At 35.7% G+C, this 72,089-nt stretch overlaps 1 protein-coding gene across 1 annotated transcript; it reads right to left on the bottom strand.

Annotated features, from left to right (window-relative positions):
* Positions 1–34,863: 34,863 nt before the first annotated feature.
* LOC109676090 (putative selection and upkeep of intraepithelial T-cells protein 1 homolog) lies at positions 34,864–64,927 on the bottom strand. The gene is given in 6 exon segments (XM_074077968.1): positions 34,864–34,925; positions 35,288–35,410; positions 43,178–43,459; positions 50,465–50,650; positions 50,653–50,811; positions 64,849–64,927. Coding segments are annotated over 6 exon segments (891 nt in total).
* Positions 64,928–72,089: the final 7,162 nt, after the last annotated feature.

Raw genomic sequence — 72,089 nt, 5'->3', positions numbered from 1 at the left:
AAAAGGAAACATCAGGAAGTGATATATGTTATCAAGAGGTACGTAGGGAGGGTTATGGATCTGAGGTTTAACTCAGGACTTTGCACTCACAACTCAAGCATTGTACTGTTTGAGCCACTCCTCCAGTCCATTTTGCTCTGGTTATTTTGGAGATGGGGGGGCTTACAAACTATTTGTCTGGGTTAGCCTTGAACCACAATCCTCCCAATCTCAGTCTCCTAAATAGCTAGGATTACAGTTACAAGCCACTGGTGCCCAGCAGGCAGCATTTATATTTTATAATTTGTGTCATGTTGAAGAGATCCTTCCTTATCTTCCTTACCTGTAATAAAGATATTTTATTTTAAATTCTTAAAATTCTTTAAAAAAATTAGTTCTTAATCCATATGGATTTTATTTTGGTTAATATTATGAAGTAATAATGTCAATAATAAAATATGTACTTATTGAATATTTCTAATAATTGTTAGGAATTTCTGCCATTTATCAAATCCCTGTGAGTGTATAGATATTTTTATGAGTTTTAAATTTGATTTCCTGTAGTGTCATCATGCTGTCATTGTCTATCCCTAGATGATGTTACTCTTCTTAATTACTATAGCTGATGTGCCTTGAGATGTGATAAGGCCATATTTTAAACTCTTGATATTCTTCCTCAGAAGTGCTTGGCCTTTTATTTACTATTTGAATTGTAATTATAAAATCATATTCTCCTAGGAATTATCACTCAAATTGGAATGACTTTGGAGAATACTTTGGAGGGATTTGCAATGTTTCTAAGGATGGCATGTCAATGAACATTTACTCAGGCATTTAAATAATATTTAAATTATATTTCAGTTATATTTGCTATATTTATCCATGAAAGTCTTGTGCATCTTTTGTTAAATTTTATTAGTTAATTGTTTTGGATTATGAAAGATACATCATTGTTATAAAATTCAATGATTATGGTTCTGATACAGCACTATTGTTGATTGATTTTTATTAGCATAAATTAGTTATGCAAAGGGTTTTCGTTGTGATTTTTATATATATGAATATAATGTACTTTGATCAAATTTACTCCATTACTCTTCCTTAATGCCCTCCCCCCACTTTTAACAGTTTAAGTGGATTTCATTGTGCTGTTTTCATACACACACATATTATACTTTGATCATATTCACTCCATCACCTTTTTGGCCCTCTTCCCTCTACCATCACTTCCACCCCCAAACAGTCTTGCTGTCTTCTTCTTATTATTATTAATTATTGTTATTTTTAGGACTGGATTCCACATATAAGAGAGAGCATATGGAATTTGTCTTTCTGAGCTTGGCTTATCGTGCCTAATCTTCCCTTTCATCCATGTTCCTGCAAATGACATAATTTCATTCTTCATTATTGCTGAAAAATAATCCACTGTGTAGATATAGCACATTTTCTGTATCCATTCATCATTTGTTGGGCACCTAGACTGATTCCATAGCTTACTTATTGTGAAAGTGATGCAATAAACATGGCTGTGCAGGTATCCCTATTGTATGTTGATTTATACTCCTTTGAATATTTGCCCAAGAGTGGTGTGTTATAGCAGGATCATATTCTATTTGTAGACTTTTGAGGAACCTCTGTACTGATTTCCATAATAGTTCCACTAATTGACACTGTACCAACAATGTAGAAGACTTTCTTTTCTACCCAAATTCTCACTAGTATTTTTTTCCTTTGTTTTCTTGATGATAGCCATACTGACTGCAGTAAGATAGAACCCCAGTATTGTTTTGATTTGCATTTCCTTCAAGGCTAAGGATGCTGAACATTTCTTCATGTGTTTATTTGTCATTTGTACCTCTTTTGAAAGCTGTCTCTTTAGTTCATTTACCCACTTATTAATTGGATCATTAGTTATTTTGGTGTTTAATTTTTTGTGTTCTTTATCTATTCTGAATATCAATCCTTTGTCTGATGTATAGCTTGCAAAGATTTTCTCCCATTCTGTGGGTTGTCTGTTCATTTTAATAATTGTTTCCTTTTCTGTATAAATGCTTTTAAATTTGATTCAACCTCATTGTCAATTCTTGCTCTTATATACTGAACAATTGGAGTCCTCTTCAGAAAGTCTTTGCCTATGCCTGTATCTTCAGGTTTTTTCCTGGAATAGTTTCAAAGTTTCAGGTCTTGCATTAAAATCTTTGATACATTTTGAGTTGATTTTTTTTGTACAGGGTGAAAGATAAGGATCTAGTTTCAGTGTTCTACATATGGATATCTAGTTTTCCCAAACTCATTTGTCAAAGTGGCTGCCTTTTTTTCTCCAATGTATGGTTTTGGCATTTTTGTCAAAAATCAGATGGCTGTAGCTGAGTGACTTTTTTCCTGGGCCTTCTGTTCTATTCTGTTGGTCTATCTCTCTGTTTTTGTATCAGTGCTATTCTGCATTTGTTACTGTAGCTCTGTAGTATAATTTGACATCCAGTATTGCGATACTTTCAACACTGCTCTTTTTGTTCAAGATTGCTTTGGCTATTTAGAGGTCTTTATGCTTCCATATGAACTTTAGGATTGACCTTTCTATTTCTGAAAGAAATAGAATTCTGAAGAATGCCATTAGGTTTTGATGGGGTTTTGTAGATTGCTTTTGGTAGTATAACCATTTCCACAGTATTAATTCTGCTCATTCATGAACATGGGCGCTCTTTCCATCTTCTAGTATCTTCTTTAATTTCTCCCTTCAAAGTTTTATAGTTTTCATTGTAGAGATCTTTCACTTCCTTGGTCAAGTTTATACTTGGTATACTTGGTATATATGTGTATATATATGTTATATGTATTGAGTTGGATTGTTTTCCAGCTTTATTTCTTAGCCTGTTTCTTGTTTTTCTGTAGAAAAGCTACAGTTTTTTTTATGTTGATTTTGTATCCAGCTATTTTGTTAAAAGTGCTTATCATATCTAAGAGGTTTTATTTTTGGTGCAGTCTTTAGATATAGGATCATCTATAAATTAGTATATTTTGATTTTTTACTTTCCTCTTTGTATACCTTTTATTAGTTTATTTTGTTTTATTTGTTGGCTAGGAATTCAAGCACTATATTAAGTAAGAGTGAGAGAGTAGACACCATTGTCTTGTTTCTGAATTTAGAGGAAATGATTTCAGTTTTTCCTGTTTAGTATGATGTTGATTATAGATCTGTCATATTTTGCCTTTATTATGTTGAGGTATATTCCTTCTGTTCTTAGATTCTTTAGGGTTTTTGTTTTTAACATAAAAGTGATGTTGGATTTTGTCAAAGACTTTGCATCTATTGAGATGATCTTGTGATTTTTGTAGTTTATTTCGTTTATATGCTGTAGAATGTTTATTGATTTGCATATTTTGAACCATTCATGCCTAATTGGAGTGAAATTGTGTTGAAAATGGTGTATGATCCTTTAATGTGTTGTTTTGTATGGTTTGTAAGTATTTTATTGAGAATTTTTGCATGCATGTTCATCAAGGAAATTAGTTTAAAATTTTCTTTTTTGTCTTAGGCTCTTTTTGTTTTGGGGGAAGACTCTTTACTACTTCTTCCACCTCATTGCTTTTTATAGATCTATTTCAGTGGCTTATATCCTCTTAGGTCAATGTAGGTAGATCTGATATGCCTAGAATTTTATCCATTTCTTTCTAGATTTTCTAATATATTTGAATATGTTTTCAAAGTATTTCCTAATGATATTCTGAAATTCATTGGTATTTGTTGTGATAGGCACTTTTTCTTTTCAATTTTATTAATTTATATCTTCTCCCTCTTTTGGTTAGTTTGGTAAAGGGCTTCTCAATATTATTTATCTTTTCTAACTATATTTTTGTTTCATTGATATTTTTGTTCTTTTAATCTCTATTTCATTAATTTCTGTCCAGATCTTTCTTATTTCTTTCCTCTCTTCCTTTTGGGTTTGGCTTGTTTTTGTTTTTCTAAGAGCCTGAGATAAATCATTAGAATATTTATTTGAAATTTCTCTGATTTTTAAAATGTAGTTATGCATAGCTATAATCTTTCCTCTTAATTTGCTGTGTCCCAAGGTTCTGGAAAATTGATTCTAGGATTTTTTTATTTCCCCCCTTATTTCTTCAATAATCCACTGATCATTCAGCAGTGTATTGTTGAGTGTTAATGTTTCTGAATGTTTTCTCTTGCTGTTAATTTCTAGTTTTATTCCATTGTGGTCTGATAAAATACAGAAGGTTATTTAAATTTTCTTACATTTATTAAGCTTTCCCTTATGTCCTAAAATATGATCCGTTTTAGAGAAAGTTCCACGGGCTGCTGAGAAGAATGTGCGCTCTGCAGTTGTAAAGTAGAGTACTCTGTAAATGTTTGTTTTGCCCATTTGATTTATAGTGTCATTTAATTCTTAAGTTTATTGATTTTTTTGAGTCTGGATTACTTTTCTATTAGTATGAGTGGGGTACTGAGGTCTGTCATGGTGTTTAGTGATCATGAATTCCTTTAGCTTTTTTTCCTTCTATTATGAAGGATAGTTTTAGTGAATACAGTAACATAGGCTGGAAGTTATTTTCTTTCAGTACTTGAAATATATCATTCCAGACTCTCATTTCTTTTAGTGTTTCTGTTTAGAAATACTGTTATTTTTGTTTGTTTGTTTCTGTTTCTTTGGAGAACCCTGGCTAATACAGTACAACTCATTTTTTTCCTTTTATTACTTATTATGTGGGTGTCACATCTAAGAAGATCATTATGACTTACTCTTATTTTCTAAGAGTTTTATAGTTTTTTAGCTCCTACATTTAGGACTATGATCCATTTTGAGTTAATTTTTATGTATAGTATGAAAAATGGTCCCACCTTCACTTTCTTTTCTTTCTTTCTTTCATTTTTTGATAGTACTGGGGCTTGAACTCAAGTCCTCATACTTGGCAGGCAGGCACTCTACCACTTGAGCAGCTTTATTCTTTCTTTGTAGATCTCCATTTGCACCAGCATCATTTGTTGATAAGACTTCTCACTGTTCATTGAACTATCTTGGCATCCTTATGAAAAATCAACTGACTGTAAAAATTAGTGATATGGTAGGGGGTGGTGAATTCAAGTATGATAAATTTGATACTTGTAAGAACCTTTGCAAATGCCACAATGTACCCCACCTAGCACAATAATAAAGGAAAAAGAAGAGGGCTGGTGGCATAGCTCTTCCTTAGCATGTGTAAGATACTGTGTTAAACCTCTAGTACTACAAAAAATAAATAAATAAGGGCAAAACCATGAAAGTAAATCTCAACTCACACTTTGATTATTAAGGTATATCCTGCATTTGGATGGGAAGATCTCAAGAATCCAGGCATCGAAGAATTGATTCTAACGTATTATAAAAAGCTATCTGGCGTTATTGATACATTTTGACAATATTGTCTCAAAAGAGCACAGGCTCTGAATTTTAATAAAAGACTTACCCCAGAATGCAATTAATATAATAAGCCACTGATATAAATAAAATAAATGGCAAAATTATCAGATTATCTCTCATAGATGAAGAAAAAGTATTTGACAATAGCAACAACTTTTCATGATAGAAAAAAAATCAACAAATTAGTAATAGAAGAGAATCTTAATAAAGGCCACCTACAAAAAAAATACCTACAGGTAATATCATACTTAGTGGTAGAAAATTGAATATTCACAGTTATGCTTCTAAAATACAAAATTTACTTCAAAGCTACAGTGATGAGGACAGTGTGATGTAGTAACAATAGACATCAAAGTTCTTAAAGAATCTAGAATAAAATACTGTTGTTTTGATGGGTTTGCTTTATATATGACTTGGCACTTATCATTTGCTGCTTTCAATATTCCTTTCTTATTTTGTATATTTTTTAATGTTTTAACTTACATGCTTTGTATAAGTTCTTTTCTGTTGAGTGTCTTAAAAGCCTCTTAAACCTGGATGATTGTCTCTGCCTCAAGATTTGGGATATACTTTGCCATTATCTTATAGAATATATTTTTAATGCCTTTACCTTTGCACCTCTTCTATACCTATGATTTGTAGGCTTGGCCTTTTAATGGTGTCTTAGAGATATTATGTATTCTGCCTATACTTCTTTTCTTTATCTTTATTTGAATCTTCTAAAACCTTGTCTCCATGCCTTGATATTCTGTCTTCAGTTTGATCCAGTCTACTAGAGAGGGTTTTAGCTATTTTTTATTAGACTGAGCTTTTCATTTTCAGAATTTTAACTTGACTTTTGAAAGATTTCTATCTATAAGTAGAATTTCTCTTTCATATCCTACATAGTCTTCCTAATTTCATTTCACTATTTAGATTTATTCTTTTGACATTCATTCAGCTGTTTGTATTCCCTCTGAATTCACTCAAGTGTTTATATAAGTCCTCTTTAGTTTCATTGACCATTCTTTTTTTTTCCTTTTTAAAATTTTATTGCTTTTACATTTACTCACATGTATATACATTGCTTGGGCCACCTTCCCTCCCCCCATTGATCATTCTTATAAACATTTTTTGAGTTCTTTGTCTGGAATTTCATCCACTTCACTATCCTTAGTGTACATTATTGATTTGTTGCTGAATTTTAGAGGAGTTTTGTTGCCTTGCTTTTTCATATTGCAGTCTGCATTGGTATTTGCTTACCTGAGGCTTACTCCTTGGTTGGAAGTTTTTTGTTGTTGTTGGTATTAGGGTTTGAACTCAGGGCTTCACACTTGCTAGGAAGGCACTACTGCTTGAGTCACACCTCAGCCCTGGTTGGAAATTTTAATCACCTGTAGTCTTTCAGTTGAGGTATTCTCAATGTTCAGGCAGGACTGCATAGTGGCAGATTGGTTATAGTTTCTCACCACTGGACTGGAGGATATCAGTAGTCATGATTTCTCCTGCATGCTCAGGGGAATAGGCCTAATACCCAGTCCCACTAGTAGACACTACTACCTTTAGTATCTAGTAGTTCCCAGTGTATGAGTTGGCATTACATGTGGGTGGGGTGGGCCACTCAAGGGTCAGTTGTCTGCTTCTGTGTTACTCACAACTTAGAAGCTCCCTTTCTTTGTACTGGAAGCATCTGCTGATCACATGGAACTGTGTAGTCTTTATGCGAGGCAGGTTTTCATCTGTTGCACTGGATTTCCAGTTTGTGCTCCTAGGGGTGAAAATGAAAGCATAGGGGTGTCCCTGGATAGTGGTGGGAGTAAACTCAATATTGAGTTCTGCACTGGTGATGGAAAACTAAGGGATTGCAGGTCTCAGTGCTTTCAGATCCTGCCCAGACGTTCATCACCCCATGCGAGAAAGTTGGGTTGGGAGATTGTGTGATCTCTGGAGTCCATGTTTAGAGCTCTCAGCCCCACCTAGCAGAAAGCACTTGCAGTCCTCAGACAGCTCCTGGAGAATGAGCACTCTGCTGGCCTTAGTGCTATTTCTGCAATGATTTACAGGTAATGGGACTTGCTCTTGCCAGGAATGGTGAGGCCACTGACCACCATGCCCTTCTCTACTGAGCTCACTGCTACCTAAATTTTTCAACAGGTCCTGATCAGACACTCTCCATCTATATGACAACGTATGGATGTCTCCCACCTAGATACTGTGGTAAGGTTTCCTTGGACTCCATGAGCTATCGTTGTTCCTTGGTTTTCAAGTCTCCAGAACAACTTAGTCTCAAACCCTACCTGCTAGCAAACACCTGTGGCCAGTAGGAACTCCAGAAGCTGGAACACTGTACCAGTCATGGGCTTGGTGCTCTACTTCCACTATTATCTTTAAGCAATGAGACTGCTCTAGTCAGAGAAGGTGGAACCACTTGACCAGTTACTTAAATTTCTCTGCATGACCATGTTAGACTCTTTCCTTCTTCATGACAGCCTCTTGTGGCTATCTCCCTCTCAGATAATGTATCCAGGTGTCCCAAGACTCCCTGGGATGGGATTATTTCTCATTTTCAAGTCTTCAGAGTAGCTCAGTCTCAACTACACCTGAAACTTCCACAGTCAGCCATCATCTACAGGATCCAGAGAGCTTCACCAGCCATGAGCTTGGTGCTATTTCTTCAGTGATCATTAGGCAATAGGACTTTCCATTTCCTGGTAAAGCAGGGCCACTGATCACCAGGTCCTTCATTGTCTACATCCTGGCTACTTAAACTTCTTTGTGGGTCCATGTCAGATCCTCTCCCTCTCCACAACCCCTTCTTGTGGCTGTCTCCCTCCCAGACACTATAACTAGGTGTCCAAGACTCTCTGATGTGTGATTATTCCTTATTTTCAAGTCTTCAGAGTAGCTTAGTGTCAAATGCTGCCTTGCAATAGACCCCTACAGCCAACCAACAGTCCTCAAAACTAAGCACTCTGACAGCCACAGGATCTATGCTTCGTTTCTGCAGTGAATTTTCACTTGCCAGGAAGGGTGGGGCTATTGACCACCATACCCTTCACTTCCCTTTAGTTCCCTGCCCGATATTTTTACATACATACATACATACACATGCAAAATACATATTAACATGTATGTACATGCAGATCCAAACATATAAGTATATATAATATAAATATTTGTCTCTATATTTTATTTTTAAATAAATGCTAATATAGTATCTTACTATACATCTTACTGTTTTAAACTAATAACATGAGTTAGAAGCATTTTATATCAGTATATGAATGTTTTTCCTCTTTCTTCTATGTTTGCAAAGTATTCCATTGTGTAGATGATTTAGAAATTTATTTACCTGTATTCTATTAAAGAACATGTAGGTGTATAGAATTATCACATTTGTACCCCATAACTTTTTACAATTAAAATAATAATTGATGAAAAATAAAGAAAATGCAGATTGCTTCAAGTTGTTAGTGTACAAGAAATCTGTAGTGTTTTAAATTGTCATATGTGTAACTTCACACATGTACAAGTGTATCTTTGTGTGTGTAAAGAAATTATCAAATCACACACATGCTTATTATCCTTTGTCCTTTCAATTGAACTTTATTGAATTGACTAAGGAATCTCTTCCCACACCTGGAACAATTTATTCTCGTACTTTGGTATGGCCCTCTACAGAAGCCTAACCCATAGCATCACTGTCTAAGGTGAGGCTTCCACATTTGAAGTGCTAAATTTCCTTAATGAAGAGATCCCTTGGCCTCTACAAGCCTCTAAACTGCTCATTATTAGCCCCATTTATTCTCAAAATAACTTCTATTGTGTATATCTTAAGTGTACAATATGATGTTGTGAGATACATATAGAAATAAAATGATTACTGTATTGAAGCAAATTAAAATATCCATCATATCACATGGTTACCCATTTTTATGGCCAGAGCAACTAAAACCTACTCATTTAGAAAAAGTCTTTAATACAGCACAATGTTATTAACAGTCCTGTTGTTGTACAGGACACTTTTTCTCTAGACTTGTTCATTCCACGTATCTGCTTATTGTGCACTACTTTTTAACTGCCTCTAAGAAATTAGCAGAAGTCTCCAGGGAGAAAGTCCAAGAACTCATTTATACCCATCTGAATATGTGATGGTATTAATCAAACAGCATCTTTACCCTTTTAAACTCAGGATTGTGATACATCTTAACTCCCTCAAGTTCTTTAAAGGAAACTCACTCGTTATTTGCCTTCCCTGACCAGTAAATGCTACACAGGCAGAAATGACTGACAGCTTCCTGAATCTAATCATTTCCCCATTCAGGTGCTGTAGTGGCTCTTTATCTTGTTGAATTTTAAAACTAATTTTAGGAGGTCCTTTTTGTATTTTATCTATGTTTTGTCTTCATAGAAAGGTTTGTTCAAATTACCTCCTCATACCTCATTGCTTCATCATTTAGTTTTGCAGTCAGAATGCTAAATACATAATTTTATTTTAAAAAATTATATTTATTATTTATATGCTATTCTACTCCCCCAAAGTAACTGATTCAGTTCTTATGCCCAAGAAGTGATGATGAAAATGTCAAAATAGTCAGGATAGAGATGGGGACACACGGTTGATTTGGTTCTAGCTTAGATTTATTATACTGTTTTTCCTTTTGTATTGAGGTATACTGTACACAAGGTAGAGTACAAAATTCTCAAGTGCAGCCTCAATAAATATCAGCTCAATAAACTTTTACATATAGGGATACTTATGAATCCATCCCTCAGATCATGATTTTGAATATATCCAGCACCCAGAATGTTCAGTTTGCTTCTTCCTAGTTTTTACTACTCTCTTCTTGCTGAGTTCACCATTAGTCTAACTTCCATTACTACAGATTAATTTTGAAATAAATGGAACATTATTTGAATGAAATCATACAGTTATCTATATGATCACTCACCATTATTCATTTACATTGTGCACAGTAGAAGTGACTTTTTTTCAGTTCTTTGTAGTATTGCAGAATGGAAATTTGGTTTATCATAAGTTCAGAGCTACTATGAATAATGCTGCCATTAATATTCTTGAACTTTTTGATAGATATTAATATTAGTTTCTGTTATGTATATAACTAGGAGTGAAATGGCTGTGTCACATGTACAGCTATAAGCCGAACTTTAGTAGATACTAACAGTTTTCCAAAGAGGTCGAACAAATTTACAGTCCTGGAGCCAGCCATATAGGAAAGAACCAGCTACTCTCTGACTTTCAGCCTGTGGTAATGTCAGTCTCAGTCACCTTCTTCTTAAACATTCTTGTGGGGGTAAAGTGGTATTTTACTAACATTTTACTTCACCTGTTCTTGATGCTTGGAAATACTGAGCATCTTTGCATATACTCAATGGCTATCTGGCTGTCCTTTTAAGTTAAATGCCCTTATAAATTGTTTTCTCATCTTAAAAACTAAGTTTCTTTGTCTTATTGATTTATATTGTGTTTAATATATATATTTGGACACAAGTCATTTCTCAGGTGTGTTATGACAGTCTTCTGGTTTGAAGCTTTCTTCCATATTGCCTGTATTTTGTCTTCTGATGAACAGAAATTGCTAACTTTCATAAAGTGTAATGTATTACACCTTTCTCCTATAGTGATTTTTTTTACGTCCTGCTAGCTTGTGCTTGGTATGGAATATTATATTTTCCTTAATGGTAGCCACTCTCATCAAACATATGGCATATATAGATGGTCATGGAGAATGATAAGTCCTCCTGACTTTTCAATTATTGATTACTAATTAGAGTGTCATTCTCTCTCCTCTAAGCCATGGGCTTAGATATACAGATTAATGTTCAGGTTGCTGACACAAAACTCCTGGTAGGGTGGTTTCCGCAGGCTGAGAGACGGCAAAGGCAGCATAATTCCACACTCATCAAAATACTACTATAAGGATCATGCTGGGTTATTATACCTGAAGATGAGTGCTCCTCTCAAAAACAACACCCATTGTCCTGTCACTTGCTGTTTTTACAACCCAGTCACTGGTCAAGAGAAAAGGGCAGGTATTGTACCAGGTGAATGCTTGTGGCTTGGTTCTCTAAAAGAAAGATTATTTTCATCAATGAGGCAAATTAAGGAGAAAAATTGAGCAAAATAATAAATGTGAAGTTACCTTATGAACTGGTGTAGAGCTGTACTTTTTAAATTGTATTAAGTTGTTGGGTGCAAGGACAACACTAGATGCTAAGGGGAATATTAAAAAAGAAAGCATTGAAATAATTAGACCAAAAACTCTCATTCTTTGTAGAATGTAAAGGATGAAAAATTTATATGTCAATTTCACTGCTAGATACTTCTTTCTAGATTTGTGACCTTAGATATCATTTACCCTTTAAGACCATTCATTTTTCTCATTTGGAAAACAGCATGTATGATATTTGGGCTTGAAATAAAATATTGAAATGGCTTTACAAAATATAAAGCAATACCTAACTAAGATTGATGTAAAAAGCTGGGCACTGGTGGCTCATCCCTATAATCTTAGCTACTTGGGCGGCTGAGATCTAGAGAATACACTTTAAGGCAGTCCAGGCAAATAGTTCATGAGATCTTTTCTCAACCAATAGCTGGTACAGTGGCACATGCCTGTCATCCCAAGCTGCACGGGAGGCTGAGAGCAAAAAGATAGTGGTTCAGGTCAGCCTAGGCAAAAAAAAAAGAAATGTTTGCGAGACCTCCTCTCCATGGAAAAAAGTTGGGCATGGAAGTGCACACCTGTCACCCCACTACTGGTAGGAAGCATAAAATAGGAAGATCATAGACCAGGCTGGCCCGGGTAAAAAGTGAGACCCGTCTCAAAAATAACCAGAGCAAAAAAGGGCTGGAGTCATGATGCAAGTGATGGAGTATCTGCCTAGCTAGCATGAAGCCCTGAGTTCAAACCCTAGAACTTCCAAAAGAAAAGGTTGCTTTGAAAGTATAGATGTCACAAGTTGACTTTGTTTATACCTTATGAAGAAGTAGACATGTAGAGAAGTCAGTTACTAAAGATCCTCCCCAATCAGTAAATGACATACCTATGATTAGATCCCAGTTCTTCACCCATGATTCAAGCCTGTTTTTCTCTGGGAAGTGATGGGTGTGATCAGTCAGGTTAGAGGCAAACACCATAAAATTGTGCCTTCCGTGCTTGAGCAGCCCCTGGAGAGTTCAAGGTGAATGAAAAGAATAGGAAATAGGAGGAATGAAAGGACTTGTTTTAGTTAGGATAACAGTTCAACTGTTATCCCTAGTAATTCAGCCCCTAAGTAATTCAAACATAATATAGATGACCAGATAATTCCCAGTGAGTGTGGCTCTACTTTTTGAAGTCGCCCAGAAACTCAGGTTCATTATACCTTAGCGTTGTATCATCCTAAGGGCTCTAGTCCTCCTTTAGGTTATTAAAGCTGCTACAACTTCACCTAATTCTTAGAGGAGGGAAAATGGAGGAAACAGAATACACATTTCCGTCTACATCTGGAAGTTACATGTCTCTTCCAGTGACAAAAATTAATTGCTACAACCAAGTTTCAGGGAGTCCAACATGGAGTCTGTTACTTGCCCAATTAATAATCCAGGGGTATGAGCCATAGACCTCCCTTACAAAAACCTGTTGATGATCATTGTGACACTGTACAGCTATCTTAAACAAACAAAAATGTCATTTTTAAAATAAAAAACAGAGAGCAGGAAGATAAAACGTTTCCTATCTGGGGGTTGGTACCAGTGAGAGGGGGATGATATAAGGAAGGGGTGTAGGAGAGTGACTGTGGTGGGAATATTAGGTACTCATGTCTAAAAATGGAAAAATGAGACCTGTTGAAACTATTCCAGGAATGGGGGGAAGGAGGATAAAGGAGAATGATGGCGGGGGTGAATTCAATTATGATATATTGTAAGAAATTTTGTAAATGTCACAATGTACTCCTAGTACAACAATAATATAATAAAAAACCTGTTGACCAACAATTACTAAGTTTATAAGACATATCCAAGCAATAACACCTGGTTTTTCTGCTGTCTCTTTCAGATATCTTGTTCAACCAGCATATATGTCATTAATGTTACACAAACTTTAATATCCTGTAATATACTTGTTTGGCATACTTGGTGTTCAGTGTCTCAGAATAAAAGGTAAATTATTCAGGAAAAGTAAAAAAGGTAGAGTTCTGAAACCATCTCTTCTTCATTTGATAGCAAATGTTTAGAAGTGGTTCATAAAAATTGTGTAACCCTGCCTCTCAATGTATCCCATTGTTACATTTGCCAAAGGAGGTCTCATTGTCTTCAGTGATGCTTCAGGCTAAGCTGCTATCCTCTCGCCTTGTGTGGTCCTCCAGTTTGAGGGCACTGTCACTAATACAGTGACTATTATCCTCACAATCTCAGAATATCTCCAGAGGAATCATTGCTGATTTTCTCTCACTTGAACCATTTTATGGAATCTGAATAATAATAATAGGTCTGCTGTCTTCCATGGACCTCTATGGATTTTTAGACTTATTTCTCAAATATCCAGAATATTTTACCTTGATAGTGAAAGAAAGAAAAAAAAAGTATGAACCAACAACCTGATTCTTGGTCCTCCTGGATCTTTTCTCAGCTCTGCTTTTGTTTTTCATGTGAAATTAATTTGAACATATACTCTTTTGCCTTATGAGAGGTACAAAATGCCATCTTAATTTCAGGGAGTAGTGAACAGATGGCAGAGAAGTCATGGAATGCATTTACACTTGGCAATTCACAGACCTGGACATTAGGACCTTAGAGCATGTGAAATGAGTAACAGAAGTGACTGGTTAGTAGAAGGGCAAAAATAAATAGTATTGTGTTTCCTTTTAGCTAACTAAGATGTTTCCAAAACTACCACTTCATTAATCCTCTATGGTTTAGATCTTTAAGTATTCAGACAAGCCAGACTCCTACATACTTTTGGCATTATTTCCAGACTAATCACATGCTACACAGGGTGGAGAAAAGTAGGAAGAGATTCTTCTTTCTAGCTTTGCCATTTCCTCAGCCCAAATGACCTCTTATCCTCATATATATCATGTTCCCCGAGAAAGAGGACTTGTCATACATTTTAGGCTATTCTAAATGGAGGACAAAATGGACAGGGGCACTTTGGGATATGGTTTAATCTATAGTGACATGTACAAAATTCAAAGGACAAAATGAATTTTGAGCATTATTGTGAAAATGAGGCTTATCTTGATTCAGAAAACATAAGGCTAAAAACAACATATGCAACTTGGCTAGTCTTCTACCCAATCTGTAAAGACTTTTATAACTTTGAAAGAGTATCATGTGCCAGGAGATCTGTTCAGTAATTTATACTAAATATCTTACTAACATCCAAATAACTTTATCAAGTCGGTTCTATTTATCATTATATGAAGAAATTAATCAATAATCACAGTTTTTAGGTGAATTGTTTAAACTGCAGCAACCTATAAATGTGGATATGGAATTGGAACCTAAATGCTTCAAATGCCAAACACTTTTCTTCAACCATTGCCGCAGTACAGTTCAGCTGCAGCAGGGGCTCCAACTCTGGTCTTGGGTGCTTGAGGGGCGAATAACAACAGGAACTTGGGGTTGTGCGGGCAGCAATGGCACAGTTTATTTTCTGAAGACAGGATTTAAGCAATGCAGACAAACAGGAAGGAGTACATGGCAGTCCTCAGGTTTCCCTTGACCTCTGTACTGGGATTGGCTGTCACGTTGCTATGGCTACGAGCCCAAGTGCAGAACATCATGTCCTCCAACTGGGTTTTCCCAGTCCCACGCAGAGAGAGAACAGGGTTGTTCAGCAACTATCCTTTTGGACTGTTGCAATCTCTGTTAGGGTTGTTGCACAAAAACCACAGTGACTCCATTCCTTTCCAAGAGGCTTTGGGGATCCTGAGGGTTTCCCACAAACCATGATGTTCTTCCTCAAGAAGATGTGTGGTAGCAAAGACCTTTCTTACACGCTTTCAGTGATGTGATGGAGAGATCAGTAACCATTAACCAACTTGGACTTATTTATTCATTTATTCAACCAATATATTGATCATCTTCTTGATCCCAGACACTGTTGTGGACAAGACACTAAAGTAAAGGTGGGAAATGTCAAAAAGTAGGCTCTATGAGTATAATGGGAGAGAGAAAATTCTTCCTTTTGGAATTTTCTTGTTGATAATTGGGGGTTTTGTGATAAACACCCCCAACCCCCACCAACAGACTCATACATATTCACAAAAAGAACTAAACTAAAACAAAAAAAATTTTAAAAGCCATGGACTTTTCTAGGTCTTTTTCATTCTAAGTCAAGAATTTATAGTCATTTGTTCCTTGTGTGACATGTCTCAGAATAAGCCAGGTATCTTGTCATTTTCTTCTAGAAATGTTAGAAATCAGTAAGTGAATCTTTTGATTTTAATATAGTTTGGTATAAGAAAGCATGACTTAATAAGATAAGTCATCCAGTTTTGAAATGGTCTTTCTCTGTACTAAGCTCCCTAGAATATAGACATCCAAGCAAAGATTGGGTGGTTAAGTAAGAGGGATGTTATAGAGAAGATCCTGTACTATGTCGTAAGGGGATTACAATTTTGAAGTTGTGGGTTTCTAAGGCATTCTTTTTCCTTTTTTTTCTTTTATTATTCATATATGCATACAAGGTTTGGGTCATTTCTACCCCTGCCCCCACCCCCTCCCTTACCACCCACTCCTCCCCCTCCCTCTCCCACCCACCCCCTCAATACGCAGCAGAAACTATTTTGCCCTTATTTCTAATTTTGTTGTAGAGAGAGTGTAAGCAATAATAGGAAGGAACAAGGGTTTTTGCTGGTTGAGATAAGGATAGCTATACAGGGCATTGACTCACATTGATTTCCTGTGCGTGTGTGTTACCTTCTAGGTTAATTCTTTTTGATCTAACCTTTTCTCTAGTTCCTGGTCCCCTTTTCTTATTGGTCTCAGTTGCTTTTAAGGTATCTGCTTTAGTTTCTCTGCGTTAAGGGCAACAACTGCTAGCTAATTTTTTAGGTGTCTTACCTATCTTCAGCCCTCCCTTGTGTGCTCTCGCTTTTATCATGTGCTCAAAGTCCAATCACATTGTTGTGTTTGCCCTTGATCTAATCTCTACATATGAGGGAGAACATATGATTTTTGGTCTTTTGGGCCAGGCTAACCTCACTCAGAATGATGTTCTCCAATTCCATCCATTTACCAGCGAATGATAACATTTCGTTCTTCTTCATGGCTGCATAAAATTCCATTGTGTATAGATACCACATTTTCTTAATCCATTCGTCAGTGCTGGGGCATCTTGGCTGTTTCCATAACTTGGCTATTGTGAATAGTGCCGCAATAAACATGGATGTGCAGGTGCCTCTGGAGTAACAGTCTTTTGGGTATATCCCCCCAAGAGTGGTATTGCTGGATCAAATGGTAGATCGATGTCCAGCTTTTTAAGTAGCCTCCAAATTTTTTTCCAGAGTGGTTGTACTAGTCTACATTCCCACCAACAGTGTAAGAGGGTTCCTTTTTCCCCGCATCCTCGCCAACACCTGTTGTTGGTGGTGTTGCTGATGATGGCTATTCTAACAGGGGTGAGGTGGAATCTTAGCGTGGTTTTAATTTGCATTTCCTTTATTGCTAGAGATGGTGAGCATTTTTTCATGTGTTTTCTGGCCATTTGAATTTCTTCTTTTGAGAAAGTTCTGTTTAGTTCACTTGCCCATTTCTTTATTGGTTCATTAGTTTTGAGAGAATTTAGTTTTTTAAGTTCCCTATATATTCTGGTTATCAGTCCTTTGTCTGATGTATAGTTGGCAAATATTTTCTCCCACTCTGTGGGTGTTCTCTTCAGTTTAGAGACCATTTCTTTTGATGAACAGAAGCTTTTTAGCTTTATGAGGTCCCATTTATCTATGCTATCTCTTAGTTGCTGGGCTGCTGGGGTTTCATTGAGAAAGTTCTTACCTATACCTACTAACTCCAGAGTATTTCCTACTCTTTCCTGTATCAACTTTAGAGTTTGTGGTCTGATATTAAGATCTTTGATCCATTTTGAGTTAATCTTGGTATAGGGTGATCTACATGGATCTAGTTTCAGTTTTTTGCAGACTGCTAACCAGTTTTCCCAGCAGTTTTTGTTGAAGAGGCTGCTATTTCTCCATCATATATTTTTAGCTCCTTTGTCAAAGACAAGTTGCTTATAGTTGTGGGCTTCATATCTGGGTCCTCTATTCTGTTCCACTGGTCTTCATGTCTGTTTTTGTGCCAGTACCATGCTGTTTTTATTGTTATTGCTTTGTAATATAGTTTGAAGTCAGGTATTGTGATACCTCCTGCATTGTTCTTTTGACTGAGTATTGCCTTGGCTATTTGTGGCCTCTTGTGTTCCCATATAAATTTAACAGTAGATTTTTCAATCTCTTTAATGAATGTCATTGGAATTTTGATGGGAATTGCATTAAACATGTAGATTACTTTGGGGAGTATCGACATTTTTACTATGTTGATTCTACCAATCCATGAGCATGGGAGATCTCTCCACTTTCTATAGTCTTCCTCAATCTCTTTCTTCAGAAGTGTATAGTTTTCCTTGTAGAGGTCTTTCACATCTTTTGTTAGGTTTACACCTAGGTATTTGATGTTTTTTGAGGCTATTATAAATGGTATTGTTTTCATACATTCTTTTTCCGTTTGCTCATTGTTAGTGTATAGAAATGTTAATGATTTTTCTATGTTGATTTTATATCCTGCTACCTTGCTATAGCTATTGATGATGTCTAGAAGCTTCTGAGTAGAGTTTTTTGGGTCTTTAAGGTATAGGATCATGTCGTCTGCAAATAGGGATATTTTGACAGTTTCTTTACCTATTTGTATTCCTTTTATTCCTTCTTCTTGCCTAATTGCTCTGGCTAGGAATTCCAGTACTATGTTGAATAGGAGTGGGCATCTTGTCTGGTTCCTGATTTTAGAGGGGATGGTTTCAGTTTTTCTCTGTTAAATATAATGCTGGCTGTAGGTTTGTCATATATAGCTTTTATAATGTTGAGGTACTTTCCTTCTATTTCTCGTTTTCTTAGAGCTTTTATCATGAAATGATGTTGGATCTTATCAAAGGCTTTTTCTGCATCTATTGAGATGATCAAGTGGTTTTTGTCTTTGCTTCTGTTAATGTGGTTTATTATGTTTATTGATTTTCGTATGTTGAACCACCCCTGCATCCCTGGGATGAAGCCTACTTGGTCGTGGTGAATAACCTTTTTGATGTGTTGTTGAATTCGGTTTGCCATTATTTTGTTGAGGATTTTTGTGTCAATGTTCATTAAGGAGATTGGCCTATAGTTCTCCTTTTTGGAGGTGTCTTTGCCTGGTTTTGGGATAAGTGTAATACTGGCTTCATAAACTGTGTTTGGCAGTTTTCCTTCCCTTTCTATTTCGTGGAACAGTTTAAGGAGAGTTGGTATCAGTTCTTCTTTAAAGGTCTGATAGAATTCAGCAGAGAATCCATCAGGTCCTGGACTTTTCTTTTTGGGGAGACTCTTGATTGCTGCTTCAATTTCATTTTGTGTTATAGGTCTATTCAGGTGATTAATTTCCTCTTGGTTCAGTTTTGGATGATCATATGTATCTAGAAATCTGTCCATTTCTTTTAGATTTTCAAATTTATTTGAATATAGGTTCTCAAAGTAGTCTCTGATGATTTCCTGGACTTCCATGGTGTTTGTTGTTATCTCCCCTTTTGCATTCCTAATTCTACTAATTTGGGTTTTTTCTCTCCTCATTTTAGTCAGGTTTGCCAGGGGTCTATCAATCTTGTTTATTTTTTCAAAGAACCAACTTTTTGTTTCATTAATTCTTTGTATGGCTTTTTTGGTTTCTATTTCGTTGATTTCAGCTCTTATTTTTATTATTTCTCTCCTATTTGTTTTGGGATTTGCTTGTTCTTGTTTTTCTAGGAGTTTGAGATGTATCATTAGGTCATTGATTTGGGATCTTTCAGTCTTTTTAATATATGCACTCATGGCTATAAACTTTCCTCTCAGGACTGCCTTAGCTGTGTCCCATAGGTTCCGGTAGGTTGTGTTTTCATTTTCATTGACTTCCAGGAACTTTTTGATTTCCTCTTTTATTTCATCAATGATCCATTGTTCATTAAGTAATGAGTTATTTAGTTTCCAGCTGTTTGCATGTTTTTTGTCTTTACTTTTGTTGTTGAGTTCTACTTTTACTGCATTGTGATCAGATAGTATGCACGGTATAATTTCTATTTTCATATATTTGCTGAGACTTGCTTTGTGCCCTAGGATATGATCTATTTTGGAGAAGGTTCCATGGGCTGCTGAGAAGAATGTATATTGTGTAGAGGTTGGATGAAATGTTCTGTAGACATCTACTAGGTCCTTTTGATCTATTGCATATTTTAGATCTTGGATTTCTTTATTGATTTTTTGTTTGGATGACCTATCTATTGATGATAATTGGGTGTTAAAGTCTTCCACAACCACTGTGTTGGCGTTTATATATGCTTTTAGGTCTTTCAGGGTATGTTTGATGAAATTGGGTGCGTTGACATTGGGTGCATACAGATTGATGATTATTATTTTCTTTTGGCCTATTTCCCCTTTTATTAGTATGGAATGTCCTTCTTTATCTCATTTGATCAATGTAGGTTTAGGTTTGAAGTCTACTTTGTCAGAGATAATTATTGCTACTCCTGCCTGTTTTGGGGGGCCATTGGCTTTTTAAATCTTCTTCCAGCCTTTCATCCTAAGCCTATGCTTATTTCTGTCAGTGAGATGGGTCTCCTGTAAGCAACAAATTGTTGGATCTTCCTTTTTAATCCATTTCTTCAAGCAGTGCCTTTTGATGGGTGAATTAAGTCCGTTAACATTAAGCGTTAGTACTGATAGGTATGTGGTGATTCCTGTCATTTAGTTGTCTTAATTGTTTGAAGGTTTGATTGTGTGTACCTAAGTTGAGGTTACTCTCTACTGTCTTGCTTTTTCTTTTCCTGTGATTTGGTGCTGCCTGTCTTTTCATGGTTAAGTTGGGTTTCACTTTCTGTGTGCAGAATCCCTTGAAGAATCCTTTGTAGTGGTGGCTTTGTGGTCACATATTGTTTTAGTTTCTGCTTATCATGGAAGACTGTTATTGCTCCATCTATTTGGAATGATAGTTTTGCTGGGTAGAGTATCCTGAGGTTGAAGTTATTTTCATTCAGTGCCTGGAAGATCTCACCCCATGCTCTTCTTGCTTTTAATGTTTCTGTTGAGAAGTCTGCTGTGATTTTGATGGGTTTACCTGTGTATGTTACTTGTTTTTTCTCTTACAGCCTTCAATATTCTTTCCTTAGTTTCTGAGCTTGTTGTTTGAATGATGATATGTTGTGGAGTAGTTCTATTTTGATCTGGTCTGTTTCGTTTCCTGGAGGCCTCTTGCATCTGTATGGGAATATCTTTCTCTAGATTTGGGAAATTTTCTGTTATTATTTTGTTGAATAGATTATGCATTCCCTTTGCTTGCACCTCTTCTCCTTCTTTGATGCCCATGATTCTCAAGTTTGGTCTTTTGATGGAGTCGGTGAGTTCTTGCATTTTCTTTTCACAGGTCTTGAGTTGTTTAATTAATAGTTCTTTGGTTTTTCCTTTAATTACCATTTCATCTTCAAGTTCTGAGATTCTGTCTTCTGTTTGTTCTATTCTGCTGGATTGGCCTTCCATTTTGTTTTGCAGTTCTGTTTCGTTCTTTTTTCTGAGGTTTTCCATATCCTGGCTGTTTTCCTCTTTAATGTTGTCTATTTTTGTCCTGAGTTCATTTATCCGTTTATTCATTGTGTTCTCTCTTTTACTTTGGTGTTTATACAGTGCTTCTATGGTTTCCTTTATTTCTTCTTTTGCTTTTTCAAATTCTCTATTTTTGTTGTCTTGGAATTTCTTGAGTGTCTCCTGTACATTTTGGTTGACCCTATCCAGTATCATCTCTATAAAATTCTCATTGAGTACTTGTAGTATGTCTTCTTTTAAATTATTCTTGTGGGCTTCATTGGGTCCTTTGGCATAGTTTATCTTCATTTTGTTGGAGTCTGGATCTGAGTTTCTGTTTTCTTCATTCCCCTCTGGCTCTTGTACTAATTTTTTGCTGTGGGGAAACTGGTTTCCCTGTTTTTTCTGTCTTCCCGTCATTGTCTTTGGTGTTGTTACTGTCCCTGTACTGTGTGCAATTAAGTACTTTCTAGCTTGTAATAATAACAATGGTAATATTTAGAATGGAAGGGTGAGCTGAGATGGAAAGCAAGAAGTTAAAAAAAAGGGGAAAACAAATACACAGACAAGAGGGAGAAAGCAGAACAAGGTTTCAGACAAGAAAGGTTCAAAGGTATAAACAGGGAGCGTTAGTGTACTAATTGACAGTAAGCTGGTCCGCATCTTCCCAAGCCGTCTGGGCGTCGGCGACTGGTGGCCCCGGGGCCCTCCTTGTTTCTCCGTTTAACGTGAAGTGGAGATTCTCTGCGCCGGCTGGAGGTGTGGAGGGGTCAAAGTTATGCGTCTTCTCAGTGATTATGCCTGCAAAGTGTGTCTCTGGCATCTCTCCAAGATTTCACTATAGGAGGCTCGCTTTCTGCTTTCTCCCTCTTGCTGCCATCTTGGATTCCCCCCATTCTTTTTCCTTGTAAGTAACTCAGAGTTTCCAAAACCACCACTATGTTGATCCTATGCACTTTAGACCCTTAAAAATTCAGGCAAGGATGTAGTGACTGGAGTCCTACAGTCTCCAGGTCTTATCCAGGCTGATCACATGCTACACAGAGAGGAGAAAATAAGAAGAGATTGTGCTTTTTAAGAACCCTACTCTATCTTCAGCTTCAAAGACCATAAGTTTTAGCCTGAGCCCTGATTCTAGTCTCTACCTTCAATTACAGTTCTGTCTATCAGAATCGAACCCTGAAGGGCTGAATAAACTTAAATAGAGCATTGATACCTTTAAAACATTTCCCATATCCAATGTTTGTTGGTATTCCAATGCATTCCCAAAGTCCTAAATTCATAATTCTCTTTCTCCTTGACTTTTTTCAGTATCAGAGACTAAAATGATCTTTTGTACTGAGATTGTATTTGAGAGTCTACATTTATTGTTGTATAGTGTCTTCATTCCTATCTACTTGAAATTCAGGAGTGTAGAAGGTAAGTGGGACTAAAAAATAGACTCTCTCACATCAGTTCTTCTCTGCTTGGTGCCCTCTTTACTTGGAACTGTTTAAATAATGCTGACTAGCATTTGTTGCTGCAGTAGTAGGAGAAGCCAGGGTTTAAGGAACATCCTAGAGGTCAATTTACACTGAACTGTGTAAATTCCATAGTTTTAATCTTCACTGGTTGCTATTTGCATCCACATCACTACTCATAGTCACAGTTGCTTGCCCACCAAAGGAAAAGACATTTCTCCAGGTCTGGCAGTCATTTCTTCTAATGTTGTCAGATATAGACAGGCATTTACAAAACAGAGTTACTGAAGTTACTTATTCATTGCCATCAAGCCTATAATTACTTCATAACCATTTTGATTTAGAGATCCCCTCTGAAAACTTATTGAAAAATCCAAATGAAAATTTGTACTTGCTTGATTTCCTTTTCAATTTCAAGACTATCAAGTCCTATCATTTGATAGTCTTGAACATGTATTTAGATACTATTTAGAAGTGAAACTATGCTATAGCATATAATTTATACTATGATAGTATCTAAGAATTTGGTAATACATTTAATTTTATTGTAACAACTGGGAAGTATTTATATAAGACTGTGATTATCAAAGTAAACAAAAGGATGTTTATTATTTGCAAGGGTTTTCCTTCATCCCTAAGTAAAAGTGGGTCAGATGTCAGTTATACAGATGGCTTTTTCAAATCAAACATGTATTTCATAATGGAACCCAACAAAGCTTATTTCATGTATGTGTACTGAAAATCATAAATCCAAGCCTCAAATTTTAAACAAATAACTCAAAGGATAGGCCAATCAGGGTCAATGAAAAAGCATCAAAAATGTATAAGAATGGATAAGATATCATTAATTTCCAACAGCATGGAGTATTCTAAATAACACAAAACACTCTTTCTGACTATAATATGTCTATTTATCCATTTATCATGTATCTATCTACACATATACCATTATTTTAAAGTTATTTTTGCCATTGAGAATATGAGGAAATATTTTGAGTGATGGAAATGACCCCATCTTGTTCCCTAGAATAGGTTCCAGGCCCTGTGTTATTGAAAATAACTCTCTTTAGTTCTGAACCAAATGATGACATCTATCCCCGAGTCTTTATCCCAGGGAGCTATGGTTCCCAGGCCATAAAAGAGGGGAAGTCACAAAATAAACTATATACAGGTGTATATCATCTGTGCGTACAGATTGCTTTATTTCTTCCATTGAAATCTGTATGAGTTTTTCTTGCCTTCTTGTATTACTGGAGTCTCCAGTCAAATGTTTAATAGAAGTCGTGAGAGCAGACATCCTTCCCTTCTTCCTAATCTTGAGGAGTGTCTTTGTCAGTTCAGGTGATATGACAGAATACAATAACGTGGGTGGCTGGACCAACACTGTCCTCACAGTTATGGAGGCCAGGAAGTTCATGATTAAGGTGCCAGCAAATGTCCAATATTGGCCCACTTCCTGGTTTGCCAATGGCCACCTTGATAGGTCATGTCTATTCCAATTTTATAAGAACATAAATATTATAATGAAGACCCACTCTCATAACCTATGGTAAACCTAATTATCTCTGGGAAGTCCTATCTCCAAGTACTATCACATTGGGGATCAGGGTTCAACATATGAATTTTGGGGAAACAAACATTCAGTCCAAAGCAGGGGGAAAACCTTCAGTCTTTGACCATGAAGTGGATATTATCATTATCTGTAGCTTATTCTTTAAGTCAAATTGAGGAAATTCCCTTTGATTCCCAATTTGTTGAGATTTTTATTTTGTATCAGGATATATTCATTGTACAGGGTGGGGTTCATTGTGAAAATTCCAAATAGGCTTATATTGTACATTGGTTAGATCACCCTCACTGTCTCTCCCCTTTGACCCTCCCCCCATCCCACTTAAGGCAATTACAAGAAGTTTCTTTGTTCTGTTTCATGTAAATATATGAAATCCATCAGCTATATACCCTCACCTTAATCTCCCTCAATCACCCTCTCCCTTCCATAAATAATCCACCTCCACGGTACCTATTTTACAGTCCTGTCTTTCATTATGGGTATTTAAGTTGATGTTCAAAGCAGTTTCTCAATGTATCCCCACTGTGAGTATACTTTACTTTAGTCCATTCAACACCTTTCATTGCTCTTGCTTACCCTTTTACCTCCCAATCCCATTATTCAACAGCTTCCAACACATTTCCTAATATCCTCTACCCTCACAGATGTTATGTTTTATGATATTGTTGATGCTCTATCATTGTCTTTTCCTTTCCCTTCTTCCCTGAGTTCCATAGTGTAGTTCCACTATTACAAACATTTCCTACATCTGAGTTTGTATATGATCTGCTTGTTTTTGTGTGTATGTTTATCTTTTGGATCTATCTTCCACGTATGAGAGAAAACATGTGGCCTTTCTATTTCTGAGCCTGGCTTACTTCACTTAGCATGTCCTCCAGTTGCATCCATTTGCCTTCAAATCATATGTCATTATTTCTTATGGTATACATATACTTTGTGTATGTATACCACATTTTTTTTGATCCATTCATCAGTTGTAGGTTGTCTGGGTTGTTTCTAAAGCTTGGCTATTGTGAATAGTGTTGTGGTGAATATCAGTGTACAGGTGTCTCCATTGTATCTTGTCTTACATTCCTTTGGGTGGATGCCCAGGAGTGATATCACTGGATCATATGACAGTTCTATCTTTAGCTTTTTGAGGAATCTCCATACTGCTTTCCATAGTGGTTATACTAATTTGTATTCCCATCAACAGTGTATAAGTGTTCCTGTTGCACTGCATCCTCACCAGCATTTGTTGCTGTTATTGCCCTTGATTTTGGCCATTTTAACTGGGGTAACATGAAGCCTAAGTGTTGTTTTGATTTGCATCTCTTATAACCAGGGAAGTTGAACACTTCTTCATGTATTTATTGGCCATTTGTACCTCTTTCTTTGAGAATTCCCTGATTAATTCATGTGCCCATTTTTTCACTGGGGTGTTGATTCATTGGGGGTTGAGTTTGTTATGCTCCCTGTAGGTTCTGTTTATTAGTCCCTTATCAGATGAATAGGTGACAAAGATTTTCTCCCATTGTATGGGCTGTTTATTGAATCTAGTGATTGTTTCAGTGAGGTGTGCTGAAGCTCTTTAGTTTGATGAAATCCCATTTGTTCATTCTTTCTCTTAGAATCTGAGCCTTTTGAGTTCTGTTTAGGAAGTCATACCTTACACCTATCTTTTCCAGTGTATTTCTTACTGCTTCTTGAAGTTGTTTCAAAGTTTCAGGCCTTATATTAAGGCCTTATATTAAGGTCTCTGCTCTACTTTGGGCTGATTTTGGTACAGTGTGAAAGACAGGGATCTAGTTTCAGTCTTCTACATGTGAATATCCGCTTTAATCTGCAGCATTTGTTGAAGCAGCTGTCTTTTCTCCATCGTGTATTTAGGGATCCTTTGTCAAAGATCAGTTGGCTGTAGATGCATGAGTTTATATCCATAAACTCATAATCATAAAATGCATTCTTTTCTAATACATTGGTCTTCCTGTCTGTCTTTGTGCCACTGCCATGCTGCTTTTATTGTTAAGGTTCTATAGTATACTTTGAAGTCATGTATTGTGATGCCTTCAACATTGAACTTTTGTTCAGGATTGCTTTGAGTATTCAAGGTCTTTTATGTTTCCATACATATTTCAAGATTGGTTTTTCTGTTTCTGTGCAGCGTGTCATTAGAATTTTGATAGGGATTGCGTTGAACACATAGATTAATTTTGGTAGTACGTCCATTTTCACAGTGTTGATTCTACCAATTCACGAGTATGGAAGGTCTTTCCATCTTCTGATGTCTTTTTTGAGTTCTCTCTTCAGTGGTTTATAGTTTTCATTAAGGAGGTCTTTGGTTTCTTTTGTTAAATTTATTCCAAGGCATTTTATTTTTTTTAAGGCTATTGTAAATGGGATTGTTTCCCTAATTTTTGTCTCAGTCTGTTTGTTGTTGGTATATAGGAAGGTTACTGGTTTCTGTAAGGTACTGCCAAATAAAGACCATGCCACATGTGGAAAGGAAAGATTTATTAGTCCAGACCACAGGGCTGTCACTCTTGGGTTCAGAGTGAAGTGGCTTGGCTGAAAATGGGTAGTGGGCTTTATAGGAGGAGGGAGAGAGTCTCTGGTCTCCGATTATATGTGATCACCAGATGCAACTGGTCAACATGCCTGGCCAGTTGAGTAACTGGAAGTTCCTGAGTTGTTTTGCAAGCTGAGAAACAATCAGGCAGGGAGAAACAAGTGGTCATAAATCAGGGGGTCTGGTTTTGGTGTTAGCCTCAGGACCTTCTGCCTGCCCCAAGAATGCCAGGGACCTAACAGTTTCTGTATATTAATTTTGTATCCTATTACTTTGCTCAAAGAGTTTATGATTTCTAATAGTTTTTTTGATAGAGTTTTTAGGATTTATTAGGTATAGGATCATGTCATCTGCAAGTGGGGATAGTTTGACTTCTTCCTTCCTTATTTGAATACTTTTTACTTTTTCTCTTGTCTTATTGCTTGGCTAGGATTTCCAAAACCATATTGAATAAGAGTGGAGAAAGCAGACAGCCCGGTCTCATTTCTGACTTTAACAGGAATGGTTTCAGTTATTCTCCATTTAGTTATGATGTGGGCTCTAAGTTTGTTGTATACAGCCTTTATTATTTTGTGGAACATTCCTTCTATTCCTAGTTTCTTCAGAGCTTTTATCATGAAAGGGTGTTGGATTTTGTCAAAGGATTTTTCTGTATCTACTGAGGGGCTCATGTGGTTTTTATCCTTGCTACTGTTTATAGGCTGTATTTCATTTATGGATTTATGTATGTTGAACCATCCTTGCATTCATGGAATGAAACTGATTTGGTCATGGTGTATGATCTTTTTGATGTGTTGTTAAATTCTGTTTGCCAGTATTTTGTTGAGAATCCTTGCATCTGTATTCATTAAAGATATTGGTCTATAATTCTCTTTTCTGGTTGTATCTTTATTGGGTTTTGGAATGAGTGTAATGCTGGCTTCATAGAATGAGTTTGGTAGTGTTCCTTCCCTTTCTATTTCCTGGAAAAGTTTGAGGAATATTGGTGGTAGTTTGTCTTTAAAGATTTGGTAAAATTCAGCCATGATTCCATGAGGTTGTGGGTTCTTTTTTGCAAGGAGGCTATTTATTACTGCTTCAATTTCATTGAATGTAATAGGACTATTTAGGTGTTTAATATCTTCTTGGTTCAATTTTGGTTGGTTATGTGCATGTAGGAATTTATCCACTTCATCTAAATTTTCCAATTTACTTGAATATAAGTTTTCAAAGTACTCTGTAATGATTCTCTGGATTTTGTTAGCGTTTGTGGTTATGTCCCCTTTTTCATCTCTGATTTTATTAATTTAGGTTTTTTCCTTCCTCTGCTTTGTCATGTTGGCTAAGGATTTGTTGATCTTGTTAAAGAACTAACTTTTTGTTTCATTGATTCTTTGTATAGTTTGTTTGGTTTAGTCTCATTGATCTCATCCCTGACCTATATTATTTCTGTCCATCTGCTGGTTTGGGGTTTGGTTTGTTCTTGTTTTTCTAAGAGCTTAAGGTTCATCATCAGATTGTTTATTTGAGAGGGCTCTGTTTTTTAAATGTAGGCACTTATAGCTATAAACTTTCCCCCTTAGTGCAGCCTTTTCTGTATCCCATACATTCTTTTAGGTTGTATTTTCATTTTCATTGGATTCTAAGAACTTTTTAATTTTTTCCCGTATTTCTTCAGTTGCCCATTCGTTTTTCAGCAGTGTGTTGTTCAGTCACCATGTGTTTGAATATTTTCTGTGGGTTTTTGTTATTGTTGTTGACATCCAGTTTTATTCTGTTGTGATCTGATATGATGCAGGGGGTTATTTCAACTTTCTTGAATTTGTTGAGGCTTGCTTTGTGTACTAAAATGTTATCTATTTTGGAGAAAGTTCCATGAGCTTCAGAAAAGAATGTGTATGTATTGGTTGTTGGGTGAAATACTCTTTAGATATCTACCATGTCTATTTGGTCTAATGTATGAAGTAGCTCTGAAGTTCCTTTGTTGATCTTTTGTCTGGATGTCCTATCTATTGGAGACAGTGGAGTATTGAGGTCTACCACTATCACTGTGTTAGGGTCTATCTGTGCTGTTAGGTCCAATAGAGTTTTTTTTTCTTTTTCTTTTTTTTTGTAGATAGTTGCCCCTGTGTTTGGTGCATATATGTTAAAATTTGATATTTCCTCTTGATGAATTGTTCCTTTAATTAATGTGAAGTGACCTTTATTGGCTCATCTGACTGATTTTAGTCTGAAGTCTACTTTGTCAGATATGAGTATAGCTGCTCCTGCCTATTTATGGGGTCCATTTTCTTGGAAATCCTTTATCCACCCTGCTAAGTCAGAGTTTATTTTCTTCAGTGAGATGAGTCTCTTGTAAGCAACATATGGTGAGGTGTTTTTTTAACCCCATTTGCTATTCTATGTCTGAGGTAATTTACATTCAGTGTTAATATTGAGAAATGCTTGTTGTTTCCAGTCATTTTTATTCCCTTGTTGTTTAATTATTCCCTTGTTGTTTATTCCTTATTTGCCAGTGTGCTTGCTCATAAGGGTTTATTCTTTCTTGGATCTTCTTGTCTCACTCTAGTTTCTTCTTCTGTATGTAAAAGACCTTGAAGTATCTTCTATAGTGCTGGTTTGGTAGTGATGAATTCCTTTAGTTTTTCCTGGAGGAAGGTTTCTTTAGGTTTAATTGCTTTCTTTAGGGTCTGAATTATGTCTTTCCATGACCTTCTTGTGTTTAGAGTTTGAGTTGAGAAATCTGTTATTCTAATGGGTTTGCCTTTATATGTGACTTGTCTTTTCTCTTTTGCAGCTTTCAGTATCCTTTCTTAGTTTTGTGTGCTGAGTGTTTTGATTAGTCTGGGGATGTTTAATTTTTTGGTCCTGATGGTTTAGTGTTCTGTAAATTTCCTGATCATGGGTGACTTTCTCTTTCTCAAGGTTAGGGAAGTTTTAAATTATTGTTCTATTGAACAGTTGTCAATGCCTTTAGTTTGTATGTCCTCTCCTTCTTCTACACCCATGATTCATAGGTTTGGTCTTTTCATGGTTTCCCAGATGTCTTGCATGTTCCCTTTGTATTTTCTTAGCATTCTTTCATGATCATTTACTGTTTGGTCTAATTCCTCTGCTTTGTCTTCCGTTCCTGATACTCTATTTTCAACTTGCTCTACTCTGTTTGTCAAGCTTTCAATTGGGATTTTTACTTGGGATATTGAGTTGTTTATTTCAGATTGATTATTTTTAAGGGTTTCCAGATCTTTATTGATTTCTTCTTTTATATCCTGCATAGTCTTCTTAATTTTATTCATTTGTTTGTTTGTATTCTATTTGAGCTCATTTAATTGTTTATTCATGTCCACTTTGAGGTAAGATACTAACTTTATTGCTACTTCTTTGAGCTTGCTAATCATTTTTGCTGTTGTTTTCTGGAATTCGTTATTTGATATCTCTTCCTCTACTCAGGTTTTTAGATCCTTATCAGTGGAGTTGCCTTTTGAGGGAAAGCCAACTGCTTTGCTGCTTCATTTTGCACTGAGATTTATGCATCTGAAGTTGGTTTTTCTTTTCTAATTTTAGCTTGTAGTCTGCCTTGTTAAATATGCATATACCAACTCTTGCTTGTTTTGGGGTTCCATTTACTTGGAAAACATTTTTCCATTCTTTTACTTTAATCCCCTGTTTGTCTTTGCCAGTGAGGTTCATTTCTTGTAGGCAAAAAATGGTTGGGTTTTGTTTTTTAATCCAGCTCACAAGTCTGTGTCTTTTGATTAGAGAATTGAGACTATTAACATACAGAGTTATTATTGAAAGGCATGCAGTAATCCTTGTTATATTGTCACTTTTGTGATATTTTCTTTTCTTATCCTGCTTTGCTTACCTACTCATGTAGTGAGATTTATTCTTTCTGGTATTTTCATGTTTTTTTCTCTTTTAGGATTTCTATATGTTTTTGAATCCTTCTTTGTATCCTGCCTTGTGTATTTTATTTCATTCAGTTATTTATTTGTGTCAACTTTGATATCATTCAGGTCTTTATTTGTATTCTCTTTGAATTCATTTAGGTTTTATATGTGCCCTCTTTAAATAAATTAGCCATTTTCAGAATCATTCTTTTGAATTCTTTGCCTGATATTTCACTTAATTCACTATCAGTAGAGTACATTATTGTAGAAGTTTTGACTTTTGAAGGAGTTATGTTGCTTTTCTTTGTGGTAGCAGGGCTTGAACTCAGGGTCTTCACCTTGAGTCACTCCACCAGCCTTTTTGTGTGAAGGGTTTTTTTTTTTTTTAAGATTTCTACAGTATTCTTTTTATTTACCACATAACATACATACATATATGTGAAAATGAAATGCTTTAAGGATATTTTGGTTACAGGTAGATTTATATATTCACCTAATCTTTATTTTATTTTTTTTTCATTTTTCTTTTATTATTCATATGTGCATACAAGGCTTGGTTCATTTCTCCCCCCTGCCCCCAACCCCTCCCTTACCACCCACTCCGCCCCCTCCCTCTCCCCCCCAATACCCAGCAGAAACTATTTTGCCCTTATTTCTAATTTTGTTGTAGAGAAGTATAAGCAATAATAGGAAGGAACAAGGGTTTTTGCTGGTTGAGATAAGGATAGCTATACAGGGCATTGACTCACATTGATTTCCTGTGAGTGGGTGTTACCTTCTAGGTTAATTCTTTTTGATCTAACCTTTTCTCTAGTACCTGTTCCCCTTTTCCTATTGGCCTCAGTTGCTTTAAAGTATCTGCTTTAGTTTCTCTGCATTAAGGGCAACAAATGCTAGCTAGTTTTTTAGGTGTCTTACCTATCCTCACCCCTCCCTTGTGTGCTCTCGCTTTTATCATGTGCTCATAGTCCAATCCCCTTGTTGTGTTTGCCCTTGATATAATGTCCACATATGAGGGAGAACATACGATTTTTGGTCTTTTGGGCCAGGCTAACCTCACTCAGAATGATGTTCTCCAATTCCATCCATTTACCAGCGAATGATAACATTTCGTTCTTCTTCATGGCTGCATAAAATTCCATTGTGTATAGATACCACATTTTCTTAATCCATTCGTCAGTGCTGGGGCATCCTGGAGGTTTATGAATTTATACACCCACAATTGAATATCTATCATTTATGGTCATTAATAAAATAAAGTAGATAGCTTATAATTTGACAAAATGTTTATATGGAAAGAGAATACTTTATGTTACATTTGCTTGTTTATTGGCATAATGACATGGATAATAAAAAAGAGGATAGCACCTAATCTGTTAACTTTCATTTTCTCATGGAAATGAAACTAACAAGGCAAAAGGAGAAAATAAGTACATTTATTTATCCCTATTATTTAACTTGTCACAATGAGCTTGCATTATATTTTGAATAAAATTATAAAAACCCATGATAATAGAGAAGACATTTTTATTCCTTGCAGTATGGAATATTTCCTCTAACCCTCACTATTCTCTCTCTCTTCTTCCTCCTCCTCCTTCTTCTTCTTCTCTTTCTTCATCTTGAAAAAAATATTAAAGAAAGGAATAATTTTCTTAACAGCATTATATATAGTATAAAAATTGGAAATAGAATGACACATAAATTATTTGTGAATAAAACAAAGGAATGCTGAGAAAAGTGAATGCCTTAAGTGAAAAACAGATATATCTATAAAACAACAATATAAAATATACTTGCCAGATATGATACTTGGACCAAATAATAGAGGAAAACTATAAGAAGTTTAGTACATGCAATCCAGATATAGAGAAGAAACAGGAAATTTACTCATGCTAAGTATTATTATCCTAAAGTATTCATATTGTTTATATTGGTAACATTTATGTGTAGGCAAAATATATCTGCAGGGACTAATTAAAGAAATATTTTATTTATTTAATTAAAATTTTAAAAATTGCCTATTACTTTTGTACTGGCGGTACATTGTGACATTTACAAAAGTGATTGCAATAAATCTTAGTTAGAGTCATCTCCTCCACCACTCTCCTTTATCCTTCCTCAATCCATTCTAGAATAGTTTCAACAGGTCTCCTTTTCCCATTTTCATATATGAGTATATAGTATTTCTGCCATGTATACCCACTATACCCTTTCCTCCCCGCTTTCACTGGTACCACCAATCCACAGACAGGTCCTGATTTATGATCCTGTCCTCCATTAAAAATATTTTTGAAGCTAATATATTATTAATATTTTTTGCTAATCAAACTTTTTAGATGGAAACTAATGTAATGGAGAAAAATTGCATAAAATTGCTAGTGTGGATAAAGTTAAAAATATTCAGAAATTCTTTTATTATTGAGAAGAATTTTAACAGGCTGATGAATTTTAAAGCTCTTAATATTAGTTCTGCTGGATGTGGTGGTGCATGACTGTAATCCAAGGACTCAGGAGTTTGAGGTAGGAGGACCAGGAGAATGAAGTTAGTCTGAGTTACAGAGTAAAATCCTTTCTCAACTTCATCCTCCCAAAAAAGTCAGTTTTAAATTCCCAAAGGTCTAATGGATCACTAATATAGCACAGGTAGAATGACAATATTTGAACAAATAGAAAATGTATACCAAGAACAGTTCAATCGATAATAAAGAGAACACAAAGAAAAATGAATAATAAAACAGAAAGGGTGAGAAAAATAGAAAACATAAAACAAGAAGGTGGAACCAAAATTAACTTCATAATCACAATAAGTTTAAATGAGGAATTCTAATTAATTCACTAAAATGGATTTTAAAAAATCCAGCAGTGTTTTAGTCAAGTGGATCTACTTAAGAAATATAATCAAAATTAAAGTTATTATCATAGGTTTTATTATAAAAGGCTAGAAAAAAATTGCCAAATAGTAATCAAAAGAAAGCTGGTATAGTTGAATAATACTAGATAATATACCAAATGAAATAGAAAATAAAGAGTTTCAATATCTAATCATAAATGTTCCACATTCTTTCCAAGAACAAATTGAACATTAATGAATGGTGATTACATTTATAATTATGGAGGCCCAAAACTTCAATAATAAGCACAATATAGGCTTTATTTTATAATAACATTGAAATTTAGCTCAATATAAATAAAAACCATGAAAATTAATGTATAGTCTTTTGGAAATTTAAAAGCACTATTTAAAATAATTATGGGTAGAAAGAAAATGATCTTATATATTAGAATTTGTACATAAAGGTGATTTTGGAAAGATGGCAAATGTGGCCTAGCATGTAAATCTGCCTCTTTCCCCACATAATAATAGAAAAAGAAACTAGATAGCTAAAGCAAATCCACTGGAGAACACAGCCAACAAAACTAGGTGACAATGTATTCTTATGAATTAAAGGTATAAAAATGATTGGAAAAAAGTAGGAACTAGTGGACACAGGCAAAGAAAACACGTAAGGTAGAATATCAATCCTTACAATGTGAAGCCAAATAGGACAAATCCAGAGCAGATTAATCCAAAAAATTCATGAAATTAAAAAACAGTAATAGAATTGACATGTTTATTGACCATTCTATATGGGAAATAATGAAAATCAAAATAATTAAGATTGAGACATATTCTATCAAAATTACTGGATATTAGAGCAAAAAAGAAAGATCATCTAGAAATCTACGGAAAACAAATTACACAAAAGGGAAATTGAGTAAGACAATGGTTGGATATTTCAACAGTAATAATTTATGCCAGAAGAAAATAGTAGAATGCATTTAAAATATCCAAGAAAAGTAAATGTGTATAAAAGGTTTATAAGCACAAGAATGACTTTGGACTGCAGTAGATGTCAAGATAAAAACACAAAGGAGAACATTCCTTTGGCTTCTAGATTATGGGCCTTTTTAGTTTAAGCAAAAATAATTTCTCTGCATTATCCATAATAATTCACCATGGACTCTCAATTGTGCTTGAGAGGAAAAGAGGTAATCAAGAGTACACATTTGGTTAACCATACATACATTTTTAAATGGAACTCTTTAGTGTTATTGGTAAATTACTAGAATCAAGTATTAAAATTGTCCTTCCTGGGTGACTAATTCTCTATTGCTTTCCATGTTCATAAGGAAATTATAGTTGTGTGACAAAGTCAGTGCATTTAGCTTTGGGCATGAGTTACAAATTTTTTAAGTTATATGCCTTCTATGAATACAGGTTCAGAAATGTTCTTGAAGTGTCCAGATCCTGTGGACACCTACATGCTCCTGAAAGGGAAAAATATGACATTAAAATTTTAATTTTAAAGTCATGAAAGTCTTGCAAAGAGCTTTAGAGAATGTGTATATGAAACAGATAGGTTGGCCTTCCATGTTTATTGGGAAAGTTGTCACAATTGTGTAATCAGAACGAAACTACCATTGACATTTGAGACACTAACACTGGCACCATTAGAGCTCTGGAAGTCTCAAGAAGTTTCCAGTGTGTGAGCCCTTATACAGTACACAGTTCTTCATTGCTTTGTCTGGTTATTAAGGTAAAATGACTAGAAAAGTAACCCTTCTGTACACCTGGCCATGAGTCAGAAGAACGGTGCCCTATGGGTTGCTATATTTTCTATCCCATTTACCTCTCAGTCTGAAGTAAATAAAGGAAGTGGTCATGGTGACATAGACCATCAGCACACTCAGGATCACACTCATATCTTCCAACCATACGGTATCCAATTCATACTGTGGTCCTGAAGCATGAACTGGGAACAGATGAAATAATTGGGAACATTGCCCCAGAGAAAGAAGGGATGTATTACAGATTTATGATAGCCTTACTTTCCTGGTTCTTATTGTTCCATATCTTCTGGAATTATGAGGAAGGGAGAGAAGGAGGTTGGGCTACATGGATGATCCTGGAGATGAACATATTTGGGCTATGGCTGGAAGAGGGCTGTGAGGAGGAAGCTACCTATTCTTTTACAGCATAGTACTTGCTCTGACTGGTCAGAGTCTGAAGGACACACAGACATACTATGCCTTTATTTCCTTTATCTTGTGCTGAGGACCTTCAAGAATTCTGGACCTTGTAGGGTATATGGGCAAATGGAATATTCTTAAATGAGCAGAATCTCTGAAGTGGAAAACATCTTGTAATTCTCAAAGCTCATATATTCCTCTGGAGTAAGAGTCTCCCTTAGGTATCTTTTCTGTGTACTTCTAATGTGGAAAACATTCTTAGTTCATAATATTGGTTATTATGTCTGTGGTTGCAGCACCACCATTATCAACAATTAGGGTGCTTATTTCATTACTATATAGCTATGCCTATAAGAAATAACTCTCCTACATTAACTATAGTTATCAATCCACCTAACAGGGTGAAAGTTCTTCAAAAATAAAAACGACAATCACTGTATAATACAAATTTTCTATGTATGTGAGTTGCCAAAGAAATTGAAAACAGAGTCTAAAAGATATTTATTTGTATTTCCATGTTCATAGTAGTATTATGCATAATAGCTAAAAAAATGGAACCAAATCAAGTGTCCATCAGTGGATGAATGGATAAGCAAAATGTCTTACTTCAATATTAGAATATTGATCAACCTTAAAAAGGAAGGATATTTTGCAATATGCTAAAACATTCATGAAGACATTATGCTAAGAAAAGTGTATTTGTCATAAAAAGACAAATACTATATGTTACACTTATATGGGACACTTAGAGTAGCCAAAACCATACGCAAAAACTAGAATGGTGGTTTCTAGGAGCTGGAGGTAGGGGAAGATATGGAATTGTTGCTTTAATGGATACAGCATTTCAGTTTTGGGAGATAAAACATTGTATGTTAGCCATCAATATGAATGTGATATGGTGTTTTATTACAGTTTTAGCATAATGTCCTGAAGGTACATTCACGTGGGAACATAGTGGCGAACAGGTGATAATTTGTAGATGTTGTATGATTTAAGGTTTTCTGTTTGTCCTCATTTCACAGGAGAATATTAATGGAAAAAAAATCTCCTTAAGAGTCCAGTCCTACTTTGTGACTTCTGCATTGTGGCTATAGCTCTGTCTTACTATAAAGGGTTTTTTTATCTCACTGATTATTATCTTGTAGATAAAGTGGAACATGGGGTGCACAGTCCATATATGTTAGGTTTACTATTGCAAACTTTGATAATTACCATTTCATTTTCACCTATATGAATGCCATATAGGAGAAGAATCAGTTTCACGTGTCTGTGGGCACCATGAAATTGAGAAAAATTTATATGGACACCTGCATAGTTTTGAGAAAAGAGGCCTTGGCTTTATATCAATCTCTGAAAGAAATCTGTGACCTAGAAAGTTTAAGGAAACTGAATCATTACCTCTTCCAGACTAAAAGTGGAGGAACAGCCAGAATCATTTATTAGGCACAGCAATAATCACTGGATTTTTTGTAAAAAATAACACTACTAAAAGGAAACTCTTTCTAGGAGTGGAAGAATCAGCAATTTGTACTGTCAAGCCTATAAAATTCAGGAGCCTGGAATCCAAACCCTATGGCATGTGGTCCAAGAACAAATTGTTCCTAAAGTCTAAACAATTTTCACTCCTCTTTGACTAAATACCTTATTAGTGACTGAACATTTGAGAAAAGAGATATTTATAAGAAGTTATCATCCTCTTGATTCCACATATCTCTTTTTATTTCAGGTAATAAAATGAGTTCAATGACTATAATCACTGAAAGAGACTATCCCTGCACCAATGAATCAAGAAGCATTCTTGCTACAGACACAACCTAAAGAAAAAGATATTATAATTACTGGTTATTGATTTGGAGCACTTTGGATTAGGGAAAAATATACCAAGAAAGCACCAGATATATTTTAATGCTATCCATATGCATTCATTTAGGGGTAAAGTGTAGGAGTGAAAGATCAGAGAACTGTTGGTGACAGAAATAAGAGGCAGAGATGTTTTTATGATGGGGCAGGTTTTGAGCTGAGGCTAAACAGCCCCTGAGGAAATTATTCAACTTTTCATTATTCCATTTCACCTGTCAATCAGATAGATATCAGAAGACAGAGATATGCTTTTGGAATTGTCATTTCCATGAGTTGGAAAGAAGCTCTGAGAAGGATAGTTCTGAAAACCTTAGAACTGGCTAAGAGATTATAAGATCTTTGAATATAAGACTCTCATGAGTGAAAGGAACTCCAGAAAACTTATTTTTTAAAATCTTATTTAATACACATGATAGTAGCATCGTTTAGATATCTTCTCTCCACAAAAATATTCCATAATGTGAGGGCCTACTTCCAAGGTAGTGCCCATTCTTTGCTAGAGAGTTCTAGGCACAGTTTAATTTAGTGGTTAAAGGATATAAGTGTCCATATTGCTTACATTTAATCTTACTTTCTACCATTGTGTGATTTCATATAATTCTTAAATGTGTTGTGCCTAATTTTTGTCATATCAAAAATGGAGGTCATAGTAGTATTTAATTCAAAATGTTTTATAGAAGTTAAATACCTTAATATTTGTGGAATTCTTGGAGTAGGCTTGTCAGTAGCAAAATATCAGTGTCTCTTATGATGATGTGGTAATTTCTATTATAAAACTAACCTTGTCCCTCTTGCAAATGATCCATTACAAATGATTGAAAAACACCTTCTTGATAAAGACAAATAAAATGTTAGGGTTCAAAGTATGCCAGCAAGGAACAGTTGAATAAGTGGAGGAAATTTGTTTGGCAAAGGTTAATTAAGAACGGTCTTTTATTTAGCTAGTTCTATTTAGGCCTTTGTCTATTTTAGGTATGAGATAAGTGAGGTTTTTTGGTTCACTTTTTTTTTTTATGTTAGAGAGGTCTTTGATTACAGATCTCTCAATATTTGTCTGGGAAAACACACATGGCCTGAGAAATCTCAATAAAGTATAAGATACACAGAATCATATCTACAATAAAAAGGAAGCACATTAAATGATGAAATGAAGAAATTAAATAATCAAAAAACAAATCTTGAAAAACCTAGATGATGTCAATAAGCAGATGAGCTAAAAGAGAATTAATTTTTGCAAACAGCAACTAGAAGGAATGAGAGTTTTTAATTTGTAGTCTTGTGTGTGTGTGTGTGTGTGTGTGTGCTCTCCCCAATTCCCACAGACAGTGATAGAAAACAGCAGCTGTATGAATCAGATAATTGAGTACCGACTAGCAGAGCAGCTGGAAATGTAAAATGGGGAAATCTAGGAAGTTGAGAGAACTGCAGATGCACCAGACCCAAATCCTTAGCTGATGGCTAAACTACCCACGTTGAGAGGAAATCCTAGGAATCTTGAGTGTACTCTTGAAGGATAGAGCTGTAGCCGAGAGATGCCTGAGTTTGTTCATTGTGACATTTACGTATATGCTTATAGTATATCTTAGATTTAACTCCTCCATTGTTTTCCCTCATCCCCCCTTCAAATATTGAACAGCTATTCTTTTGTTTGTGTATCCTAAAATTTCTTGTGAATCCTCCAAGTCCTCTTCCCCCACAATGTTATAGTTGAGAGTGAATGAATACTTTTTCTCCTAGGAAAAGTAAACTACCTTTAGACTATTTTCCTGATGCTGGGATGTGTGAACTCTTTGCAGCAATTTCTGCCATGTGCAATTTAGGGTTTTACTTCCTGCCCCTGAGCCATAAAGAAGTCAAGGAGAAAAATGTGCAAATGGTGTTAGGTGTTAATTGTTCTAAAACTTTCCAAGTTTTGTAGATATCTATCATCATAGGAAAGAGAGGTTTCAACTTGATTAAGGTACAGGAAGCCCAGGCTTTCAGATAAATAGTATTTTTAGCAGCTCCAGCAGCAAGAGAAGAATATCTACGACCAAAGGGATGGGTGGAGAACCTATCCTAACACATCTGTCCTGAGCAGACAGACTTGGGAGTCAAGGGTTATGCAGCTTTAGCTCCCTCCTCTTCCACTTTGCACCCCCACCTCTTCAAACCTACTTACCTTGTTTTCTGAGATTTAGTTCAATACTTGGAACTATAATAGAGACTAGCAGCACCAACAGAATTGTGAGGAGAACCAGCCATGTACTCTTCCATGAAAGTAGCTTTTCTGAGATAACGAGTCACAGATCTTACCTCATAGGGATCTCGGAGTCTTTGGACCCACCCAATTAGGACTGATGATTCATCCAAAGCATATTTCCAATCAAGATCCCATTACCCCAAAATATTTAAACTAGTGTAATTTGGAGCAGCAGTTATGATTGGGTGGTGAAAAGTTGGACATGGTCTGGAGTGAGGTGGGACTAGAGGTTGAACACTTCCTATTTGTCCCCATTCACTGTGTCTCATGAGCTCCCTGGCTACATGGAAAGAGGCAGATCTCTGTCCTCTCCTCTTCTGTTCCAAGCTCTGATCCAAGGACTCTTACAATTTCGGTACCAATGCATTCCTTCAGTCCTCTTGTCAGAACTATCAGCAAATGTGCAGTGGTGAATTCTTCAATGTAATCACTGGGATTGCCATTATTCTTCCTGAATATATCCATATTGACATAAACATATATACCTGTATGCATATACTTTTATAATACCTGTGTTAGTGTTTATTTATGTTCATGAAATTAATGTTCATAAAAGTACATATATTTTCCTCTTCTATTTATATGAATAAATATCTGCTTTGGCCTACTGGCTTGCCCTACGTATAGGATAATGCCTGTAATTTTTTCTGGAAATCTGATGTCTTTCTTCACGAGAAAAAGTAATCCTATCTCACCTGGAATATGCCATTATGTCTTGTACATGAAGAAATGAATCCATGAGTCTGCTGTAAAGCCAATCAAGAGTTCTGCACATCATTTTGGATATGTTTGGGGTAGCAGAAACCTGAATGGACCTGGTGCTTTCCATTTACAGGACACTGAGCTAGGGCTTTGGAACTAATTCTATACCCAGATGAGCTCCCCTACACTGCAACCCAGTGAGCTTGCCAGATCACAAGTCACACAGGGACAAAGTCCCAAGTGAGATGAAACTTAGTTTTAATAATTTCTTTGTCATAAAATTTGACTCTTATCCTTGTCTTCTGTATTCAGTGAAAGGAACATAAGATTGCCTTGAGATGTTTCTATTTCCTAGAACTGCAACTTACTCCACAGATTTAGTGCTAATTGCAATTCTTTTAGGACACATTTTTAAACTATTTTTATTAGCATTAAAACTATTTTATTAATAGTTCAAAGGAGTTTCATTGTGATAATTTCATGGATGTGTACAGTGTACTTTGAATAAGTTAGTCCCCTTTATTATATTAAAAGATGTTTTTTAGAGAGCATATTTACTTTAAGGAAGTGTCAACTCAGAAAATATATACCTCTTGTTATTTACTATCATTTCAAATAAATTGGAAATTACTTCCCCTGTCTTATCTCAGTTCTATACATTTATGTTTACATCTACGTATACTTTAAATACATATATATAGTTTCTATATAGACAAATGTGTACATATGGGTAGTTCATACCTATTATATATATATATATACATATACATATATCTGCTATAAACATTGAGGGCCAAGGGTAGTTTTGTCTTTATCTCCTATGAGTTTGTTTTCCTGTTTCTGATAAAGTTCAATATGAAGCTTTATTTTTTTTCTGAAAGATCAAATGAGAAAATAGATGCAAAACATTTTGAACACAGTAAATTGCTAAAACTGACAGGAAAGTTATTCTTAGTATAATATTCTTAGGTTAGAATATCCTTATCAGCATCTAATTCTAACATTAATTTCATGAGCATAAACACCAACACAGGTATATTTATTTGGCAATTTACAAAGCACTCCTGTGTTTAATAATTTAAGTATCAATTATAGATTTGTTAGCCACTATGTATCATGAAATACTTGAACCTGTTGGTGTATGTCAGTGTATAAAACTAATAAATATCCACCCTTAATGTTTAGAGAGGGAGATAGATGACAAACAATAAACGAATAAACAAGTTATGCAGTAAGGTAAAAGGTAATAATTCTCTGTTAAAAAAAGAAGAAGAAATTGAAAAACAGTAAGGAAATAGGGAGGCGCAGGTGGCAGGCTGCAGGTCAAATTTTTCAGGTTGGTTTGTCAAAGCAGTCCTTATTAAGAAAGTGACAGTTGAATGTAGACTTGAAGGAAACAATGAAAATGAGTGGAATTTACAGCATTCGAGCAAGAGGGCATAACAACTCAACAAAGGAGCTTATCTGACTGGGTGGAGAACAGTAAAGAGTCTGTGAGTAGATTATAGTGGGCAAAGAAAGACCCTAGTAGATGAGATCAAACAGGCAATGGGACACAGATAAGGCAGGATGCTGTAAGCATTTTACTCTAAGTAAAATTGAGAACAATTGCAGGGTCTTGAACAGATGGTAATGTTTTCTATCTCATGTTTTAAATGTGTTCTCCTAGCTGTGTGTTGACAGTATTCCATAGTGAATGAGAGCAGAAATAGGAAAACTTTCAGGATGCTATTGTTAACAGTGAGACTATAGGTCTTGGTGTCTCAGACTTGGCAGTGGTGAGCTAGGTAGTGAAAAGTAATGATATTTTGGATATTATTTGACATTCTAATACATATATGTGTGTATTTTATATATATATATATATTTTTTTTTTTTATTTTTTTGATGTGCTGGGGTTTGAACTCAGGGTCTCACCCTTGCTAGGCAGTTGCTCTGCCACTTGAGACATGCCCCAGTCCTTTTAGCTTAAGTTATTTTTCAGATAGTGTCTTGTGTTTTTTTTTTTTGACCAGGCTAGTTTGGACTTTGGTACTCCTAGTAGCCGGGATTACAGATGCATACTACTGTACCTGGATGTTTGTTGAGACAGGGTCTCACTAATTTTTTGCTTAGGCTGGCCTCAAACTCTGTCCTCCTGATCTCTGCCCCCAACAAGTAGCTGGGATTCCAGGTGCATGCACTATGCCTGGTATGTATTCTGGATATATTTTAAAGGTAGACCTAACATTATTTCTTGGCAGATATATCATAGACTATGAAAAAAATGGGAGTCAAGGATGATTTTAAGGATCTCATTCTGAGAAATTAAAAATCTGAACTGTGAATAGGAGTGTAGTAAATTAAGCAAGTTGAGGAGATAATCAGGATCTTAATTTTTGATATATTGCTTTGGGATATTTATTAGGCTTTTATATTGGGATCCTGAGTTTGGAGATGAGAAGGAGGTAGAAGAGAGTTCAGGCAGGAGATATATTTTGAGGAGGATCATCACACTGATGGTTCTTAGAGCCTTAAGAAGGAATGTAGTCTCAAAAGAGTAAAGGCTCAAAATTATGCCCTGGGAACTCCAACATCATGAGACAGAGTAAAAAAGTGCCTGTAGAAAACAAAATAGGAAGACCAACAAGCAAGATGATGAATAAGTCAAGAAAAAGTAATGCCTTGAAGAGAAGAGGGCATGCGAATTTTCTGTTTATAAATTGTATGACAGTGGCTATCATTTGAACAAATACATAGTTCTCACCTGCTAGGACAATGTTTGTCCTTTCTTCCTGGTCAGTTACTGGGTTTTGAAGGCAGCAAGTGACATTTCTGTGGGAGCCATCTCTAAGGAGAGGAGTTATCTTCAGGTTGAACAATTTGTCTCCACACTGTGAGTGGGATTTTGATGTAGGTGGAATGATCTCTCCCTTGCTGTGTTTCCATTCCATTTGAGGCTGTGGGAACCAACCTCCTGAATGACACTCCGCTATCATTTCTTTAGTATTAGGAAGATGCACAGTAATCTGTATGGCTGGGCTTATGGCTGATTGGAAACAAAGGGGAAAATAATGTTTTTAGGTGAAGGGAAGGGAAAACAGAATGGAGAAATAAAAGCCCTCCTTCACCATTTTAATTCCAGTGTCTTTAGACATATTGATAATCAAATCTTTATGAAAGAAAGGGAACAAGATGACAGAGGAGTAGAAGCTTTCTCTATCAGGCCCCCTGAATAAGTTTGGATATCAAAGAAGAGACTGCATACAAAAGTGCCAATGAGAGGAATAGCACAGAGAAACACAAAAGAATAACAGGAAATCTGAAAAATACAGTGAATCAAAGACATGACAGTTAATAAAGCAAAAGGTTTGCTAAGCCAGCTCCAGCTTCTCTTGGGGAAAGGTAAGCCAAAGCCTTCACCTCAAAGTAAGCCAGGCAGCTGCTGAGACAGACTGGCAGATACAGCTCTGAGACAATAAGTATACCACCTGAGCACCCTAACCCCAGTATGGGGATATCACAGGATGGTAATTTCCTCTGCACAATAAGCCAGCAGCAGACAAGAAAACCCTTCATTCTTATACCTCAGAGAGCTGTGGCAAGGTGCCATCTTGAGAGAGGATCCCAAGAGAGGTACTTGGGGGATTGTGAAAACAAGGAATAATCACAGCTCAGGGCATCTTGAGACACCTGGCCACAGAGATGCTTTGACTTGCAGTGAACTGAGAAGTTACAGGGAGCTGGGGTAAAGAATTGGTGACTAACTGCCTAACTGCCTATGGAAAATCTGCAAAACAAAGCATGCACCTAGCCTTCCCTGGCAGAGATCTCAGATATCTGAAGCTCCTTGCAGGCAGGTAAGCTTGGAGACTGAACAGTTCATGAAATTTGAAAAATCATAACCCAGAGAGTTCTGGGTTCCTAGCCACAGTGTCCATGTTGGACTCTGTCACCAGAGACAAACTTAGTGTGGAAGAGAATCAGATAGGGCATTCTGAAAGTTTCTGGCTGGAAAACAACAAAATTACCTAGAGGATGGTGGCCCTACCCAATCCTGGCACAGCAGTTCCACTGAATAAGGTCAACTTAAAAAACAAAACACTGAACCTCCACTGACTGAGAACTCAAGTTAGAGCAGCTGCTTGACTGCAAACAACAAGCAGTGAGCTTCACACTAAGCAACTCTGGATTTAAAAAGTTTCAGCCTGCGGAGTTCCAGGTCTCAGAACTGTGTCTGTGTGGGAGACTGCCACTAGAGGCAGAGTAGAGAGGGTGAGGTTTCAACTGGGGCAATCTGAAAAACCGCAAGAGGCCCAGAGGTTGGTGGTCCGTCCTTTCAAGCTACCTGTCACTTACTCACAGAACAGCTGGCCTTGTCTGCTCAGCTCTTTCAGCATTTCATTAAGAAGTCTCACCCTTCTATCTGTGGAGGCCTCATAGACGCAAAACAATTCAGAGGGCACTCTCTTTAAGAGAATTGGCTTGAACAGCATCAACTACTGGTCCCAGCTATCTTTCCCTGAGGCCCTGCCACATCCTAAGCTACAGATGCAGCTCTAACCTCCTGAGGCTGTTCCCATAACAACCTGGGCAAGAAGGACTAACTTGAACAAACACTTCTTTCCAATAAGAAAAATGGATTTTTTAATTATCTTTTTTGTTGTTGTTTTGTTTGTCTTCTTGTTTTCCTTCATCTAATTTGTTCTCACTTGGCTATTTTTCTCCTTTATTTTTTCATTTATTTATTTATTTCTTCTTTTTTTCTTTTAACTTGGCTTCTAAGTGTTAGAATCTTTTCTTTTTTTCTTCCTATTTGCCCAAACATTCTCTAGTTCCCTGTTATAAATATATAGAGCTGTCTTATACTACCATCTCCTAAATCTACATCCCCTTCTTTCCATTGCCCCATTCCCTTCCCTTCCCAATGCCCAGCCCCCATACTACTCCATTTTCAATCCTTATACCTTTCAATGTTTGTTAAGTTCCAAGAACATTTCCCTAGAAACAAGAGTTTTTCTTCCATACAACCTTATTTGGGAGACAGATAAGTGTTCCGATTGTTCCTTATTCATTCAAATACTTGACTTATTGCTGAATTGTTTACATTTGTTTTTGCAGTAGGTTCTCCATTCACCCAAGGAAGTAAAAGGAAACTTAGAACAACAGATGCACAAATCACAGCATAGAAATTTAAATATGAAAAACCAAGGCAATGTCTCACTTCCAAACTCTAACCACAACAACTCAACATCTGAATTCAAAGATAATAAATTGTTCAAAATGTCTGAGGGAGAATTCAGAAGCCTAATGTTAAAAATGATCAAAGACTTCAAAGAAGATTCAAATAAACAGATAAATGAAAATGAAGTGAGGAAATCAATCTAGCACCAGACAAGGAAGTCAGCAACACAGAAAAGAAATTCAGCAAATAAATGGAAATTATGAAAAATAACCAAGCAAAAATGTTAGAAATGAAAACCTCAATAAATCAAATACAAACTGCAGTTGATAGTATAATCAGTAGACAAGATCAAACAGAAGAAAGAATAACAGAGATGGAGGACAAGATCAATGAGTATTGTACATAAGCAATCATAAAGAAAATAATGAATATACATGAATATAAGAACTCTGGGACATGATCAAAAGACCAAACCTACAAATTCACAGGGTTGAAGAATGAGCTGAAATACAAACTAAAGTCATATGAAACCTATTCAATGAAATAGCAGAAAATATCCCAAATCTATTAAATTATATAGACACTGATGTACAGGAGGCATTTCAAACTCCAAATAGACATGACCACAAAGAAGAACCCCACATCACATTATAATTAAAATTCCCAAACTAGAAAACAAAGAAAGGATACTGAAAGCTGCAAGAGAAAAATGCCAGGTTACATACAAAGGTAAATATATAAGAATCACCTCAGCCCTCTCAGTACAAACACTAAAAAAACTAAGAAAGCATGGAGCTCTATAACTGAGGCCCTGAGAGAATAAGTGTCAACTGAGAATAATATACCCAGCAAAGCTATCCTTAATCTTGATGGAGAAATAAGGACTTCTAGGACAAGGATAACCTAGAGCAGTTCATGTCCACCAAGCCTGCATTACAAAGGATACAAAAGGGTATAATTCACATTGAAGAGAACAACAGCAACAACAAAAAATCACAAATACAAGAGGCCAGGAAAGAATAAAACTCAAAAGGGGAATTGATAAACCCATAAGAACTAGGAAAGTAGCAAGTATGATCAACTTAGCGAACCTATAAAACCCAAAGATGAACAAAGTCAAAAGTAAAGAGCAGTTTATAGGAAACTCAATGTGGAAAAAAGCAATAGAAACACAGGAATCAGTATCTCTCAATAATTACCCTAAATGTAAATGGATTTAACTCTCTAATCAAAAGACACCAAGTGTCTGATTGAATCAAAAAGCAAGATCCAATAATCTGTTGTCTATAAGAAACACATATCACAATCAAAGACACATATAAACTAAAACTGAAAGATTGGAAAAAGATCTGTGAAGCATGAAGATATCAAAAACAAGCAAGAGTATTATTCTCATATGAGACAAAGCAGATTAGTCAGAAGAGATAAAGAAGGCCACAATATCCTTATAAAGGAAACAATCAGACAAAAAGACATAACAATTCTAAATACATATATATAAATATTGGTGCCCTCCAAGTTTATAAAACAACCAGTTCTGAGCTTAAAAGAACAGATAGGTCCAGATACAGTAATAGTGGAAGATCTCAATACCCACTCTCATCATTAGAATATCCAAACAAAAAATTTTCAGGGATATCTTAGAACTAAAAAATACCATGGACACAATGGACATTTATAGAATATTCCATTTTATAGCAACAGATTATACATTTTCCTCAGCAGCTGATGGAACTTTCACCAAAATAGATCACATCCTAGGTCATAAAGCAAACATTGACAAATACAAAAAAATAAAAAATTCCCTATATCCAAATAGACCATCATGGAATAAAATTAGAAATAAGTAACCAGGAAAACCACAAAAACCATTCATAGTCATGTAGATTGAACAACACACTTTGCGCCATCAATGGGTCATTGAAGAAATTAGGAAAGAAATTAAGTCATTCTAATATTCAAATGAAAATGAGGACACACCTTATCAGAACCTGTGGGACACTCAAAGGCATTGTTAAGAGGGAATCTTATAGCCATAAATGACCATATCAGAAAATTAGAGGGATCTCAAATTAATAATCTAATGATGCACCTCAATCTGTTAGAAAAACAAAAATGAGGCAATCCAAAAAGTAATAGATACAGAGATTATAAAAATCAGTGAAAAACTCAATGAATTGGAGAGCAAAAAAATGTTACAATGAACCAATGAAAAAAAAAGTTAGTTCTTTGAAAAAATAAACAAGATTGACAAACCTTTAGTCAAATTTACTAGAAGAAGAAAGAAGAAGACCTGAATTAATAAAATCAGAGATGAAAAAAGAAATATCCTAACAGACACCAATGACATTTGGAAGATCATACAGGAAAACCTTCACTCCAGCAAACTGGAAAGTGAAGAATACATAAATTTCTTAACACATATGATCCACCAAAATCGAACCAAAAAGACATTAACAACTTAAACAGATCTATAACCAACAATGAGATTGAGATGATTATAAAGACTGCCTACAAAGAAAAGTCCAGTTCCTGATGAATTCACTGCTGAATTCTCCCCCCTGCCCCCACCCCCTCCCTTACCACCCACTCCGCCCCTCCCTCTCCCCCCTCAATACCCAGCAGAAACTATTTTGCCCTTATTTCTAATTTTGTTGTAGAGAGAGTATAAGCAATAATAGGAAGGAACAAGGGTTTTTGCTGGTTGAGATAAGGATAGCTATACAGGGCATTGACTCACATTGATTTCCTGTGCATGTGTGTTTATCTTCTAGGTTAATTCTTTTTGATCTAACCTTTTCTCTAGTACCTGTTCCCCTTTTCCTATTGGCCTCAGTTGCTTTAAGGTATCTGCTTTAGTTTCTCTGCGTTAAGGGCAACAAATGCTAGCTAGTTTTTTAGGTGTCTTACCTATCCTCACCCCTCCCTTATGTGCTCTCGCTTTTATCATGTGCTCATAGTCCAATTCCCTTGTTGTGTTTGCCCTTGATCTAATGTCCACATATGAGGGAGAACATACGATTTTTGGTTTTTTGAGCCAGGCTAACCTCACTCAGAATGATGTTCTCCAATTCCATCCATTTACCAGCGAATGTCTATCACATCTTTAAAGAGTAACTAGCATCAATGCTCCTCAAACTACCCATAAAATATAAAAGCAAGGACTATTACAAAATATATTCTACAAAGTCAGTCTTAATACCAAAATATGTATCAAAAAAGGTAAATATGTATCAGAAATGGTAAATATATATCAAAAAAGGAAAGTTACAGGCCTGTGTTTATCCCTGATAAACATAGATGTAAAAATTCTCAATAAAATACTTGCTAACAGAATCAACAACACATTAAAAAGATCATGTATGCTGATCAAGTAGGTTTTGTTCAAGGGGTGCAAGGATGGTACAAAATTTGCAAACAATAAATGTTACACAACACATAAACAGAATCAAGGGAAAAACCACATCATTATCTCAATAGATGCAGAAAAAGCCTTTATCAAAATTCAACATCCTTTAATTATAAAAGCTCTAAAGAAACTATGAATTGAAGGAACATTCCTCAACATTATAAAGGCTAAACATGGCAAACCTATAACAACATCATACTAAATTGGAAAAAACTGAAACCCTTTCCTCTAAAATCAGGAATGAGGCAAGAATGTCCACTCTCCACACTCTTATTCAATATAGTACTGAAATTCCTAGCCAGAGAAACAAGACAGAAGAAAGAAATAAAAGGTATTTGAACAGGGAAGGAAGATGTCAAATTATCCCTATTTGCAGACGGTATGATCTTATACCTGAAAGACCCTAAACACTCTACCAACAAACCTCTTATACCTCACAAATACATTCAGTAAAGTAGCAGGATATAAAATCAACACACAAAAATCAGTAGCATTTTTATATACAAATAATGGGTAGTATGAGGAAGAAATCAGGCAAACAATACCATTCACAATAACTTCAACAAAATTAAAATATGGAGGAATAGATTTAATTCAGGAGGTGAAAGACCTATATATGAAAATTATAAATCACAAAAGAAAGAAATCTAGAAAGACATTAGAAGATGGAAGGACATCCCATGCTCATGGATCAGCAGAATCAATACTGTGAAAATGGCTATACTGCCTAAAGCAATCTGTATTTCCAATGCAACCCCTATCAAAAGTCCATGACATTCTTCACCAAGATAGGAAAGTCCATCCTAATGTTCATATAGAAGCACAAAAGACATTGAATAGCCAAAGCAATCCAAAGCAAAAAGAGCAATGCTGGCATCATAACACCTGACTTCAAACTATACTACAGTAAAATACTCTACCATAGTAATAAAAACAGCATGTTACTGGCACAAAAACAGACTTGAAGATGAATGGAATAGAATTGAAGACCCATAGACAAACCCATGTGGCTACAGCCATTTGTTTTTTGACAAAGGAGCCCAAATTATGTTTTGGAGAAAAGATAGCCTCTTTAACAAATGGTGCTGGGAAAATTGGATATTCATTTGCAGTCTTTCACCTTGTACAAATATCAATTCAAAGTGGATCAAAGGCCTTAATGTAATATCTGAACTAGTGAAATTACTGCAGGGAAAAAATAGGGAACATACTGGATCACATAGCGATACAGGGGACTAAAATGGGTAAAGTGAGATCTATGAACTGAATGTTTAATTTTATTTAATTGAAATATAAATATACATTAGATTTATTATTTAAATTTAAATTTAATAATAACTGGCTACATTGAGTAGCTCAAATATAGATGTGCTTGTGTGTGATATAATGTCTAATAAAATGTTATATATTTGAGACTTTAGTCCTTACATTTGTGGAACCTCAAAGGGATTTATCCTTACTGGTGACCTTCACTTCTGTGATGTCCTCTTCATAGAAATCACCATCTTTGAAGATGCAGTGGTACTGTCCATCATCATCAACACTGACATTGAAGATCCTGAGGGTCACTTTACCTCCTCCAATGGCATCTTTCACCAGTTCTGTTCACTCCACATACTTGGGGATAGTTTCTCCAAACAGGTCTTTCCATCTTTGTACAGGTGAACAGGGTGTGTGTAGTGGTTCTGAAACCAGCAAATCTCCATGTGCTGTGCATTTTGTGGAGGAGACAACTGACAACTGAGATCTGCATCTCCACTTAATGGAGCCAAGACTGGCCCCTTTAAGCCATTCACTATGAACTGTTCTAAAGAAGGGAAATGATAATCAAAAGGTGAGAACAGACAACACACACACACACTTTATTGAGGGTTAATTCTTTTTGTTTCCCAAAAGACATTTTAAATTCACTAGAATGGTTGCTCATCAAATTGTTTCCCTTAAGAAATATGAAAATATAGTTTCCATTGCTGCTTAAATGGTTTGTTTTCCATTGTTCTTAAGAAAGTTGCTACTACCTTAATAACTGTTCTTTCTATCTTTCTTTTTATTCTATTTCTTCATTCATTCTAAACCTTCTTTTTCTCTGGCTGCTTTAAAGATTTTCTGCACATTGACTATAATGAATCTGTTTACAAATTTATGCTTTGTTTTCTGGTTGAAGTTCATAGGGCTTCTTGAATGAGTCTTATCTTTCTTTAATTCTGGAAAATTCTGACACTTTTAAAGTTTAATTTTATCTCTCTTCTTCTCTACATTCTCTTACTATGGAACTCATTTCTTGGGTTTACCACCAAGACACCCTAAAGTGCCACCGCTTAGTGTTCCCAGTGTCCCCAGGTTAATTTTTTGTTTTGCCTTTTTAATACTACTTGTCTATACCAGATGTTCTTTCAGGTTAGACTCAGAAGTTATCAAAGTTAATATTTAGTCCATGAATGGAATAAAGTGTGGGAACAGGAGACATTTCAAACTCTCTCATTTTGTCCTCTGTTCCATGCATTGCAAGGAATATGAAAAACAGTTATTTCTCTTAGTATTCTCCATTTTATCTCCTTCAATCACTTCTACTGCCATTGGTTAAAATTGCCATTTAGTCAATATGATCAAGTCAATTTAGGGTTTTTTCACCTTGGGAGGGGCTAAATAGCCTTAAGAACCCATGTGTGATTGGTCAACTAATATTTAAAATGCTGAAAATTATTTTGCACGTGGAAAGAATACTACTTTAGATATTCATTGCTCATTCCTCATGTGATTATATACTTATGTAACAAATCTTTGAAAACTATTTAAAATATTTGATCATTCCTAGCAAACATGTTTATTTTAAAAATAAACTTCAATTACATATATTAAGCATTTTGAATGCTTTTAAAATGCATATGTAACAATCATAAATATTGTGATTCCAAGCTAATGATCACATTTACTTTTTCTATTAAAAATAACAATGATGTAAGGGTAAAGCATTTCATCAACATTCTCCATCAGCTTTTATATCTAACTAAATATGTAATTTGATGTATTTTAGAGTGTATTATTCTTCTTTTAATAAATTTTCAGGTTTACAACAATCTTATAGGAAGCAAAAAGTTCTCAAAGGCAGACAAAATATTAGAATATTTTTTATTAAAACGAACAAGGTAGTAAGCATAACTTGATGTAGTAATTTGAAGTCACTCAAATAAAACTACCATATGACTCTTTCAAAAATGAAAACATGTTCATAAACTACTTGTATAAATTTTCTTTAAAAAATGACTACTTAGAATAGACTATCTCTAAAAACATTAAGATTTGTTGCACAAATACAAAACACTTTTTGATATGTGAAATTGGTCCATGAGAAGAGAACTAAATGGGACATAGTTTATGATTCCAAATATATGAAGGGATTTAGTTTGTGACAAAGAGGACCCCTGGGATGAATGGAGAAAGGTGGATTATTTAGTAAGCAGATAGGACAACTGGGCAGTTTTTAAAAGAAAAATAATGTTGTATTTGTCTTTCTATCTTAACATAAATTGTTTTGCATAAGTTAATTTTAAAGTATCAAATAAATAGGAAAAGTGGTAGTTATAATCTTGAAATGTGGTCTGGAAAATTCTTCCTCAGGAAACACAGTGCCTGGACACCATGAAGAAGACACTGCTGAATTATACAAGATAAAAATAAGTGAATAAATTGAATGCTAAATTCATGAAGGATATATGAAAAAAAGGAATAACAGCTCAAGCATCAATTCATTACATTTAAAACTTATTGAAAACAAAAATATTTCTTTTGCAAAAACTCTTGCTAAAAGAAGGAAAGCACAAGCCATAGAGTGACAATAAAAATTTGCAAAAGTTATACTTTGAGAAAAGACTTGTCTACAGAGTTTAAAATGAGAATCATTCAAAAATGTACAAAAATCTGAACAGATGCTTTGCCAAAGAAGAACTATAGATGGCAAACACATGAAAATAAGCTCAATGACATATACTATTTGGGAATTTCATGTTAAAAAATAAGGTACTACTATATGCCCATTATTAGACTAGCTGAAATTCAAAACATGACACAGATGCTGGTGAGGATGCAGAGCAACGTGATTCTCATGTATTTCTGGTGGGAGTGCAAAATGGTATAGACACTTTAGAAGACTGTTTTGCAATTTCTTTGAATGCTAAAAATAAGCTTGCCACACCACCTAGCAATCATGCTCCTAGATAGGACCCAACTTAGTTGCAAAGTACATCTATACAAAAACCTATACATAAATGTTTAGAGCACCTTTATTCATACTTGACAAAAATTGGAAGGAATCAAAATGTCCTTCAATAGGTGAATGAATAAACCAACCGTGGTACATTCATACAATGAATTTTATTCATTAATAATAGTAAATGAGCTAACGGTCCATGAAAAAACATGGAAGAAGCTTAAATGCATATTACTAAGTGAAAGAAGTCAGTTTGAAAGGGGTACAACCTGTATTATTCCAATGTATGCCATTCTAGAAACTGCAAAGTTAAGAGACAGAACAAGAACAGTGGTTGTCAGGGTTTCTGGGGGAGGGAGAGAGGGATGAATAAGTGGAGCATACAGCATTTTATGGGTGGTGTAATTATTCTGTGTGGTACCATAATGGTGGATACAGGACATCAAGCATTTATACAATGAATTTGAGAATTTCAGGGGCTGATCATAGAACAAGATAAAAACAGCAGGTGGCAGTAACTCCCAACAACCTTTAATACGATTGCAGCAGGAGGTTGTGTTCAGAGCATAAGACCTTGTAGAGGTCCAGAGGACCACCATCTAGAAGGGGAGAAGGGACAGAAAAACTCCCAGGGTTGGAGAGGTGGCCTATGCATCTTCCCAACACAGTTCCACTGCTCCCTAGGGAGTCTACATCAGAGAGCTCTGAAAGGCATCAGCAGCTTGGGGTTTTAAAGCCACAGGGTTCATCTGTAGCAGATGTTGGGGGCATACAAAGCAGGCATTAAACAGCTAAAAAATTGCTTCTTTGGAATATATTTAGAACAATTGGATGTGTAAAAATTTGAGTTTGGTATTGGTGGGTATTTGGGATAAGGAGTCTCAGTTTTGAAGAGGAAGGCAACATAGGATTAATATATAAAGGTGATTGCTAACTTATTTACATAATAATTTGTTATAAATCATAGAACTGTACAAATGAAAGAATCCTAATGTAAACTTGAATTTTAGTTAATAGTAGTATATAAGTATTGGCTCAATTATAATTAATGTATCATACAAAGTAAGATATTAATCATAAGGGAAACTATGTATGTGTGTGATGGGAGGAGGTGTACTTTCTGCAAAATTTTTCTATAAAGAAAAATTTTAGAAAATTAATGTGCATTAAAATTCAAAAGGTGAGTTACAATAAAGTGGAGGGCAAAATAAATGAGGGTTTGAGGCAAACTTTGTAATTCACAAAATAAAATAAAAACTCAAAGCAAACAAATTCTATGCCTCAAAAATATAATGAATCAGTCAGTTGAGTTATAAACTTGTTAGAAATACGTAAAACAGGACTGGGGCTATAGGTAAGTGGCAGATTACTTGCCTAGCATGTGCAGGCCCTGGGTTTTATCCCCAGCACTGAAAAAACAAAAGAAACAGAAAGAAAGGAAAAAATAAAAAAGATATATACATACAATGGGCAAAATCAATAAAAAATTAATTCTTAACATTAAGCATTCTTAAAAAGCAATGAAGAAAAAAACCCAACATTGTTTATGGTATAAGTAAGCAATTCAGAGAGAAAATAACAACTTTTGGAAAGATACTGAACCTTATTCATTAATAAAAATAAAATATAAACAGAGTGATATTCCATATAAGTCTGAAAAAGATAAAAAGCTTTGATATCTGTAACACCCAACTGATAAACTCACATATTCTGTTGGTAGGAGTGTGAACTAGCAACCATTTCAGATAACATTTTCAATATAATAATAAAATAGCACATAAACTTTGACCAGCAGTTCTACTCAGATGAATATTTCCATATTCATATTCACAGTTGCTCAAAACATGTGCCAGGATGTTTGTGGCAGCATTGTTGTTTATTATTCAAAGACTGGATACAATCTAAATGTCTATCAGTAAGATTTTTTACCATTTAGCCTGCAGGTTTTGCTAGAAACTTCTAAATTTTTATGTGATTTGTCTCAGGTTTTTCTTTTGAATGTGCCTCTAGGTAACCCACATTCATTTCTACTTTGTATAGACTCCCTTACAATGGCAGATTCTCATTCTAAGATTCCACTAGCCTGTCTCTTCTTTCTTTTCTTATTCTCCAGTGTCCTGATTACTCACATGGATCCTGATATGGATACATGTCTTGCACCACTTCCTCATTGTCTAAGTGAAAATAAATCACATATTCTCAATATGAATATTGGACTCTCAAGGGTAAGAATTAGGTCTTCATTTGTTTCTTTCTGAAATCTAACACAAATCTGAATAAGACAACTTGCTGATTAAAATAATTAATTCTTCCTGACCATATGATGGTAACCATCTTCATTCTGTCACTACCTGTTAAACCTGAAAAACAATTGTCAAAGAAGCTTGTCCTTTTTGTTTCTTCCTTGCTTTGCCTGGCATCCTTGACATTGCTGAAGCTAATAAAGGTAAATGAGAAATTCATACCTGAGCTTGGTGTGGCCATCTGAAGGAGGCACATGACAACAAAGTGTCTGCAGACAAGTAGTCCTGTAGTTCTCATTACACCTGTGATAAGAAGTGAGGCTAGTGCATAAGCAACAATTTCATGATTAAGAAATTTTAGAAATCAAGTATCTCTACATCTTTCTGCAGTAATTAACTCTCAAGTAAAGTTGCCAGGACATTGTTCATCTAATTTCAGATAAACAGTGAATAATTTTTTGGCATAAGCATTTCCCCTACAATATTTAGTATCATGAAATTTGTTTGTGAAATCTAGAAGCCCCATTCCTATGAATGTCTAATATATGACTGGTTCCAGCCAGAAGCTCCTTTCCCATTTAAGCATTGTTTCCTCTCAGTCATGATGTTGTCTCCTGGTTTTTGTCAACTTCATCAGGTCACCTGCTTCTCAAGACAAATTTTAGAACTAGGGAACTGGTCCTGATCTCCAAGTCCCTATAGTATAAGCACCTGTCACATTTAGCTACATTTAGTTATATAGAAAAATTTTAAAACAAGATTTAATCTTACTATCATGGGATGAACCAAGTGGCCAATTTATAAGGGGTTTGACTTTCTTCCCTATATTTGTAGCAATCTCTTTGAATTTTCTGCTCCTTGAAAACTCATGACTAGAGAAAGGTTTGTGGCCCCTTACAATCTGTAAAGAGCTAAGGGGAAGAAGATGTTTGTCTTCCTCATTCAAATGTGAAAGTTTTTCACCAGTTGTGTAACAGTTGCCTTTTGACTCAGAGACAAATGTGTAGTTGTCTATTTCTTCCTAAAAAAATCTTTCCAGGTATTAAGTTTTTCAAAGAAGTAGGCAGTTGGATGGTGACAAAAATGTGAAAATGACATATTATACATTCAGGCAGCTTTAGTAACCCTGGAGAGCTGTTTACTGTGGTGGGAAGGAGGTCCACAAAGGCTTTAGTGAGGTGATGCTTACATTGTGAAGAATGAGAACTTATATAAGATTCAATGTGGAAACCTTATTGAGCAATGGGAGTTGAGGAAGACCTAGTGAGACTGAAGAGTGAGACAAAGCAAATCATGAGGTCTTCAAATGCCAGGTTAATGAATTTAAGCTTTATATTCTAGGCAAGTGAGCTGTAAGAGGCTAAGTGGTAGTATGCACAGCAGTTAAGAGCAACATCCCACATGGTACTGCCTGAGTTGAAATCCTGGTCTTGCTCTGGAGCTATTTGGGCTTTTGGAAGTTACTACAACTCTATGACTCCCTTTTTGCTGTAAAAAGGGTATTATTTCTTTCCCATAAAATTTTTTTTTTGGAATTGAGTTGTAATATCTAAAGTGGTCAGAATGGTGCCCAATAAGTACTATACTATAAAGTGTAAATACTGTGAAGAACTCAAGAAGTATGAAGTATTTGTTTCCGTATCATTTTTAGAGTTGTTGAAGTTTAATAGTACTGAGATGAAAAGTGGCGAGGCCAGGTATGGTGGTTCACACCTGTAAACCAAGCTATTCAGGAGGCAGTGATCCAGAGGATCAAGGCTTGATGCCAGCCTGGACAAAAAGTTAGTGAGACTCAATCTCAGCTGACAAGCTGGGTATGGAGCCATGTGACTTTAATCACAGCTGTGCAGGAGGCATAGGTAGGAGGATTATGGTCTGAGGCCAGCTCTAGGGCAAAAAAAAAAAGGGAATTACTAAAAAAGTAACTAAATAAAAAAGGCTGAGGGTATGGCTCCAGTGCTACATCATCAGCTAGCAAGCACAAGGTGCTAAGTTCAATCCTCATTATTGCTCCTTTAGCTGAAGTACGGGTGATGTTGGGGAAAGTTTGGAAGATTATGACTTAAGAGTTAGGACAATTGTACAACTCATGGGACTTAATGAATCTGAATGCAACAGCTTGTAGAAGTGCATTTACATATGACTCCTGAGTTTCTGGATGTGAAACTGGGTATATAAATTCTGACATTAATCATGATAAGAAACTTGGGAAGAAAAGAAATTGAGTTTTGAAGGGTCACATTTTAGATTTCTATGCAGCTGCTTTTATTTATCCTATTAAAATTTGAACATTCATGATTCTTTGCTGCAAGTGTTAAGGTACATGACTTAACCACTAAAATCTTAAGTCTTTAAATGCAGGAGTTATATCTTTGCATCCCCAAATATGTTGTGGGATTTGCAGTGTGTCTAGCACATGTCAGATGTGCTGTATATGTCCTGTTTGCTCCTCCAGATTCAGTACCCATTCTTCCTTACCCTGATCTTTTTCAGAAAGGTGAGACCTAAGAATTACAGCAATTGGCTATATTCTCTATGGTTTTTGATGAAGTATACCAAGCAGAAACAATAAACAGGAGATTGCAGGAATGAAAGAAGTGAGGCTGGAGTATTTTCTTTCTCATCTCCCTTCTTGCTGGATTGCTGTGGTGAGGTATGTGATTGACCAGTAAAAACAAACAAAACTACATAATGTCCTGCATGCATCCCTTGCTGTCCTCAAGTTTTAATAAACTGTTTCCTGCCCCTGCTCCATCAGGCCAGCGGTGGTCACAATTCCTTTATTTTGACTCCAGTAATTGTACTTCTCAGAATTTCCCTATGCCTTTCACACACCTTTGTAAATGATCTCTTTATTTGATTCTTCTCAAATTTGAACATGCCATCTGCTTCTTATTAGAACCCTGGCTCATATGGAAACTTCTCCTGAAAGTGGTTCCTAGAATCTCAAATGTGCTTCTGAAATTCAGTTTCTCACACATTTGACTAGGGCACAGCTAACCTTGTTGCTGGGGGGAATAGGCAAGAGCAAGCTATAGCATGCCATGGTATAGCACCAAATCGACCCAAATTGCAAATATTGGTGGAAAAGGATTCAGAGAAAGTAGAGAATAAGGCACCGGGAGGAAAGTAAATAGCTTGGCTGCTAGGAAGAAAAGTAAATATAAATATTGTAGAGTTCTCTGCCTTCTGACTGACCTAGAAGATGGACGTAGGGAAAGGGAAAAAGTAAAAGCTGTAGTACATAACTTGTTTGGAGAAACTGGGAGATTTCCATCTTGGCTCTGAATGATCCTGACATTTTCTCCCTACTCATAAGATGTATAGGTGAATTGAATCTAGTGTGTGATTTTTAAGAGTTATATTGTTAGAACAATAATTAAATTCTCCATTTCACAAAGACTCTCAACCTAAGTTAAGGGCAGCCTCAGACCCTAAAATATGGAGCATACATGGACAGAGTCATGCATGGGATCATCAATATAGATTTCCTTGAAATCAGTATTGTTTAGCTGTGACTTCAGTTGACTGCTTATTATTTTCAGGAGACTGGAGGTTAGCTGGTGGCATTTATTTTAGAAAAGACGTTCATCTGTCCTCAAGAGGTAGCTCTGGATCCTGCCAGTAGCACTTCTTCATGCACAAACATTCATACACCTACAAACACCTTTTTCATTCCCTTGGTGTTTCATGCAATAATGCCTCTGAACAAAAGACTTATTTTACAACAAGGAAAGTGCGCCCATATGCTCAAGACCATGAAATTCAGTACACTTGCCACGTGCTCAAGACCCAGTTGCAGTAGTCTTGTTGGAACCTGACACAGGTTCAAATAAGACTCCAGCCTTAAGACGTGAGATTTGCCTTAAACCAGCGGTTGCTTGAGCCATTTCTCTTATGGCAGCATGCCTGGAAACTAAGGGTTAGGTACAGGCAGTGATCCTCTTAATTTGTGGCTTCATAATCTGCTCAAAGAATTTTTGTTTCCCCTCTTATAATCTTCACCTCAATGTGTTTGGGGATGAGGGGCTAGGATTTCACAGAGGAATGTTTTCACCGTGAGACAGACTTCTGAATCTGATGAATTAGAAGCTGAGACTTCTCCCTAGCCATTTGTGGCTTCTCATTGCACTGAATCTAGAGTCAAAAAGGTGGGTCCCTGGAACTGGAGAGACTGATTCAGGGGCCAAAGAGGTGCCTTGACCAATAGCCTTGGACAATAGAAAACTGAAGCAACCCAACAAAGGTAGAGCAGGCAAAGCTTCAGATCCAAATAAATAAAGATTTGAAGGACCCCATCAAGTTAAAACTCTGACTGAAGGCAAAGGGAATACATATGGGCAGTGAATGTGGGCACTACAATTAACCTGTTTAGATTTTTGTAACCAGCTGTATTTATAACAACTATGTTCTATGTTTGTTAGCTGTGAATTTGTGTTCTTTTATTTCAGATATTTTACGGGAGTAACACTGGTGTTGACAGTCTAGATTTCAGGCAGGTAATATGGGCAAATTAATAATACCCATCAAGATAAGGAACCACCTAGGATTAGAGGTCCCTCATGGTAAGACTACAAATTTTTCACCCAGCTAAAGATAAGATTAGACTGTGGACAAGACCTTGCTAAGAGACAAAGGATGACTGGGCGGGATATTTTCTTTTGTTTATCCACAACCACTCTCCACACTTCTCCAAAGGTAATTTGTAAAAATCATAAAAATGGAAGGAAAGCCAAATATGAATATTGCAAATGGTGGGTAACAGGAGTGATACTGCTATAGAAAATATCCTTTAGAATACTGTTATGTGGAACCCACAAATTTCGGTCTCATTCAAGGGAAAATCCTTATCAGTTATATGAATCTCACTGTGAATTCTAAAAGATGTTTGACCAGAGGAGGGTTAGTGTTTAATGGGTATAGAGCTCCAATTTAGTAAGATGAAAAAATTCTGGAAGCAGATGGTGGATTGGTTGCATAACAATGTGAGTGTCTTTAATGCTACAGAACAGTAAATTTAAAATTATATTCATTAAAAATTGTATCATTTGTATTCTACCAAGAAAAATTTAAATGTTCAAACAGAAATCAAATGTGCCAATTAGAGACTAAAAAAGTTAATAAAAGCTAATATAAGTCACTTTCATTTTGCTAGGAAATGAATCAGATCACAAAAGAAGAGATGCCTGTTTAACCCATTATAATCCTAGTGACTTTCCTGATATAATAGAAACAGTGCTCAAAACATCCCTTTCTATAATATCTTTATTTGAAACAAAATCAATTTCTGACACCTTTCCTGAATTTTGAGGAAAACTGAATTAAAATATTCCTATGAATGTTTCAATGTCACAATTTGAAAGTGAAAAACTTGGTTTTATTTTAAGAATTAATTGGCATGTAATAATTATGCATATTTTTGGGCTAGATTATGATAATTCAATGTGTGATACTCACATAAAGGTAGTTAGCATTTCCATCTTCTTGAATATTTATCATTTCTTTATTTTGTGAACCTCCAAACTCCTCTCTTCTCTCTCTCTCTATATATATGTATGTATATACCTTATATATATATATTAAGAATCTTAAATATATATATATTTATTTAATTATTTATTTTATTATTAAGAATCTTAAATATATATATATTAATTTAAATATATATATATATTTCTCTGGTGGCTTAGTCCAGAAAGTCAAACCTTTTCAGATATAATACTTTTAAAACTCACCAGTAATCTTACAATGAGGTGTTATTTTTCTTTCTGTATCTTTTAAATACTTAGAGAAGAGTTGTTGTGGTTGCAATGAATATTATGTAATGGGAATTAGTTTCACTGCTTTGTAACTGAGAAATAACTTGCATAGCAATATATTGTCTTTATTTCTTCACAGACAAGACTCAAGAAATTAAGCCTGGTGTTTTCTGGAACATGGTTCTATAGGATGTTTAAACTGATCCAGGAAGAAAAGTAGAGGACCAACCATTTTCCCCAGAGGTGACTAAGACTGCAGCCTTCTGAATTTCCAAATCTCACTAATTTTCAAATATAGATTGGTCAAGTCCCTAGAAATGTAGGTTCAGCAGTCTCCCCCAAGAGGCATAAGGAAGAGAAAAGGATAGAAGAATATAAGACCAACTATGAAAAGAGAACTGTGTCTCTAAATCTTAGTAAATCTCACTTGAGTCTGGTGATCCTGAGTCACCTCTTTGTTGCCCTTTTAGAAGTAGTCCCAGTCGAATCTCCAGAATTTCTTCAGTGCTTCAATAGTTTTCCTGTAGCAAGGGCAAGGCATGTGGAGTCAGACCAGGTAAAATAACTACCAGACTGACATTTAACTCCTTTTTCAAAAGAGATTTCCAGTGACTGGCTGAATCACCCTGTAGAACTCTGTTTAGCTCAGTGATTGCACACAAGATTGCTCAAGTAATCATGTAACTTGCCTCATTCTGATTTGTATATTTCATATAATTAGTGCTAACTGCTGTACTGTACATAGATAGGAAAAGCATGGTCTGTATAAGCACAAAAAGAAGGCAAGATTAGGGATTCAAAGAAATCTTCAGAGAGCTGACAGTGGCTGAGAAGAGTTTTGAAAGAAAATAAAGTTAACCCTGTTAAGCCAAGGAGCAGAGCAGGTTTTTGAGGATGAAAGAACAAATGGGCTTTGAAGACATAAGTGAAGGTGTTGTATTCAAAACACTTTGAGTAGTCTACTGTGGGTGGGTTGGGAGAGGATGGGAGGCATGATGAGCAGTGAGCTATAGAAAGAAAAAGGTAAAATCATAAGGAGTGTAAATTTAAGAAACATAGATGATATATATTTAACCATAAATATATATATACATATATATATATATATATATGTATATGTATGTATGGTTAACTTTCATATATAAAAGGGCAGGTCCTCTCTTGATGATTATGGCTACATGATGAAGTTCTTGTGGAGTTAAATTCTTAAATCATATCATTTTACTTATTTTAGTTCCTAAGTCTAGTGTACTTCTCTTCTCCAGGCATTTATGTGAAGCCCTAGTTGAGCCCAGGAAACTGGGAGTTTTAAGTTGTTTCCCAGCACAGAGTCAAGCACAATGGGTACCAAGGCCAAGTGCAGAGAATCTGGAGAGAGATCATGAAGTATAACCACCATTGGATCCATTTTCTGTCACTAAAACATTTATAGAGAAGTGTATTAAGACAGAAAATTCAAATTTTTCTTTACTGTTCAAGAGGCACTAATCCAGAGTAATTTCTGAAGGTAATCCTGGTTGAAAAGTTTTCACATTATTTTGACCCCTTTTCCTATGAAATGACTGTACATTTTATCCATTTACCTGCCTCACTTGTACCCCCTGCTCTTCTGTATGCCTCTATCTCAGATTTTACACCTGGTCTACTCACTTGAAAAACACTTGGGAAACATTTCCATAATACTCTGGCCTGGGGAATGCCATTGGAATTTTTAAATTGCATTATGAAACCTCAGTTTGAAAGTCATCCCTCTACAGATAATGGGTATTTCTGACTTTCCCTTGAAGGTTTTCAGAGTTTGTGACAGGAATTAGTGATTAATGCCGACTCCTGTTAGTTTTGATGCTCTGTGACTAGTCTTATTATCTAGTTAGGTGTGTGGGGCTCTTGTGTTATGAAAGGATATGCTTCATTTGCAAATAAAAAGTGGTTTCATGTGTTATTATCTTCTCCTATTGAATACGCTTACAAGATCACTTGCTTTTGCTCTCTGTTCATAGGGTCAGGGATGGGGAAAACCTTGTTCCAAATAAAGTAAGAGTGTTTACATGATCTTTCAAAATTTTGTAAATAGGTCACATAAAGCAATAATTATAAAAGAAAAGAAATAATGAATGACCCTCATCCAACTTTAAAATTTCCATTCATTCAAATGCAAGGTTAAGGATTCTGGCTTTAGGCAGAAAATCTGAAATGTCTCCCCAGACTTAAGAATAAGGAAAGCTGGTTAATGAACAAAATTATAACTTTTCTTGAAATCTACAGAATTGTTAAGGAAACATGTAGCCTAAAATAGATGAGGCAAAAACACTATTTCACCTATGGCAGAGCACTGAAAGAGGAGGAGCCATCATATAAACTAATATGAAGATTTCAGCCAAAATTTAGTGAATAGATAAACACCAAGTGTAGCTTAGCATGAGAGTAAAAACCCCAAAATGTGCAGATACAAATAGAGTTTGCAACCTCCTGCAGGAAGTTCACTGTGGACCTCTAGCATTCAGGAGAAAACTTCCCTTGTCATTCAAGCCTGGGAAAGAGCAGAAACCTGCTCTGAAGGTGAGGCAAAAACTATAGCTAGATCCTTCTCCTTCATGGGACAAAAGTATTAAGATGCAGTCAGAGGGCAGAAAACTCTATCACCCTCAGGACACATGTGAAGATCTATTGTTAGATAAAAAGAAAACAAATGCCTCTATCCAAGATGGAGGATCCAGAAACTGTGCTGGGCCTAGGCTGCTAGAGAAAACTACCATGGAGGAAACCAGTGTGACCCAGGGAGCCTCACATTTGAGAACTAGACACACGGGATCTGCCTATGCTCAGGCTAAACCAGGACCCCAGAGAACACTTCCCATCCCCTACCTCCAGAGTAGTAAGCATTATGAATATAAAGCAGTAACAAGGAAGGAGAAGATGGTAGATAGGAGAAACTCAGCAGTTTCCTTTGTCTCCACAAACCTGAAACCAAACATCAGGTATATGACTGCAGGGACAGACGGATGGTGTATAAAGGCAAGGGAGGGCTTTTCCTGTGTACAGGAAACAGTACACAGAGACCAGGCGAAATCCAGAAATATTAAACTTTAGCATTGAAAAGAAACAATTGTCTTTAACATAGAACACTAGGACAAGTGGTAGGGAAGGGGGAAGAACCCTTCAGAAGGTTTGTAAGCAAAAGAGAGAAGAAAGGTCTTAGCAAGATCCACTGGCACTCTACAAAAATGTAGTTTAAGATGGTATGTCTGTGCTCTGCGCAGCAAGCAGGTATGGTTTTACCTGTGGCATAACCCCTCACCCCGCTTCTTAGCTTGGTCACGGTTGACATGGTAGGGAAGTTGTCTTAGGAGAGGAAAGGTCTTAAGTCAAACATTTGCTGGGGAAGCTGAAAACTCAGTAGGGTTTTATTTTTTGGTAGTACTAGGGTTTGAACTCTGGGTCAAGCAGATGCTCTATCACTTGAGTCTGCCCTCAGCCCTTTTGTGCTTCAGTTAATTCTCAGATAGGGTCTCATGTTTTTGCTTGAGGCCAGCCTCAAGCCATCACCCTTCTCTTAGGGTCCCCCACCCCCATAGTTGGAATCACAGGCACATAAACCATGGCCAGTTTGTTGATTGAGATGGGATCTTACTAACGTTTTGCCTGGGCTGGGCTAGAACTGCCATCATTCCAATCTTCATCTCTTGACTTGCTTGAATTACAGAAGTAAGCCATTGTGCCCAGCCCAAGACCCTACATTTTATGTGTCCTCAAAGGTTACCCCCACCACTGGTTAAGTGAGAGAGCACCCTGATAATCAGTATGGACCCAGGAAACTGGTTGTGACTGGAACACAGATTCACAGATTTGAAGTAGGAAATGTGTGCCCATGCTGCAGAGAGCATCCAAGGGTGATGCTCTCTTGTGTTTGGAAAAACACTGACAGTCAGCAACTGGCATGGTAGCAAGCTCCAACAGGAAAAGTAGAGTGGGGCTCAGCCAGAACCTTTTTGGTCTAAACTGTTTGGGCTTTAGAGAGAAAATGGCTTGATGTCTCTGTGCCTCCCATATAAAGTAAAAAGCAAAATGACAAACCTGGGAAACAAACAAAAACTCAAACAAAATAAATAAAAAAACCAAACCAGATCAAACAGCAAAACAAAAAAAGATGAAACATCTCCACCCTGTTTTTCCTCAGCAAGGAAGAAATATGGACTGGTTTTTAAAGTTTTTTTTTTTATTGTTTGTCTTTCTCTGTACTTATTTTATTGTATTTTCTCTCACTATTTTTTCTTATACCATCATCCCATATAATCTTTATTTTCCTTTCTTGCTTCTATTTGTTTTTCCTTTCCCAATCTGCCCTTAGATGTAGAAATGAACTTCCAACAAAACTTCTGTATGATCCAGCTATATTACTTTTAGATATATATAGACAAAAGAATCAAAGACAGCTTACCTCACTATAATGTAGGCCCCTTTGGGACCTAGAGGTGGGTCTTAATTTTGACCCATGAAATCTTGCATGTTCTCTGGAACTGGAACAATGTCTTGACTTTGGAAGAACTTTTTTATTTTAAATATTTTTATTAGCATATATTAGTTGTATAGGAGTAATTCTTTATGACATTTCTGTATATGCTTACAGTGCATCTTGGTTAGTTTCACTCTACTCTCTCTTTCTTATCCCCTCCCCTCCATACTTAAAAAGATCACAGCAGGTTTCATTATTCTATTTCATATATGTATATAAAGTACATTGTCCATATTCACCCTCTTTTATCCATCTTATTCATACCATGGCCACAAGTACCCACCACACAACAGACCCCGTTTTATAATCCTGTCCTTCATTTTTAAGTTCATATTCATTGTGCAAACAGGTTTCAAGATGGCATTTCACCTGTAAATATACTGTAGTTTAGTCAGATTAACTCCCTTTATTACTCTCCCTAACTTGTATTCATAAGTTTTTAGTGCGTTTTGTTATGCCATCTTCCTACACAGATGCAATGTATTTCAATATTTATTCACTTTCTATCATTCTCTTTTCCTCTTCCTCCTCCCCTGAGTCCCACTATTACAAACATGTTCCACATATAAATGTGTATATGATCATGTCTTTATTTGTGCATACATTCATCTTTTGGAGCTATCTTCCACGTATGACAGAAAATATGTGACCTTTGTCTTTCTTAACCCAGCTTACTTTGTTTAATATGTTGTTCTGAAGTTCCATCCATTTACCTGAAAACAAGTTGATTTCATTATTTATGACTAATACTCCACTGTGTATATACCACATTTTCTTAATCCATTCATCAGTTGGAGGGCATCTGGGCTGTTTCCATAGCTTGTCTATTGTTCTTCAATAAACATGGGCATGTAAGTGTCTCTACATTTCTTCAGGTATACATCCAGGAGTGGTATCACTGGACTGATTGTTTTGTAATTATATTTTTAGTTTTTTAAGAAATTGCCATACTGCATCCCACAGTACTAATTTACATTTCCACCAACAGTATATAGGGGTTTCTGTTTCACCACACTCTTGCCAACATTTGTCATTTGTGTTTTTGAAGATAGCCATTCTAACTGGGGTGAGATAAAATCTTAATGTAGTTTTGGTTTACATTTCTTTTATGACCATGGAAGTTGAACACTTCTTCATGTATTTATTGGCCATTTGTACCTCCTCCTTTGAAAATCATCTGTGCATATCCTTATCTCAAGTAGCAAAAAACCTTGTTCCTTCCTATTATTGCTTATACTCTCTCTTCAACAAAATTAGAGATAAGGGCAAAATAGTTTTTCCAGGTAGCGAGGAGGTTGGGGGGAGAGGGAGTGGGTGGAGTGGGTGGTAAGGGAGGAGGTGGGGGCAGGGGGGAGAAATGACCCAAGCATTGTATGCACATATGAATAATAAAACAATAAAAATTAAAAAAAAGAAAATCATCTGTGCAGTTCATTTGTCCATTTCTTCATTGGGTTGTTGATTCTTTGGATATTTATATTTTGAGTTCATAGGTTATGGTTATTAATTCCTTATCAGATGAATAGTTGGCAAAGATTTTCTCCCATTCTAAAGGCTATCTCTTCAGTCAAGTAACTGTTTCCTTTGCTGTACAGAAGCGTTTTAGTTTGATGCAATCTCATCTGTCAATCCTTTCTCTTAATTGCTGAGGTACTGGGGTTCTATTCAGGAAGTCATGGTCTATGCCTATATGTTCCAGAGTTTCCCCTATTCTTTCTTATAGTAGTTACAAAGTTTCAGGTCTTATGTTAAAGTCTTTTATCTACTTTGAATTGATGTTAGTTCAGGGTAAAAGACAGGGATCTATTTTCAATCTTTTATATGTGAATATTCAGTTTTCCCAGCACCATTTGTCGAAGAGGTTATCTTTTCTTCAACATATGTTTTGGGTTCCTTTGTCAAAAATAAGATGGCTGTAGCTTTGTGGATTTATATCTATGTCTTCATTTCTGTCTTTTTTTGGCCAATATCATGCTGTTTTTATTGCTATGGCTCTATAATATAGTTTGAAATCAGAACATTGTTCTTTTTGCTAAGAATTGCTTTGGCTATTTGAGGTCTTTTGTGTTTTCATATGAACTTTAGGGTTGATTTTTCTATCTTTGTGAAGAGTGTCATTGGAATTTTATTGCTTTTGGTAGTACAACCATTTTCACAATATTGACTGTTGATTCATGAGCAAGAGAGATCTATCTTCTGATGTCTTCTTTGATTTCTTTCTTCAGTGATTTATAGTTTCCATTGAGAGGTCTTTCACTTCTTTTGATAAATTTATTCCTAAGTATTTTATTATTTTTAACTACTGTAAATGTCATCACCTTCTTGATGTCTTTTCTCAGTCTGTTCATTGTTGATATATAGAAAACCTACTGACTTTTGTGTATTGATTTTTTATCCTGCTACTTTGCTAGTAGTGTTTATGATTTCTAAGAGTTTTTGGCAGAAAATTGGAGAACAGGGAGGCAGAACAGGTCCTGTCTTGGGGATTGGTATCAGTGGGAGGGGGGGATGTGGGGAAAGAGTGTAGGAGGGTAAATGTGGTACAAATACTGTGTACACATGTATGTAAGTGGAAAAATGAGACCTGTTGAAACTATTCCAGGAATGGGGCAGGGCAGATGAAAAAGAATGATGGAGGGGGTAAATTCAAATATGATGTATTGTAAAAACTTTGTAAGTGACACAGTGTACCCCCGGCACAACAATAAAAAATTTTTGTAGAAATCTGGTAGAGATAAACTAATGTGGGTAGTAATACACATATGCATGGAAAAAACACAAGGAATCTTTACCTAATGGTAAGGAGTAAGCACCATCACCAATGAATTACTGAGCTCAAGAGAGGAGGAATGCTTGGTCTCCATAGCTACCTCCCTGCTGCTATGGTTTGCTTCCAGGCAGGACTGAGAAATCTGAGTGCAGGTCTGGCCAATTGCTTCATTTTCAAAGCTTCCTTCCTCCCACATGATGGCTTCTAAAGCGAGCGGTAATCTACCCACCTCACAGATCACAAAGCTGAAATCTCTCTTTACACAAAGAAGAGAAACTTCTACAGTGAATGCAGTCTTGAATCTGTTCTGCAATAAATCTGCATACAGCACCAGCCTGAACAGTAGGAACTACAACAGACTATCGCAGGATATTTGGCAATTCTATTTTTATTTTTCTGAGGAACCTCCATACTATTTTCATAGTAGCTGCACTCATTTATATTCCCACCAACAGTGTGTAAGTGTTCCTTTTTCCCTGCATCAGCACCAGTATTTATTGTTTTCATAATGAGAGTCATTCTGACTGTAATGATGTAGAATCTTAGCATTGCTTTGACTTGAATTTCCTTGATGGCTAAAGATGATGAACACTTCTTCATGCATTTATTTGCCATTTGTACTTCTTTTGAGAACTGCCTGTTCAATTTGATTGTCCATTTATTAATTGGATTACTTGTTCATTTGGTGTTTAATTTTTTGAGCTCTTTATATGTTCTGGATGTAGTCCTTTTTCCAATTAATAGCTTACAAAGATTTTCTCACATTCTGCAAGCTGTCTCTTAATTTTGGTATTGTTACCTTTGATGTATCTTAAGATACATGTTATGGTATGTAAATCTTCCTATTTCCCACATAATAATAGAAAAAAAAGTAGGTAGATAAGCCAAATCCACTGGAGAACATTACCAACGAAATTAAGTGACAATATATATTTGTTAATTAAAGATATGGAAATGATTGGAGAAAAAAAGAAAATAGTGAAACAGGCAAATAAAACACAAAATATGTAGAACAGAAGACCTTGTGATGCAAAACCAAATAAAGAGCAGAATACTAAAAAATGTAATTGAAAAAATTCATCAAATTGTAGAATCTAAGCTTGATGTGGTGGTGCATGTCTGTAATACCAGATATTTCTTGGGAGATGGAAGCAGACATATCACAAGTTTGAGGTCAGCCCAGGCAAAGTTAGCAAAACCTTATCTCAAAAATAAATAAAACAAAAGTCATGGGGGCATACTTAAGTGATACATGCCTCAAAGGCACACCCCCAGTAACCTAACAGTCTATCTGGCTGTGGCTATAAGCTCATCATTAAATTAATGCATTGGTAAAGTTAGTGTCCTCGTAATCCAATCATCCCTCAGTAGCACCACTAGCTGGGGCCAAACCTTAATCACATGTGCCTTTTTGGGAAACACTTCAGATCCAAATTATAACAATAATGAAGGCATGCACACAAATATTACTAGTCATTTTATTTGTAATAATAAGAAACTGGAAATAATCCTAAAGTCTATCTACAGTTGAATGACTGACCAGATTGTCTCATCTTATGATGTATCTGTACAATGGAATACTATTCAGCTGTACTTATAACAATAAGGATGAATCTAAAAATAATTATTCTCGATGAAAGAAGTCAGGTAACAACAAGGAATTACTTTATGGTTCTGCTCATATAAAATTCTAGAAAGAACATATTAATCCCTAGTACAGAAAATTTACTAGTTGCCTGAGGGTGGTGGTAGGAAGACAGTGATGAGGAATTATCAAGGAATATTGAGAAAACATTCCAATTAAGACATTGTGATTGTAGATAATAGTTTAAAGGATGTGTAGGATATGTCAAATGCATCAAGTTGCTTTCCTTAAATGTGTACAATGAACTGTACATAAATTAAACCTCAAATATTTGAATAAAGCAAATAAAAAGAAAAGGCTATAATTATGATGGCTCTGTTCTCTGACTCTCTAGATATAAAAAAGGAGAGTGAAAAGAGCATATACAAATTCTTTGGATGTCTATTATCACTTTTTAATATGTCATCTCACTACCCTGTACCTCCATTGCTTTGATAAGTAAGCTCCCAACAGTGTGGTTCCCTTTTATGGATAAGTCTTTCTTTCTCTTTCTCTCATCGCCTTTGTCTTTCTGTGGTTTAACTGTGATGAGTGGATCATTTCATGTTTATCCCATCTGGATTTTGTTGAGCTCTGATATATGTATATTAATATTTTCCATCAAATTTCTGTGCTTTAGATAGTGTGATATCCATTGAGATACCTTCAAGTTTACAGATTCTTTTTTCTGTTCTGTTAACTGTACTTTTCATTTTTAGGATTATCATTTGCAATTATATTGTAAGTAGATACATATCCATTATGAACATTTACATATTATTATATATAGTTAAGTACATATAATTTCTCTTTGTAGGTCATGTCTAACTGAGGTTAGATCACTGTTATTATAAGTTGTTAAAAAATTTTTTTGACAGAACTAGAGTTTGAACCCAGAACCTCAGCAGGTGCTTTACCACTTGAGCCATCCCCCAGCCCTTTCTTTAGTTTTTTTTAGCTACCTAGTGATTTAGTTATTTTTTAGGTTACTTTTCAGGTAATGTCTGGCATTTTTATCTGGGTCTGGCCTCAGACCACAATTCCTATGCCTCTCATATGTATGGGATCATAGGCATGAACCACCTGCTTAGCGTATTTGTTGAGATGGGTTCCTGCCAACTTGTGCCTGGGCTGCCTCAAATGCTACCCTACCCATCTCCACCTCTCAAGTAGCTGGAATTATAGACATGAGCCTTCACACCTGGCCCTATTTTTAAGATAATTTCTATTGCATTCATTGAAATAAGTTTACATATAAGTTCTCTGAATGCTTCATCATTGTTTATTGAGCCCAAGCATTTTACTTAACATATACTAACAAATCTGAATTCTAATGCTTGCCCCTGCCACCAACACACAGTTTTCTGTACTGTGGGCATAAGAGTCAATTTGGATGTCACTTTCTATGAATCTTTGTTAAATTTCTGGTGCTTCTGCCATTTTGTGCTTATTCAGACTAATATGGCTGGGATGCTAACCTTTGTTTTCCTCTGAAATCTTTATTTTTCTACAATACCCTGGATTTTTCCATGTTCTTGATCCAAATAAGGTGTTTTTCATTGGCAAAGCAGAGCAAATGCAAATCTTTTAAGGGCTATACTTCTCCCTTAGGATAAAATTTTGTACTGTAGAACTTAAAGGCAAGACAGGAGCTGAGAGCAGCCCCTGTCAAAAATGCCATACACTCTCTACTTCCTTACCAAGATTCAGTAAATGTTTTTGAATATGTGATCTCTAAATTACAACATACAACTATTTAACAATCAGCAAAATTGAACAGAACTTGCAGTTTTCTTCATATATTTTTGTTTAAAGCATCAAATTATTTTCCACTTCATCCAAACATCAAATGATCATTTTTTCTCCTTATTTACTTCCCAAGACACAGTCATTTGGAATTTGATGTGCAGGGTTTTGTAGTTAACACGGTGTAAGTATGTTTATATCAGTATTATTAAATTTTATTTTT

The sequence above is a fragment of the Castor canadensis genome, chromosome 7 (genome assembly GCF_047511655.1).
Source record: "Castor canadensis chromosome 7, mCasCan1.hap1v2, whole genome shotgun sequence".
Taxonomy (NCBI): domain Eukaryota; kingdom Metazoa; phylum Chordata; class Mammalia; order Rodentia; family Castoridae; genus Castor; species Castor canadensis.
Note: the sequence above shows the minus strand (reverse complement) of the source record. Positions and strands in the feature narration are given on the sequence as shown.